Source organism: Natator depressus, chromosome 3 (assembly GCF_965152275.1).
Source record: "Natator depressus isolate rNatDep1 chromosome 3, rNatDep2.hap1, whole genome shotgun sequence".
Classification (NCBI taxonomy): domain Eukaryota; kingdom Metazoa; phylum Chordata; order Testudines; family Cheloniidae; genus Natator; species Natator depressus.
The window spans coordinates 150,353,041-150,424,926 of record NC_134236.1 but is presented as its reverse complement, the minus strand read 5'-3'; the positions used below and the strand labels follow the sequence as shown (position 1 = coordinate 150,424,926).

At 48.2% G+C, this 71,886-nt stretch overlaps 2 protein-coding genes across 5 annotated transcripts in view; one reads left to right on the top strand and one right to left on the bottom strand.

Moving 5' to 3' along the window:
- Positions 1-60,867: 60,867 nt before the first annotated feature.
- LOC141984140 (uncharacterized) lies at positions 60,868-62,023 on the bottom strand. Its single transcript, XM_074947085.1, has 2 exons — positions 61,471-62,023; positions 60,868-61,010 (listed from the first exon to the last, which is right to left on the bottom strand). The coding sequence occupies exons 1-2, from the start codon at positions 62,021-62,023 to the stop codon at positions 60,868-60,870; spliced, it is 696 nt and encodes a 231-aa protein (XP_074803186.1).
- Positions 62,024-71,557: 9,534 nt separating this feature from the next.
- CCDC167 (coiled-coil domain containing 167) overlaps positions 71,558-71,886 on the top strand; it is a 19,106-nt gene continuing 18,777 nt past the window's right edge. For all 4 annotated transcript variants that reach the window (XR_012638886.1, XR_012638887.1, XM_074949096.1 and 1 more), the window contains exon 1: positions 71,558-71,762. Coding sequence is in view for 2 of the 4 variants with exons in the window: in XM_074949096.1 (XP_074805197.1) it covers positions 71,724-71,762 (39 nt within the window). In the remaining 2 variants the exon portion in view is untranslated. The remainder of the gene's footprint in view (positions 71,763-71,886) is intronic.

Here is a 71,886-nt window from a genome sequence, read left to right as displayed (position 1 = left end):
CAAACCTGCCTACTTTCCTTCAGATCATCCATCTTCCCTGGGATGAAAACTGACGCTGTCATCTGAAGCTGTCAGAACCACGGGGACATGAGGAATTCTTCCTTTTGATGTGTCTGGGGCCTCTTCAAAGCAGCAGAGACACCTGACTCCTTCTGGGCTCCACTGGCCCAAGCCAGTGGTCCCCACAAGGAGGGTATCATACCTTTGGATGCCAAGGGTATTTTTGGCAGTGGGATGGTCGCAAGCAAAGCAGGAAACGAGTTGCGTGACAATGATGAAATGTGAAAACAGCTGCTTTTAAGGCCTTTGATCCATCATCCAGGTGAGCGTGTGACAATGGCAGAACAAGGGAGGGAGAAATGGAGGAGAGACCTGAGAAAGAGACAGAGGGGAAATGGGCTTGAAGACTTGATGTGACTTAAAAATGAATGACCACCCTGGTCCACAGGTCTTGTCACCAGCTCCAGAATATACAAATAATTTAGCTTCCACTGCAGATGGACTTTGATCACTCTCCTGGACCAGCCATGTCTGATAAGTTGAAAATATATTATGTACTGTACCTTTAAGAAGAGGAGATTAGGGTGTCTGTGGGAGGGAGGTGTACATGGCAGGAGAGCTGATGGTGGCACTGGAATACATTCTCTGTGCCTCTAAGAGTCACCCCCCTCCCAGCCAATACCAGCTCCATGCAGCTCCTCATGGCTCAGCCCAGGAGGCAGAGGAGACTCCAGTCCCAGATGAGACCCACTCAGCATGGCTCCCACTGGATCAACCAGGGAGAAGATCCCTTTTGGCTCCGGCAGTAGAACTGTTGCCTACTGGCTATGAGGATTCTGGTGTGAGTCTTGGCAGCAGGAATGGACACTGCCAGGGGAGCTCTGTTGGTCTCTCAGAGCATCTAGTCCCTGTGCCAAAGACCAGTCAGAATGGCAGACACTAGCCAGTAAAAGCAAAGGGTTGGATCTTCCCCATGGTTTTCCAGAAAACCACCTTGCTGGCCTTTCACAGGATCCCTGATGACATCTCTGTGGCTCTCTCTCCTTGAGGATGATAAATAATTTCCCCTGCACTGGCCTAGCATCCCTTCCCTCCCGCCATGGTAGGCCTCTTCCCCTTCAAATGCTTCAGTGACCTCTGTGTGCGAGAAGCTGGAAGCCTCTGTCCCGTTCCTAGTGGACAGGTGCCCACATCACAATCCCACCAACCCCATCACAACAAGCACTGGTGACTGGCCCCTTTCTTGTAAGTGGCAGCAGGGGACTGTAAGGCCAGTAGTGACTGAGCTCCCTTCTCACCCTCTCAGAGGTCTCTCCAAGGCAGGGCTGAGGTATGTTGGCAGGGGAAGCGCGTAAGGGGAGTTTGTCCTGCCACTACCCATGTTGTACTGTGTACATGATGCCTGGAGAAGGGACATCAATCTACATAGCTGTTAAACCACCCCTTCACACAGACCAGTTGATTGCAAAGCTTACCCAGTAGGAGAGAAAGGGCCTCACTCTGTTTGCTTAATGCAGACACCTCCAGCAACTCCCAGCTCAATGAAAACAGGAGGCTGCTAACAAAGGAGCCATCTTTTCCTGAGGAGCACAGCTTCTAGGAAAGTACTGTGTGTAAGCCTTGCAATAGGGCCTCCGGCAGCCTGCCCTGTGATAAGGTTACAGGACACCTGACAGTCTGGGAACATTATCCTCCTAGAGATCAACCAGACATCGCCAGGAGCAGGCACCGCTCAGAATACGGATAATGACTGACAGAGACTCACCTAGCAAGGGGTCTAATAATGCCCCATTCCAGAGTGTGACCAGGACACTAAGGCACTAAGGACCACTGCTGCTCATGTATATTGTGTCATGGAAGGGAATTGATGGTTAAGGGGAGATCAAGGTTTGTCCCCCTTAAAAGACTTTTTCTGTCTGGGTGGAGAAACACACATAGCAATTGGCTGGTGCCACTAACTGGTGGAAAAGCAGAATGCAAACCAAGCATAGGGTGCTGTTCTTTCCAGTGTGCTTGGGTGGAAGGAGACAATGTAGTTATCACACAACTGTCTATTTGGATTGTTGCAGGCTCAGATGTTTGCAAATATGGCTTGTTCTAAATTGGTCTCGTTATTTAGACAATTTGGGATAAATGTGTTAACTTTACAGTCAGCACTGAAAAGTGAAAGGGGATTGAGAGTCATGGGAGCTGGGAGGTGCCAGGGCGTGGGTCTTTCTGTTTGTGTAGTGTGGCTTTACAAGTTCCCATCTCTCTCTAACTTGTGTGGGTAGGTGTTTATAAAGGACTAATCTCTGTAGTATCTAGGCATATGGTGTCCTTCCCAGCATCTTCCATGCAAACATCTCACTGCTCTTTACAAACATGAATGAATTCAGCCTTTATTTATTTTTTTATTATTCATTCTGTTGTATTATATTATAAATTACAATACATAATATCACATTTGAAGAAGTCAACATAGAAATGAAATGTTTTAATTTTATCCAAACGGAATCTTTCCATTGACCCGAGATGAAATCCTTTCAAAAATTTTGTTGCATGGCAAATTTCAAAGTTCCTTCATTTTCTTCCATATTGGAACTAAAGCAAATTTTGAAATCGAAGATTCCCCAGGAAACAGAAATCCCAGTTCCCACACTGCTCTACTCACAAGAGGTAGCCTCCCTATACAGTGAATCTGTGGTAGAACTGAGCCTAATGGTCTTGAGGGACACAGAGAACTTCCCCTGGGGTGCAGAGCCTTGTAGTTCTGCAGCTCTGTTTCCCACTGGACTGTTGTCTGTATTTTTTATTTAAACATTGTCTCTATTGCAAGCCACGGCCAAAGGCCCCACTGTCTGCGTTGTAAGAATACATCTCAAGAATCCATTGAAGCAGCAACTTCTGACATGCCAGTTTCTTCAGCTAGGGCTAGACTCTCCTCTCACCGACTCCTCCTTCACAGGGAGGTAACTCCAGTGGAGTTAACAGTGGAATTACCCTTTGTAACCCTTTTGCCAGGCAGAATCGGTAGCAACAAGGGCCAGCTTCAATATATAGAGGTTTCTTTTAACAATACAACACAGAACTGGCTCGAGCCCCGACCCAGTAACCTGAGAAAATTAAACACCAGCCCTGAGCGCCTCTAAAAGGCAATGCTTCCCCTCTCACAAGCCCTGAGTCTGTGTTTAGGAAATAACAGTTTTAATAAAAAAAGGAAAAGGAACCTGGCATTAATTTGGGAAAACACCACAAGCATGGTTCAAAAGCATGACCATGAGCAAAAGACCTACCCCAGTTGGGCAGTGTCCTTTGCCTCAGTTTCTCACTTTGAGGTATGAAAATCCAACAAACAAATGTTCCTTTAACAGACCACTCCCTTCTCCCTCCAGCACACCCCACTCACAGCTGCCATCCTTGAGCAGCAGCGACCCAGAGTGCAGAAGTGTGGGTAGGAGGGAGGTGTCAAGTAATGCCTCAGCTGCTGCTACCGAGCCATTTGCTCCGCGTCGCTGCCCTCTGCCACCGCCGCGCCGTCGTGCACTCTGTCATCGTTCACCCCACGCCGTTGGCCACTGCACTGTCACTTTCTCTGCTGCCACCAGCCTCTCTAATGCAACCTCTGATGTCTAGAGGTCCCCGCACTTAACATAGCTCTCAGCAATTGCAGCAGTTAAGGGGGGAACCTCGCTGCTAGTTCAGGCTGGGCTGTCTCCTCTACTGGAAACACTGTCCCACAGCAGGTCTTAGCACCTCGACCTGATTACCAGGGATCTCAGCTTGAGTGATCACTTAAAACTCAATTGAGTCTAATCAGCCTTGTCTTTAAACAGTGGAGTAGCGAAGGGTCAAATTGTGTCTAGAGCAGTGGTTCTCAAACTTGTGTACTTGTTTCACGCAGCAAGCCTCCGAGTGCGACCCCCCCTTATAAATTAAAAACACTTTTTCATATATTTAACACCATTATAAATGCTGGATGCAAAGCGGGGTTTGGGGTGGAGGCAGACAGCTCGCGACCCCCCATGTAATAACCTGGCGACCCCCCATTTGAGAACCCCTGGTCTAGAGCTATGGGTACACTACAGCAGCTGCAGCACTGCTGCTATAGTGCTTCTGGGGAAGATGCTCTGAGCCGACAGGAGAGCTTAATAACTCCTGCCTCCGCAGGTAGCAATGTCGGTGGGAGAAGTTCTCCTGCCAACATAGTGCTGTCCACACCCGTGCCTAGGTCCGTGTAACTTACATCGCTCAGGGTGTGGATTACTCATACCCCTGAGCAACATAAATTATACCAAAGTAACCTGTAGCATAGACGTAACCTAGGACTCTTAGGCAGAGCACGTACCACCAAGTAGGAACATCTGTCTCTCCCTTCTCTCCCCGGGCTTTGGCATTCCTACCCACTGCTTGGCGAGTGCAGTTCAGCTGAGGGTGACCCCCTCAGTCAGGGCATGTTAAGTCCAGTTCTGCTGCCCTTTACTTGTACAAGGCTAACAACATGGCATTACCCCGCATTCAATACTAAAGTGATTTGTAACAAAGCAGCAACAAAAATTAATCACTTCGGCAACACAGCTTTGTCTGCTGAACACCTAGGCAGAGTAGGTGTGTTCATGTAAATACAATCCGGTCCTGAAATCCTTCCTTCCCTCCGCCTCACCCCCTTTCTCGTCACTAGATGTCGGGGAGAGCTCATTGAGACCCTTCTTACACTAGGCCATGGTCTACACTAGGACTTTAGGTCGAATTTAGCAGCGTTAAATCGATGTAAACCTGCACCTGTCCACACGATGAAGCCCTTTATTTCGACTTAAAGGGCTCTTAAAATCAATTTCCTTACTCCACCCCTGACAAGTGGATTAGCACTTAAATCGGCCTTGCCGGGTCGAATTTGGGGTACTGTAGACACAATTCGACGGTATTGGCCTCCGGGAGCTATCCCAGAGTGCTCCATTGTGACTGCTCTGTACAGCACTCTCAACTCAGATGCACAATTGTTTGACGTTGCTCTGACACAGGGAGGGGCGACTGACGACACGGCTTACAGGGTTGGCTTAGAGGGAGCTAAAATCAACAAAGGGGGTGGCTTTACATCAAGGAGTATTTCAGGCAGGACTTCACGGAGGGTTCCAATAAGAAATGGTGCACCTAAGTTATTGTTCTTATTGGAACAAGGAGGTTAGTCTGGCCTCTGATTGATACATGGCTAGATTTACCTCGCTGCACCTTCTCTGTGAGTGACTGCAGTGTGACCTAGAGGAATGAGTCCCCTAGACGGGGGGCAAGGGGGGGCTGCAAATGAGTACAAAACAAATCTGGTCTATTTCTTATTTTGATACACTCCATCTATCTTTTACATCTTTGGCTGGCAGCAGACGGTGCAGAAGGACTGCATGCCATCCACATCTCATGGCTGCTCAGCAGAAGATGGTACAATAGGACTGCTAGCCATCCTCATCTCTTGCCTGCCCGGCAGAAGATGATGCAATAGGACTGCTAGCAATCCGTATCACCTGCCTGCTCACCATAAGATGGTTCAATAGGACTGACTGCAGGACTAAAGAGAATGACTTGATCAAGTCACTCCAAATTTAGTCCCTGCGCCCATGTCTGCCCAGGCGCTCCTGATCGATCTCACACAGGCGACCAGGAGCACCTCGGACATGACGATGACAGCTACCAGTCCTATTGCACCATCTGCTGCCACAAGGCAATGGGTTGCTGCTGCGTAGCAATGCAGTACCATGTCTGCCAGCACCCAGGAGACATACGGTGACAGTGAGCTGAGCGGGCTCCATGTTTGCCGTGGTATGGTGTCTGCACAGGTAATTCAGGAAAAAAGGCACACAACGATTGTCTGCCCTTGCTTTCACGGAGGGAGGGAGGGAACGGGGGCCTGACGATATGTACCCAGAACCACCTGCGACAATGTTTTAGCCCCATCAGGCATTGGGATCTCAACCCAGAATTCCAATGGGCAGCGGAGACTGCGGGAACTGTGGGATAGCTACCCACAGTGCAACGCTCCGGAAGTCGACTCTAGCCTCGGTACTGTGGAAGCACTCCGCCGAGTTAATGCACTTAGAGCATTTTCTGTGGGGACACACACACTCGAATATATAAAACTGATTTCTAAAAAAACGACTTCTATAAATTCGACCTAATTTCGTAGTGTAGACATACCCTAGTATAATCAAGAGGAGACTCAGGTCCATCAGCTGCTGTAGGAACTAAGACAGAATACTGAATATACCACACAGTATAAAGAACAATCCCCCAAATGCTCCTACCCTCTCAGCACAGAAACGCCACTCTCACATTTTGTCTTTAAATGAAAACCTTAAAGAAAAGAAAATGCCTTTCTGGGCCATCATGCGTGGAGACTCATGAGAACTGTTGGGCTGGATCGTGACAGTATAAACTGGTGTATTGCCAGAACAAGCAACAGATGCCACTTGTGTCACATGGAGAGAGTATCTGGCAGTGTGTTCAAACACTCTGACAGCAGCAGGCATTTTAGACTCTGACAGATAAAAAATTGGCCAAAGTGCATTGATGGAGTGTGTAGGTTGCAGAGTCTTCACTGCTGCTTCCCTGAAATAATGTAGGACTAATTCCAGGCGGAATTAATGGCTTTTACTGGGGTAGAATTACAGTTGGACCCAGTACAGCCAATATCTTAGTTTCTGCAAGGATCCATAGGTTAAATAGACAGCATTTGTTGTTGGATTGATTTTTTCAGATAGGAAATTGGCTCATCACAACATTTCACAGATGCAAACAGACTTCTGAGCCTTTTCTCATGTAGGCAGATGATGCTTAGCTACTGTGGTGATTGCCACTAGAGAGAGAGATGCCACCATCAAACTGTGTAATGGGGCAATCCACCACCATATCCAGCACCACAATTGCAGCATCTGTCCTTTTGCCAGACCCAGGCATGTCATAATAAGGCTGGTAGGTGGAGCAGAAATGGTTCAGCTGGCTCCAAGATCAACAGAAAAAGCTAAAGCCTGGGAAGTGCATGTTTGTGGTATCAAGGATGGCACTCAAGAACTCCTGTTTACTGACCTCCATCTCTGTTCTATGCATCTTTCCTAGTGAGTTTCAGGCTAGGAACAGGGGAACGGCTCAAGTACCAATGATTTACATGCACACAGACTCTGGGCCTGAGACTAAAGGAACCTTTTTTGCTGGCCAAGGCAGTGCAAACAGCAAGCGTAAGGCCTCCCCAGTTAATCCCTTAGGGAAAGGATTACTCTGTGATGTATGTGTTGAAAGCTAGACAAGGCATGGTCATGGTGTCCCTACTTGCTAGCAGTTCCCCAACTGTGCAAGGTCCATGGTACCATGGCAACCAGAGTGCAGGTAAGGCCAGCCCTTAGGGCTACTCTTACTAGCAGCAGGGGCTGAACTGGCCTTACCAGCAGCCCCAGAACAGGGGAAGCGCAGGCCTTCCTTGCACTGCACAGGGATGAATTCCGTCCTCTGATTTTCCAATAGTCAAGTCAAGTTTATTAATAGTGACTGAACCATTGACCAGTGTGCCCAAAACAAACTATAAATACAATAAAACTTAAAATTAAATCCAAAATATTCTAATATTAAAATATGTCAATACAAATTAAGAACATAAAACCAGTTAAACCATTTATAATCACCGTGTCACTTGCCTGTTTCTTATTTTAGCAGCCGACCAGGCCAATAGGGCAACCGCTCGGATCACAGAGACATTGTCAGTTCCTAATAAATATTCTGTTTTCTGAGAGGTTATAGAAGAACGCATCCAGGACACAAACACGGAAAGCCATTCTGACCTCAAGTGGCAATATGAATTACAATGTAATAAAAAATGGCATAGGTCTTCCACCTGCCCAGAGCCACTTGGGCAGAGACGGTTACATTTCTCAATGCCAGTACATCAGCCTTCTAAGTCAGCTGACTGCACAGATTGAAAATGGAGAGCTGTTAAGTCCTTCCTTCACTTGTTATTGGACAAACTGTCTAAACAACTGGCACACCCATGAATCTTTTTCACAAGGGGGAACCAAGGAGACAGATTTGTAATGGAAACAACTGCCACGTCTAATTGCTTATTAATATCTTCTCATCTCAGCTTGATTAGGGTTTTCTAATTTTTAAACTTAAGCCTGATCATTTCCAATTCTGAGAGGTCTAGAGAATGCAAAGAAGTCTGAATATACTCTAACCAAGGAAATGGACGTGAAAAAGCCCAGCTGAGCTGTTCCTCTAAGTATAGCCTCGGCAAACATTGTGGATGCATACTCTGAATGCAAAGCCAGAAACTGATGTTACGGGATTTCCCTTTAGACAGAACAGAATTCCTGCCTGTCTCAGCTCTAAGAAAAGCAGCTGGGTATTCTTTGGGAGACTTTGATGGGGTGCTCAGAGGGGCTGGGTGGCTTAGAGGTTAGCGCACCTAACTGGCCCCTTGCTTCCTTAGCAGAGGTGCTTGGTTCCTGTCCTTAGACTGGGAACCTTCTGGCCTCCACTTGCATCTGGGTCTCAGCCCATAAGGAGGTGTGTAGGGGGAGCCAGGCCATGCCTCTCCACTGGGTCCCAGCCTAGGGCTCTCTATGAAGCAACACAGACAGGGTCCTCCCAGCAGAGAGTCTAACTCCACTCCCCTGGGCTATTTCCTATTTATTTCCCTTCAGTTTGGGCACGTCCCCAATAATCCAAACTGTCTGTAGTGGTTCACATGGAGTAGTGCCCCCTTGTGGACCTTTTGTGGCATCCTGCCCAGCCTCTGGTCCCTCTGGGCAGGGGGGATATAAGGTTTGAGGGGGCCTAGCCCCACAATGTCCTGAGTTGGATAGTACAGTTCCCTCACTGCCTGGTGCTCCCTGTCTCCTCAGCAGTCTGTCTCTAAGGATGTAGTGCTTCTCCCATGGCAGCTGTCCTGCCTGTCAGACTTATAGTGAAGCTCCCCTCATCTAGAGAGGCAGAGCTACCTCCTTCCTCTTCAATTATCAGTCCAGAACTGAGCCAGGTTCTCTCCTTTACTTCCCCCTCCAGGCCTGACATTGGCTGCAGGTATAGCGGGGAAGAGCTAGCTGGGCCTACAGGCTAGCTGGGCCTTTTCGTGCAGGTGTGAAGTTTCTCTGCTTCATCACAGAGACCTAGAATCTTCCTAAGAAATTGGTTTTGGATCACTTCCAATCCCAGGGGATCATTCCATCCCCATATTTCTGTGCCACGCACAATGTGAGTGCCTACCTTGGCCTCGAACACTCGAAGAGCTGGTGCAATTAAGTTGCACCCATGAGTCCAGGTGCAATGTAAAATAGCTTTCATTGAATTTAACGCTTTCTCTTGTGTGACCTGAATGTGTTTATCCCACAACCCATTTTGTGAGAACCCAGTCACCTAAGTAGGGGAAAACACTAATTTGTTCAATATATTGCCCATCAATCCTCCATGAATATTGCATACATGGAGGATTGATGGACAACATATTGATCTGTCTTGCACTTGTAACCCCCAAGGAGATTACATAGATTCCTGGAACCCTGTCTGCTGGCAACTCAGGGAGAGGCACACTGTCCCTGGTACGGAGGGGGAGCCAAGGCAGACTCAGAGTCTACCCAGCAACCAATAGGGAGTGAGAGGCCCTCCCAGGGAGTTGAGAAAAGGGGAGAAGCCTTTTTGGAGTCACTCTGGAGCCAGCCAGGAAAAGGGCAGGACTGGCTATGTGGGGAGCTGGTGTGTCCCAGGCCTGCATGCAGGGTTCCCCCTGAGACCAGGCCTCTAGAGACCTGACAGCAGATCCCTCAGCTGGGTTTTTCCTTCCCCACTGATGATTCCCAATTTGTAGGGTTTGCTGGGAAACTTCCCCAGCCAGGCTGAGTTTGCTCTCCAGCTCCCTAGGTGAGACCAGTCACCACATGGTCAGCTCTGCTCTGTCTGCTAGTCCAGGGAAGCTGCCTGCTGAGTGTGTGTCTGGAGGCTGGGCTAGGAGGCTACAGTTTGGATGTTAGTGTAGTTGTGTAACCAACACCTTGAGCCCTGCACCCCTTTATGGTGAGGGGAAATCCTGGGACTGATGCAGCCTGATTCCTGCCTGAGGGGGGATCCCTGCCAGCAGAGAGCTGCCCCTCTGCAGTGACTGAGGAATCCAGAGTCATCTCTGAACCTGAGGGATCATTCATGGAATTTGTGAGTGCACCATCTTTTAGTTAGTAAGGTAATTTGGTTTGGAGACCAGCTGCTCCCTGAACTGTGTCCTCAAGCCAGGGAGTAAGGGTTTGAGGATTTTATAACCTGCTGCATATTACACCTGTGGGGGGATTTACCACCTTCTCCCACTTGTGATTCCTTTGGGCTGTACTGAACCCAGTCAGCCACACTGCTAAACCACTGCAAAGAAGAATGTTGTGGTTATAGGTCATCAAGGGCCCCAGCAAAGTACGCGTACCAATGGGACACTAATTTTACATTTGCTACATCAAGTCACGGGTATTTTCAGTGTGGGCACTGGTGACCCTAAAAATAGTGTTTTACCCTGTTATGTTGTATTTGTCTCCTGTTTAATTAAATTATTATGTTGAATATATTGTATGTGTTTGTGTTGTGTTATTTCTTGGAAGTCTCCAACTATCTGGCAAGTAGGTGGGGATTACCCTGTAGTTAGAATTTTCCGCCCAAGCTGCCCTAGTGACCCTGCCAGGAAGGAGCGAGGGGGGTGGAGGCACTGCCAAATAATTTCACAGGAAAAAAGAAAGAAGATACATCCTGCTGAGTGGGTGGCGGGATCCAAAGGAACCCAGACCTGTAAGTGGATTGGCATTAAAGGAGGTAACCAGGTGGAGAGGGGGCGCTACACACTAAAAACAATTACTTTGGTTTTGGAGTAATTTATCAAAAGGCCTTCTGTGATGGGGTGATTACCCCACACTCACCCGGCTGGGTTTAATGCAAGCCAGATGGGCCAATTAACCCATTAGGCAGCTGATTGAGGAGGCTCAGCTAGGCAGGAATAGGCGAGGCCTATAAAGTCCAGGAGCTGAAAGGAGGAGGGGCTGCTGGGAAAAGGGCGACACTTGCAGGAGAAAGGGAGGAGTGAGTGGAGACAGCAGGCAGCAGTCACTCCCTGGGAAGAGGGAGGAGGCTTTGGGAACAGGTAGGCCCAGGAAGACAAGGGGAACCAGTGGTAGGAAGCAGTCCAGGGATAGAGCAGTGAGACTAGAGAGAGAGTAGGCCCAGACTGCTGAGCTGAGGGTCCCTGGGCTGGAATCGAGAAGAGGGTGGTCCTGAGTTCCCTTACCAGCTACTGGGAGTGGGACGCTGCAGCAGTGAGCGAGAGGACTGCCTAGGACTATTGAGGAGTTAAACTCCCCTAGGAGGGGGACATGGACAGTGACACAGCCAGAGGGCCGACGCACGAAGAGGATGCTGTGGTTCCTGAAGCTGAGAGAGGGGCTGCAGGTAGACAGCTGAGACAGAATGACAGTGTACAAACTGTGGATGGGGGAGCATAGGCCTCGAGCTAATCCCCAGAGTACCAGGAGGAGGCGCCAGTCTGGCAGTGAGTGGTGCGCCCCGTGAAACCCTCCCATTGAATAAATGCATTTAATAAATACATCAGTCCAACTGATGCGTGTGATGATGGAACCATATTGTTTGCACAGAGTAAGACAGCGAGGGTAATCCATGGTTTTAGGTGGAAAATACTGATCCCCTTTTAATACTAAAACAACATCATTCATAGAAAAGTTAAAAAGAAAAGTGGCTAAAAGACAGCCCTGACAAACTCCCTCTGTAATTATCATGGACTCCGTGAGATTCCCATCAAACCCTGTCCTAATCTTGGCCTCTGTTTGCCTGTGAAGGGCTCACAAAAGAAAAAGTACATAAAGACCAGCCATACTGGGTCAGACTAAAGGTCCAACTAGCCCAGTATCCTGTCTTCCCACAGTGGCTGGTAGCAGATACTTCAGAGGGAATGAACAGAACAGGGCAATTATTGAGTGATCCATTCTCTATCGTCCAGTTCCAGCATCTGGCAGTCAGACGTTTAGGGACACCCAGAACATGGGGTTGCATCCCTGACTATCTTGGCTAATAACTATTGATGGACCTATCCTTCCATGAACTATCTAATTCTTTTTTAAACTCAGTTATACTTTGGCCTTCACAACGTCCCCTGGCAATGAGTTCCACAGCTTGACTGTGCATTGTGTGAAGAAGTACTTCCTTATGATTGTTTTAAACCTGTTGCCTATTCATTTTATTGGGTGACCCCTTGTTCTTGTAACTAGAGATCTATTCCAATCTCCAATTTGCCCCACAATGGAATCAAAAACTAACTTGAGATCAACAAAGGCTGTATACAGTTTTCCCCCGCCCCCAAAGAGGGACAAATTTGTAGGTCAGATAAGAAAGCATAAAACAATTATTTATAGTAGAGCAGCCATTTTTAAACCTATATTGTTCTTCAGCAAATAATTTTCTATTTTCTGCTCAATCCTCTAGTCTCCTCAAAAGATAGCTAATATAAATTTTTAAGACAATGTTGAATAAGCTGATTGGGCAGTAATTCCCTGGATCTTTCTTACCTCCTTTTTTTATACAGTGGAATAATAGTACGGGTAGCCCACCCTGAGGGAAAAATCCTTATATTATTTATATTTAAGAAAAGTTTAGCCAAAACAGGTGTCTGCCAGTCAATATTCTCCTTAAACACCTCTGCAGGGATGAAATTCTCCCCTGACATTTTATTGATTTTTCCAACAGAAAATGCAGTTTCTGCCCAATCAAAATTTTCTGCAGGAAAATTTCAATCTATTGAAAATATTAAATTTTCCATCAGGAAAATTAAAATGACATATTTCATTTCAGGTCCATTCAACTCAAATTGAAATATTTCATTTTGTTTTGAATCAGTTCAATAAAACATTAAATTACATTTCCATATTAGCACATTACCGTATGGCCCCTATTCTTTCCCATGGGCTGAGAGCCCTGGAGAACTAAATCTCCCATAATGCAATGCAGATTTCCCTCTGATCAAGTTCTGTGTGGTGGATCATGGGAGTCGCATGATTCTGAATGCATCCTGGGACACATAGTCTGGTTAGAGAGTCTGGCACTTAGCGGAGAAATGGGGGCATCAGGCTCCTGAACCAGAATAACCTTGAGGCAATGCATCACTATGGGAAAATGCAATTCAATAAACCAAAATGTAACATTTCAGCAATGTCAGAATGTGATGTTTCAACTGAAAATTGAAATTGAAAATTTCTGAACTGAAATTTTTCAGAATTTCTGTTCCGCAAAAAATTCAAAATATCAACTTTTTGTCCCAATTTGGGATGAAAACGTGTTGAAATGTCAGAATTTCCCTTTGGCTGGAAATTCCCAATTTCACTCAGCTCTATCATTGAACCCTGGACTCCATCACCCCTGAACAGCAGGATCAGTAGCACTCTGGCACATCAGGGCATTTCTAAGAGTGATCAAACCTTCCTATGGCTGAGAACAGTTGCAGCAACACCAGCCAGGGGCAAATTGCCCTTGACCCCTCAGCTTTAGGGCAAATCCCAATCACCTTCCCCTCCCCATTGGCACCAAACTATGTATTCAGTGAACTTCTACATTTCCTAGAGAAATCTTCCCGGGTTTTACTGGAGCAAAAAACAGCTTCCAAAAGCCACCCCTCTTGTGCCTGCGGCAGGCATCTCCTATTTGTACGAGGGCTTTGCTTTCTCAAGGCCCCATGGCAAACAGAACACCAACGTCATGAACTCCACCAGCAGTGACAGCCTTCCCGGGCAGTCCTACTCAGCCAGAGCCCAATACCTGTCTGCCATCACTTGGGTCTGAGTGAGAATTCCTTCTGTCCTCTGGATGTCATTTCTCCATCCATTTCTCAGGCTTTGCCAGAAGGCTAGCAGCGTAAACAGATACAACAGTGATGACAGCCAATTACTAGCTTTAAAAATTAGCCCCCAGGTGAGCGGGCTGCCTGGATGCTGTCAGACTGATTTCAGGTTAGGCTGGAAAATTGTCAGCCAGCTGACAGAGCCCATGTTTAGTCAATTCTCCACTGGATGAATGTGCCAGAGTTTCCCCAGCATCGGGGTCTCAGCTCTGCTTACATTCCAGCCCAAGCACTGGGGACATTTAAGAGATCGTTGGGGAAATGATCAGTGCGTTTCCATCTACACTGGAAAAGAGATGTAAGGAGTTAGCCCCAAGGGGTATTGAACAACTCACACAGAGCAACTCACCCATGATCATGCAGGTCTGAACAACTGCCAGAGACGTAGAGTCAAGAAGGGCAGGAAAAGTGAGTGACAGGCTAATGCTGGGGAGAGGAACTTGCCAGCTGAGTTTGAGGAGTGGGCAAGTGTATAAGTTAGGCAGCCCAGGTTGCTTCATCCAGAGGGCAGGAGGAGCAGGGTTATGGAGCCACTGTTGGCGACACTGGGGCATGGCCACTAGGTAACTCGAGGGGATGGAAGACCACGAGTGTCGATGAAGCCCCCTTGCACTAGGCCCGAGTGTTCTTGGGCCCCCCCACCTGGAGGCACTCGCAGCAGTTATGCTGAGGATCTGCAACAATATGTTGCAGAGTCAGACTGCCTGAAACTAAGCAAGGCCGAACAGGGCAGATATGGAAGAACAATGCTGAATAAAGCAGCTTTATGTATGGTTTAACAAATGATACAGAGAACAAGGGAACTAGCTGGGAACTGGATTGGCTGGCTATATGGATACTTAGGGCAGCTTGCTATTGGATAATTATGCTGGGAAAAAGGATGTATAAAAGCCTGTGTAACTTCCTGCTCTGGGTGCAGGATTTGAGATTCTATTCTCCCTGTACCTTTTTGCAGCTGCAAATAAACTTTTCTGCTTCTCCACCCCGTTGTGATTATTGGGTGTAGCACACCGGGTAGCGAACCGACCCCTGCTGTTGTTTAGCCTCTCGGCACTGGGTGCCGGCAACACCACAATAGTGGGAGGCTTAAAATTGAGCCCAGCGAAGCCCAGTAAAGGCACATGAATATAACAGCTCAGCTGCAGCACAGTCAGCCACAACAATGCAACACACCAGCAGCACAGCGACAACACAGGCCTAGGCGACAGCCATACAATGCAGCATCACTGCAAAGCCTCGCACCAATGCAGCCGCACGATGAAGCGGGAATAACAGTGTTGCAACGCAGGGGCAGCAGCAACCTGACACTGCAGCAACAAAGCCGCACCATAGCAGCAGTGCACGGAGACAGCAACAGGGCAGCAATTCTGCAACCGTGTAAAGCAAAAGCACTTCAAAGGAGCAGTAGCCACGCAGCAGCGTACTGCTGTGCATCGATACAAGCCAGGCGGTCGCCACACAGCAGCCCAGCCCAGGGAGTCTGAAACTAGATGACTGTTGTGTCCTTAAACACTGGGTTACAGGGGTCACCAGGAAGAAATAAAAGGCAATAACTAACGGCCCCCTAAGAGAGTGCAGTCAATTGCCCCAAAAGACCCCAAGAGAGCCCTTCTGGAAAAGGCTGACCCCATGAATGCCCTCTGAACACAAACACTTCACTGCATAGTGGTGTCTCCCAACCCAGATATTACTGATTTGAGTTACTGATTACAGTTCAGAGTTTCCTGCTCTTCCTTTACCGCTGCTTGGAGTCTAAGGGAAACAACTGCTACACATTAGCTAAAAGGGAACTTGCTGAATAGGCGAAGCCAGGCTGAAACAGACAAGCTGGGATGGGGGTGTTGGGGACACTGGGGCATGGCCACTAGGTAACTTGAGGGGATGGAAGACCACGAGTGTCGATGAAGCCCCCTCACACTAGGCCCAAGTGTCCTTGCCCCCCCCGCCCCGCCTGAAGGCACTCGCAGCAGTTATGCGTACTAGGCCCAAGTGTCCTTGGGCCCCCCCGCCTGGAGGCACTCACAGCAGTTATGCTGAGGATCTGCAACAATATGTTGCAGAATCAGACTGCCTGAAACTAAACAAGGCCAAACAGGGCAGATATGGAAGAACAATGCTGAATAAAGCAGCTTTATGTATAGTTTAACAAATGATACAAAGAACAAGGGAACTAGCTGGTAACTGGATTGGCTGGCTATATGGATACTTAGGGCAGCTTGCTATTGGGTAAGTATGCTGAAGAAAGGATGTATAAAAGCCTGTGTAACTTCCTGCTCTGTGTGCTGGATTTGAGATTCTATTCTCCCTGTACCTTCTTTGAAGCTTCAAATAAACTTTTCTACTTCTCCACCCCGTTGTGATTATTGAGTGAAGCACACCGGGTAACGAACCCCTGCTGTTGTTTTGCCTCTCGGCACTGGGTGCCGGCAACAGGGGGGAGGTTGCAGCAGCATGAGTGAAACCAACCCAGTCACTGGGGAACATCTGCAGTGTTGTTTTTTAGGTCTGGTTTCACCTGCCAATGGAGAAATAACAGTTATTTCTCTTCAATCCATTAAGATTTGCAGCTCTGACTTGAGTCCAAGCTGGATGGGGCCTTGTGCAGCCTGCCGGGGTCATGAGACCCTCCTCTTGTCACCCCAATCACAGCCTGCACAGAGTGAACAAAGATTACAATGGAGATTTCCAGGCCACACCAAGAGTTCAATTCAATTATGAAAACTAATTAAGGGAACAAGAGAGAGAAAAAGCGGGGCTGGGGCTGGGAATGGGTACAGAGACTGCAAGACACATGCAACCAGCACTGTGCATCTGGAACTGATCATTTTAAAGAACTAAGAGTTTCCATTTGCTTATAGGAAAAAGGCCAATTTTGCTACAGCTAATTGTAGACCAGAGTCAGACCCTGTTTAGCAAATGCCAGTGTTTCTACTAGGGCCTTGGATATGCTGCACAATTAAGTCGACCTATGTTAGGTCAGCATAGAGCCACCAGAGTAATTACTGCGGTTTTTCAGGTACACACTGCCCTCCTTCTACCAGTGATGTACATCCTCACCGGGAGCGCTTGCACTGACTTAAATGGGGCAGGGGCCGGGGCTGACAGCCCGAGATGTCAGCCCTGCACAGGGCTCACAGATAGAGCCCCACTGCTCCTCTGCATCGAACTCTCAACCAGGGGCGCCAACACAGACACTGTGTCACCCTAACTACATCGACCTAAGCACTATGCCTGTCGTGGAGGTGGAGTTATTATTTCGGTGTAGTGGGGGACTTACGTCGGCAGGAGCAACCCTGTAGTGTGGACGCTTACAGAGTTAGGTTGACATAAGCTGCCTTACATCGACCCAACTCTGTAAAGCAGCCCTGGCCTACATTGTGTTAGCAGCTTTCTAATCCCCAATCTCTCACTCTGCCCAGTTCGGCTCAGTGGTTATAGTTCTGAGCTCCTGTGTGGGAAACCGAGGAGACACTCCTACTAGGTCGGAGCAATAGCCTAGTAGTCCATGCTCCACTCTTCTGTCTGAAGAATCTGGTTATAATGCTGAGTCCTTGTGCTTTGCTCCTTTTGCTGGGAACACCACAGAAGCAGCATGCTCAGAGGGTGGGGAGGAGGAAAAGCACATCCCTCTGTGTCATGGAAAGGCAGAGACAGGGACTGAAGAGTAGCCAAGCTGGGTCATGTAGGGGTTATGAGGGAGGCAGGGTGGTCCAACGGATCAGGCACTGGACTAGGAGTCAGGAGACTGGGGTTCTATGCCTACCTGATGTGTGGCCATGAGCAAGCCACTTCCCCTCTCTGTCTGTCTTGTCTATTTACACCACAATCTCTTTGGGGCAGGGACTGTCTCTCATTTTGTGTTTGTGTGTACGGTACTTAGCACAATGGGGGTCTGCTCCCGGTATGAGCTGCTAAGTACTACTGTAATACAAATACAGTACTGTCATACAAAAACACTGGAGTCTCAAGTGTCTCTGTGGGGGCGGATTGTTAAAGCAGCAGAAATACAGGCTTCCTAAGGGCAGGGATCTGGAGGAGCCTTCTGAATCCACTGGAGGATATTAGTTAGTAATTACAGTTAATAAGGCAAAACCTGCTTGCCCATCCTCCCTTAGATGAGTCTGTGGTTGTTGCCTCATGGAATGGAGACGTGCAGAGAGCACTTGAATGCACAGTGCTAAGCACTGGATGGAAAAAATCCATGCTTGGAAGGAATAAAGCCTGGTTGCTTCTCAGTGGCGCTGCACGACCACTAGGGTCACTGCATCACCCTCCCAGCCCCACCAGACACCCAGCTTTTCCCATGGAGTGAGTTGCCTGTCACAGTCCCTGTGTGGAGGTTTCCCTTTCAGACTCTTTGATTCAACTTTTCTGTGTGGATAAAGATATTAAAGCAAATTTGATCAATGTGACACATGGATTGGAGCGTATGTTGCAGACTCTAATTCTGTTTACTGTTCTGGGGGAATGGGCAATTATTACAGAAGCCGGGACAGAGTGTTTTTAATAACATTTCTTGTTAAGATTTAATTACAGGAAATTGTATTTTCTTAATCACTGAAAACCCAACTGCCTAGGAAAAACATTATTTTTGATAATTTTGTTTGCAGTTTATTAAATCCTTTTCTTACATTAGGCTTTAGTATAGTCACCTGCTAAGTGTTTCTTAACACTGAGGGCCTTCTAAAGCATAGGGGCTGAAAAGAACCGCTTTTGGGGGGGTTGGGAAGCAGGGATCTATTTCCAAAGCAATGTGTCAGGGCAGGGAGCTCAGACTTAACCAGGGCTGAACCGAAAAAATGTTGCCAAGTAGAGAAGAATTTCACCCCATATGAAATTTGTGAGGGTGGGAGAAAATTCTGGCTTTTATTCTGAGCAAAACACTGGTCATTTCACAAGAAGTCAGATTGCCTTGCCCTAGGGCTGGCTTTGAAACAGAGCCTGCCCTGCATCTCTGATGTAGCAAAGAGGTTGTGTCTGCATACAGGAGCCCTTCTCAGAGGTCAGCCTTCAATGGAAAAGAAGGATTGCCCTATAAAACCCACGTGAAAGGGCAGGGTTGGCATAGAAAAATTGCATTCATGGGTTCCTTGGTCCAGGGCCAGTGCAGTTCAGAGGATGGGATTGCAATGGTTTAACAAGGTGAGGGAGCAGGAGGGAAGGGACTATTCTTTGAGCAACAGCCACCTACCTCTCCTCCCCATCAGAAGCTGAACTTCATGAGTCTGAAGGTCAAGGCTGCCCAGTCTGTGGATGTTTAAGCTCAGGGGAGTGGTAGGAACCCCAATCACACTTGCCTCAGTGGGAGTAGCCATGAATGCAGACTGGCCTGGTCTACACTATGAGTTTGTCGGATTTAGCAGCGTTACATCGAATTATCCCTGCACCCATCCACACAACGAAGCCATTTTTTTGACATAAAGGGCTCTTAAAACTGATTTCTGTACTCCTCCCCAACGAGGGGATTAGCGTTGAAATCAACATCGCCGTTTCGAATTAGGGTTAGTGTGGACGCAATTCGAAGGTATTGGCCTCCGGGAGCTATCCCACAGTGCACCATTGTGACTGCTCTGGACAGCACTCTGAACTTGGATGCACTGGCCAGATGTACAGGAAAAGCCCCGGGAACTTTTGAATCTCATTTCCTGTTTGGCCAGGCGAGCTCATCAGCACAGGTGACCATGCAGTCCCACAATCGAAAAAGAGCCCCAGCATGGACCGAACAGGAGGTACTGGATCCGATCACTGTATGGGGAGAGGAATCCGTGCTATCAGAACTACATTCCAAAAGATAAAATGCCAAAACATTTCAAAAAATCTCTGAGGCCATGAGGGACAGAGGCTACAGCAGGGATGCAACACAGTGCTGCGTGAAACTTAAGGAGCTCGGACAAGCGTACCAGAAAACCAAAGAATCAAACGGATGCTCCGGGACAGAGCTCCAGACATGCAGCTTCTACGCTGAGCTGCATGCAATTCTAGGGGGGGCCGCCACCACTACCCCACTCCTGTCCGTGGACACCGATGATGGGGTACTCTCCGCCATGGCTGAGGATTTTGGGGATGGGGAAGATGAGGAGGAGGAGGATGAGCTTGAGGAGAGCACACAGCACACCGTTCTCCCCGACAGCCAGGATCTTTTTCTCACCCTGACTGAAATACCCTCCCAACCTAACGAAGCCGGAGAAAGGACCTCTGGTGAGTGTACCTTTTTAAATATAATACATGTTATAAAAACAAGAGTTTTTTAATGATTAAGTAGCCCTGAGGACTTGGGATGCATTCGTGGCCAGTACAGCTACTGGAAAAGTCTGTTAACATGTCTGGGGATGGAGCGGAAATCCTCCAGGGACATCTCCATGAAGCTCTCCTGGAGGTACTCTAAAAGCCTTTGCAGAAGGTTTCTGTGGAGAGCAGCCTTATTCCATCCTCCGTGGTAGGACACTTTACCACACCATGCTAGTAGCAAGTAATCTGGTATCATTGCATGACAAAGCCTGGCAGCGTACGGTCCCGGTGTTTGCTGGCATTCAAGCAACATCCGTTCTTTATCTCTCTGTGTTATCCTCAGGACAGTGATATCGTTCATGGTAACCTGGTTGAAATAGGGGAATTTAATTAAGGGGACATTCAGAGGTGGCCGTTCCTACTTGGCTGTTTGCCTGTGCCTGAAAAGAAATCCTCCCCGCAGTTAGCCACGTGGTGGGGGGGGCAGGGCATTGGTGCTGAGCTGTTCGCATTTGGCTAGCAGGGATCTTCCCTGATACCAGACACGTGGTGGGGGGAGGGGTAAAGCAATCATCCCAGAGAATTGGATGTGGGGAAGGGGGTTAGTTTGGTTTCTGTTGCTGCACATTAACAGGAAAACCGCAGCACTAAATGGCCAACTCAACATGCTTTGCTTGGTATGGGAGAGGAGGGCGCTGCTGTTATGAAGGTTGCAGAGGCTGAAAGACTATGGCTTACCATGGCCGCCTGCAAGCCAAATTCTGTTGCCTGGCACTGCGTGTGGGATCTCTAACACCAAAGCCACAGGCACTCTATATAAGATGCAAAATGCGACCTTGTACCAAAATCACATCTGCTATGTAATGTGAATAGTAGTGTTCACCGTGAAAGAGTATAGCCATTGTTCTGTAAAATGTATCTTTTAAAATACTTCACTCCCTTTTTTTTCCTCCAGCAGCTGCAAATGTTTCAAGCCTACCTCCTCCGTCCCAAAGGCTATCTCAGATAAGGCGGCAAAAAAACGCACCTGCGATGAAATGTTCTCTGAGCTCATGCAGTCGTCCAGCACTGACAGAGCTCAGCAGAATGTGTGGAGGGACACAGTAGCAGAGTACAGGAAAGTGGTGGCGGATGAACGTGAGGAGAGGGGGCAGCAGGAAGATCAGAGGAGGCATGAGGCAACGCTGGGGCTACTGCGGGATCAAATGGACACACTCCGGCGTCTGGTGGAGGTTCATGAACGGCAGCAGGATCACAGACTGCTGCTGCAGCCCCTGTTTAACCGCCCTCCCTCCTCCCCAAGTTCCACAGCCTCTTCACCCAGACGCCCAAGAACGCGGGGGTGGGGGAGGCTCCGGGCACCCAACCACTCCACCCCAGTGGATAGCCCGAGCAACAGAAGGCTGGTATTCAAGAAGTTTTAAAGTGGCCTTTTCCTTCCCTCCTACCCTCCTCCCACACCCCACCTGGGCTACCTTGTGAGTTATCTCCCTATTTTTATAATCAATTAATAAAGAATACAAGTTTTTTAAATGATAGTGACTTTATTTCCTTTGCAAGCAAGCAGTGATCGAAGGGGGGAGGGGGCGGGTGGCTTACAGGGAATTTAGAGGCAACCAAGGGGACAGGTTTTGATCAAGGAGAAACAAACAGAAGTGCCGCACAGTACCCTGGCCAGTCACGAAACTGGTTTTCAAAGCTTCTCTGATGCGCAGCACTTGCTGCTGTGCTCCTCTACCCGCCCTGGTGTCTGGCTGCGCGTATTCAGTGGCCAGGCGATTTGCATCAACCTCCCACCCCGCCCTAAACGTCTCCCCCTTACTCTCACAGAGATTGTGAAGCGACACAGCAAGCAGCAATAACAATGGGAATATTGGTTTCACTGAGGTCTAACCTAGTCAGTAAACTGCACCAGCAAGCTTTTAAACATCCAAAGGTACATTCTACCACCATTCTGCACTTGCTCAGCCTATAGTTGAACTGTTCCTTACTACTGTCCAGGGTGCCTGTGTATGGTTTCATGAGCCAGGGCATTAAGGGGTAGGCTGGGTCCCCAAGGATAACTATAGGCATTTCAACATCCCCAACAGTTATTTTCTGGTCTGGGAAGTAAATCCCTTTCTGCAGCCGTTTAAACAGACTAGAGTTCCTGAAGACGCGAGCGTCATGAACCTTTCCCAGCCATCCCACGTTGATGTTGGTGAAACATCCCTTGTGATCCACCAGTGCTTGCAGCACCATTGAAAAGTACCCCTTGCGGTTTATGTACTGGCTGCCCTGGTGGTCCGGTCCCAAGATAGGGATATGCGTTCCATCTATAGCCCCATCACAGTTAGGGAATCCCATTGCAGCAAAGCTATCTAGTATGACCTGCACATTTCCCAGAGTCACTACCTTTGATAGCAGCAGCTCAATGATTGCATTGGCTACTTGCATCACAGCAACCCCCACAGTAGATTTGCCCACTCCAAATTTATTACCGACTGACAGATAGCTGTCTGGCGTTGCAAGCTTCCACAGGGCTATTGCCACTTGCTCTCATCTTGGTATTCTTGCGCTTCAGGGCAGGGGAAAGCAAGCCACAAAGTTCCATAAAAGTGCCCTTACGCATGCGAAAGTTTCGGAACCACTGGGAATCATCCCAAACCTGCAACACTATGCAGTCCCACCACTCTGTGCTTGTTTCCCGGGCCCAAAATTGGTGTTCCACAGCCTGAGCCTGCCCCAGTAACACCATGATCTCCAAATTGCTGGGGACCGTGGTTTTAGAGAAATCTGTGTTCATATCCTCATCACCGCGCTGCCGTTGCCTCCTCGCCTGGTTTCTCAGGTGCTGGCTCTGCATAAACTGCGCGATAATGTGCGAGGTGTTTACAATGGTCATAACTGCTGCGGTGAGCTGAACAGGCTCCATGCTTGCTGTGCTATGGCATCTGCTCAGGCAATCCAGGGGAAAGGGCACGAAACGATTATCTGTCGTTGCTTTCACGGAGGGAGGGAGGAAAGGGGGGCCTGACAATATGTACCCAGAACCACCTGCGACAATGTTTTTGCCCCATCAAGCATTAGGATTTCTACCCAGAATTCAAATGGGCAGCGGAGACTGCGGGAACTGTGGGATAGTTACCCACAGTGCAATGCTCCGGAAGTCAACGGTTGCCTCCGTACTGTGGATGCACTCCACCGACTAAAAGCACTTAGAGCATTTGTGTGGGGGGACACACAATTGACTGTATAAAAACGCTTTCTACAAAACCCAATTCCAGAAATTCGACCTAATTTTGTAGTGTAGACATGGCCAGAGTCTCATACTCATATGGATGAAGGAGAATGCCCGCTCCCTCCAGACATCAACGCACACCCTTCTCATTGAAAGGACTGAGGGGAGGTTCTTCTGCACGGCTCAGGCACCCAAAGGCAGAACAACTTCACACTAATAGTAATGAGGAGTGAGCTGCCGCTAGCCCTACCGCACGCTGAAACCATTCCTTGGGAACACTCCTCCCCCAGGCCAAGTGTATTGTGTGGTAAACCCAGGACAAACAGCTACAAAAGGGGTGTAGTAATTAGTCCCAGGGGATTAAAAGGCCCCTCCCTATCCACTGAGGAGAGAGAACCAGGGGGCAATAAGGTTCAGCTGGAAAAGGGGTTGCTAGGGAACCAATTAGGTTCCGCTGACTCCAACTACTTGGGACCTTTTTAAACCTTCCCCTGGGTGGTAGGAGGGAGAGAGTGAGGGGAGCAGGGAAGCTGCCAGTAGGCTGTCTGCAGCAAGACACCAGACCCTCCCAGTAGGGAGGCTTCACTCGCTCCCCAGAAAGGAAGGAAAACATGCACAAGGGACTGACTGAGGAGAGGAGCAGCAGGACCTTGTGCTGCCTATAAGGATTCGCCTTGCCCCAAACTTGAGTCTCCAAGGCTCAAAAGGACTGAGCCTACTGAGGCGAACAAGGTATTTTGCCACAATTGGTTCTTGATCCTGCTAGGTTACCTGAGCCTGTGGAATGGGGTGAGCGAGCGGCAAGAGAATGTGAGGGCAGGAAGGAGACAGAGAATAGGATGAGTGAGAAGGAGGAGAGGTAGTGAGAGGAAAAGAGGGGAGGGAACTTGGGGAGGGAGAGTGAGAAGCGGAGAGTCTGAGTGCAGGAGGGGGAAATGGTGAGTGAGGAGAGGACAAGTGGAAATTAATGAGAGGGACTGAGAGAGAGAGGGAGGGAGCAGAGGCGATCACCTGAGGAGAGTGTAGAGAGAGAGAATGTGAATGGGGGGTGAAGGGGCCAGGCTCCTAGGCAGTACACAAGCACTTGGTCAGCTGGTCATACCACACACAGGGGAGGCTGGCCACTGCAGCTCTGTCACAGAGACACAGGGCCAACACTTTCAAAGTGAGGTGCAGAATGTTAGATTCTGTGGGCACCCATATCAGAATGGCTTGTTAGTCACGTCCTGTTGAAGTCCATGGGAGTCACTGCCTGGTGTTCCGGGCAGGACAGGGCAAAGCACTGATGTGCTGCTTGAAAAAGCATCTGATCATTCTCTTTCATCAAGCCAAAGTTTGTTTCTCAGTTGCGAAATTAACACCTTTGTCCAAGTGCATAAACTTTCCCTGCAGGGGAAATTAGCCTCTTGTTTAGAAAAACTGTCTGGAATGAATTAAGCAAAAGGGCCCTGGGGTGCTGTCCGCTTTCAAATAAATCAGATCCTGGATATCTTCAAAAGCGAGACAGCCAGAATCAAGCTCTCTGCGCACCCTCTGCTGCTCAGATCAGGGATGCCACTAAGACATTCCACCCGGAACCTCCCCTACCAGCTCCTGGTGGTATTGTTGGAGAGAAAGACAGCTGAAGTGAGTGAAAGAGCCAATTGTGCTGTTTAAAGGCCAGGCTGGCTCTTGTGTTTGTGCAGAGGCAGCCTCCCTTTTTTCAGAGGGCGAGCACTGAAAGGACAGCTCTAGGGGGAGATGAGCAAAACAGATCCACTATCAGCCAGAGGCATCCAGAGTGTCAAGAAGCCACGGCTTGGTAAATAGGACGCAAGTGCTATTCACCCATCTGCAGCCTTTCAAAAGACAGCTCAGTCCTGTCAAACAGCCATGTTATCTCTCCCTGGGAACACGAGGCACGGAGGTTCCGGGGTGAATGGGCTTATCACAGACTTGTCTTCAACAGACAGACGCCATTCAGTGGCACGCTGGTATTCAGGCCCATCATGCTCATTATCTGCACGAGGTGCCTGATTTTCCTATCTCTCCTTCTGACACAATCGCTGCCAAATGGTGACATCTGCTGACATGTGCACAACTGAGACCCCATGGGTCCAGACTCTGGCAGAGGAAGGGGCCGGGGGGCACATCCTCAGCACACTCCTCCCTAATACAATCTCTGGAGTCTGGAGAGACAGAGACAGCAGCAGCCACAGTCAGATACCACCCCATTAGACAGCACTGGGAGGTTAGACTTCAGATGTTTCCAGCAGAATGAGCAGCTCAGGATAAAACAAGAAAAGCAGCTCCACAAAGAACAAGGAATGTGGTAGCAAAAGGGAAAAAGAAATGTTGCTTTCCCAGAGAGAGATCAGCAGAGAGATTAGTGCATGTGTATGTTTTACACACATATACATACACACACTACAGGCTACACAGCTTCTGTATAGTCTCTTTTTATCTACCATGCTGCTTCCCTCTCTCTCTTATTCTGTTGACGGTATCTATGGATCTGACTCTACCATCTATCTTCCCACAGCATCTCTTTCTTAAACTCTGCCTTTGAGGCGCTGATTTTTTAAATCTTTGAGGGATGGAGAAGACAGCTGTGCACTTATTTGACGCTGTTTGATGTGCCCCTTTGATAGCTTTTGTTTTCTGTTTGTGTTGACTGCTCAAAAAGCAGTCACCTGATCAGAGAGGGACAGGCGTGAGGCGTGGGTGAGAGAGCTGCATCCCAGCATCGGCCCCAATTGGACGTGCACTGATTCAAACGATGAAGGGCTCGTGCCAAGAGATCTGTTGAAACACATGGACAGTAGTGACACCATGATGCAGGCAGAGGAATGAGCCTCAAACCCCGGTGCAATGCCTGACTTCCCATGGTAGAAACCACCCACTAAATACAAATTTCCTTGGCCCTTCACTAAATCATGATGCACAGTAACTTCAGGACATCCAGGAGATGCAGGCCAAGAGGTTTCACAACCCCAGTACAGGTAACGCTCTGAGCAGATGCTCAGATGTAAGGCGATGCCTGATGTAGGCAGAGCTGGCCAAAGTGCAGCCCACAAGCTGAATGCAGCCCACACAGCTCTGCAACGAGGCCTGCAGACTCTGCAGGTCCCAGCCTACAATGGGAAATGAGACCAGGCAACTTGGATCAAGCTGGACCAGTGCCTAGGACCTGTACTCTCCGCTGACCTCATCCTTTCTGTTCAAGACAATGATGACAACACCTGGCCCCATTTTAGTAAAATTAAGCACTGCCCTCAAGATCCTGACTTCCCAGTGTGGCCCTTGGTTGGGAAAAGTTTGAGCACCCCCTAGGCTGAGATGTCAAAATGGTCGGATCATCCTTTCTCACACAGCAGTTTTACACCATTGTGACCCCCACTGATTTCAGGAGAAACACCACTGATTTATACCAGCGTAAGGGAGAGGAGAATCGGGCCCATAGTGTGTAGAAGAGGAAAGGGGTGCTGATCTCAGTGCTCCCTTGGCTGTGCCCAGGGGGAGTGCTGAGCTGGGGGGGGGGGCGGTATTCTGCCATTTTCAACACCGTCAGGCTCTTGACTCTTCTTACCCAGCAATGAGACTTCCCTGATTTGAAATTGAGACATTAGTGGTGTATTTCCCATCTGCTGGGGTCTGAAAGACAGGCAACTCCTGCCGACCATCCTTCAGTCAATAGAAATTGTATTGATCTTTAAACCAACCTCCAGTTCAGCATAACACATGGTCTGCTGCCCTAGAGCAGTCTGCAGAGTAAGAGGTGCATGGACTTTTAAAGTGTGGGTTGGGCAGCTACTCCACATGGAATTTAGCAGTCTATTATTGCCATCAACTACTGGAGTTACTCCTTTATCTCAAGTGGTAGAGGTGTATGTTGTGATGAAGGCCCAGAGGATGACCTAAGCAAATGGATGTTACTTACTCACGTGGACTCATGCTAGAGCAGGATCTGTTACAGTGGCTGCCTGTCCTTGATCTTTACAAGATGACCCAATTTTTGGCAGAGCTAACACATGTCCTGCAAGGCTGAACATTACAAAAACAATGCCTAAAATAGTTTTGGGACTGATGCATCTTCGTCCTACTGGGATGCCTGCACCCAGACGTTTGTGTTGCAACACGGACACATCCACATCACACCTGATGGCACAGGTGCCACTGTGAGTCTTAGCCTACTGATTTCCAAGACCTCAACTGCACTGGGTGTAGTTATTATGAGTTTCAGGCAGCCTTTTCCCAGGTCCCTGCACCAAGTCCTGACCCAGGATGGAGCCACCCTACTTAAATGGTCTTTTGTGGCTGAACAGGTCAGTGTAGGGTTCACTGCCAGAGAGCAGAGATCCCTCTGCCTATTAGGTCTGTGTCCTCACCTTCCAGAGCCAGAGGAGCAGGGGAATTTGGTATGGAGGCAAGTGCTCTGGACTATAGGCTCTAACCCCTGATGATGATCATCATTGTAAGACAGCAGGCATGCAGCAGCACCTGCTGCAAATCAAAGTGTATTGCAACCTCAGCAATGAGCAGAAGAGAGCAGCATCAAGGAGCCCAAGTGGCACTCTTTAAATATACATCAGCATATCAGATCACCACCTTCCTGCAGCACCCAGCAATGTGAGAGACAGATCACGAGCCCAAGACCACAGAGCGGTAATTAGAAAAGGCGAGACTGGGTTTGTGTCTGTGTTTTGTGTATCACAGCTTCAGAGCGAGAGAGACTTTGGTGCAATGAGACTTGAAATACACTCTTCAGTCTCCTGGGTCCTAGAAGAAACTTCTTAACGTGCTTCTATTGGAACACAGACATTGCCAGACTGGATTAACCCAGGGGTCCATCCAGCCCAGTATCCTGTCTCCAACAGCGTCCAGCAGCACACGCTTCAGAGAAAGATGTGAGAAACTCTGCAGTAGGGAATTAGGGGATAACCTACCCCCAGAAAAGATCCTCTTATCTCCACATAGTTAGAGAGTGGCTTATGCCCTGAAGCACCAGGTAACATCAGATTTTCAAAGCTCTCATCAATTAATGCCCAACTCCTCTGTACATGAGATGCTGTGTGAGAGTGAAGGCTTCTGTCCCTGGTAAGTCTCTCCAGCCAGCGTCACCAAAACCCAGGGGATGTGGCTGACATATGGAGATGGAGAACCCACCTAAAACTTTGCCCAAGAGTCAAACCATTCTGTGTCTGCTGGTTTAGTCCAGAAGCAAATGCACTAAAATTCTTGGAGTGGGACAGTCTCATGGTATTTCTGACCCAGCCAGAACCAGGAGGCACTGGAATGCACTCAAAGAAGCCTGTTCTCATCAGACTTGCAGCCCAGTGACCTTCAGATAAATTTGGAGGAGCTCTGGACAAGCATCTGGACTTCTGGGTGCTCCTCTGCACCTCATGTCCTTTTGAGGTCCCACTGCTAGTGCCCATCAGATGGATCTATCAAGCAATTGGGCAATCTTAGCTCCTTAGCTCTGTTACTGGGGGTGAGGGATCAAGTTCACCCAGAGTCACTAAAGTTACTTTATGTAGATTTTTTTTTTAAACAAATTACTGGATGGATCTGAAGAGTGACCACCTGCCTATCACAATCACTCAGTTGCCCACAATCACTCAGTTGCCCAAGTATAGTACCTCAAATAAATCATTCAGCAAACAGCAGTAAATTATGTGACCAGCTTTGCAAACTGGGCAAGTAAGGGGAGGAAATAGGTGGTGAATATTGTTTTTTGATGTAGGAATCATTATCCCCATTTTACTGATTGAGAAATATACAAAAAGAAGTTATCACAGGCAGCTGACCCAAGGGTGCACAGTCAGCATTATTGCTCAGGAGTTCTGGTCTCATAGCGCACTGCTCAATCCACTAGACCATGTTACCTCGCCTGCATTATTACAGATGCTCACAGCCCCGCTGGTTACTTGGCACTTGGCAGACTTCCTCAGTGGATTGCTGTGGCTAGTCAATGGCATTTTTTGTAGTGGGAGCTCCAATTCCAAATCTTTCATGGTCATAGCTCCCCATCTTTGATGTGAGTCCCAGAGTATGGTTGGGGAAAGGCTCAGGGAACAGGCTACAGAGCATTTCACTCCTACATCACTGGCATGAGTCTGGCCCATATCAGTAGTCACAAGAAGTCATTAGCACTCCAGAGCTGTGTGGTGGCCTGTGTAAAACGAACTTTTATAAAATGGATAATCAAAGCATTCCCAGTGATACTAGAAAGTCCAGTCTAAAGCCCACTGCTCCCCCTATATAAGGCTGCTCTTGGGAAGCCAACCATGCTGTACATTATACAGAGGGGAGCTCAATTCTGCCCTCACTTGCATTCGTGCAACCCCCACTGAAGTCACTGGGGCTGTCTAGGTGGAAATTACAGCTGGATTTTGTCCACAAAGTGAATCACAGACTTGAGCAGGGAGGACGAGAACTTTAAAGAAAAGAGCACTATAGAGAGGGAGAAGTGTCTCACCCACACCATTCTCATGCTTAGTACTGTGGACTGAAACCAGCCCTCTCGTATATATATGTCAGACACCATTAGAGTATCCTAGAGTAACAGCCTCCAAACTGCATCACCGTTACTCTACGCCATAGCAGTTTGGACCCGGGCTGTAGTATTTTTGTTTTGGACGTGCAGATGTGCTATGACATTGCTGTTATCTGCGGTGAAGAGAGGATAGTAGCACAAATCCCAGACTCATCACAGGCTATTTTGTCTTAGCACAAACATCTCCCTATTGTTCTTTTGCTGCTCAAGCCATCAGTAAAATACAAGCCTCTGCACCAAAAAAAGGAACCACAGTTCTTGGCTGGCAGATACCTCCTGGTGCTCTGTTGGTCCCTGTAACAGGGCCGGCCAGCACCCACTTGTGGCCAATGGTGCCTCTGTTGTGCCCTGCCCCTGTTTCCCCCTCACCAAGGCTCCTTTAACAAACCTTTCCCCCCCGCCCCTCAGGCTTTAGCTGGGCACTGCCCTTCCCCTTCCTGAGAACTTCCCCTTCCCTGGGGAGCACTGCAGGAAACTCTCCTTCCCTGCAGCTTCCTGCTGCCTTTTACCCTGGGATCACCTGATTCAACCCCAGGGTGGCTCGTCCTGTACTCAAGACTGGCTTAGCCTCAGGCTCTCTGGCCCAGGGCAAGCCATCCTGTTACATTCCCTAGGCCCTTGCTTAAATATAAGCCCTAGCTCCATCATTAACCCTAAAGCAGTTCAGGATAAGTATTATTATCCAGTAGCTGAGCTAAATGATTAGCCCTAGGGCTGTGCTGGGCTTCTATGGCTACACCATAAACCGCACTGATGCTGTGCAGCCATCTTGAATTGGCTCTTTCTCCCTGTCATACTTATTGCTGTGGTAGCTCATGGCCATTATCTTATCAGTGAGACTTGGACTGATAGGCCCAATCCTGCAAGGAATTGTTTTCTCCTCTGGAGAGCTCGAGTATATGATATTATCACCCATGTCATGAGTGGGCTAGAGCTTAGGAGGCTCTGCTGCTGGGGCAAAGCCATCATTCGCACCGCTTTTATAAGCCTCACATGAACCCCCCTCGCTGCCCACTGCATAGGTGTAGAGGAGTTTGTCATTAGTGCTCTCCACCTTTAGGGTACTGGGAAAGAGGAAGGGGTGTCTCCTCTTGTTCATTTTGGGTAAGCAAGCTAGCCTGACTGAAATACAGGAAATGCCACCTAACCGACCGGGCCCATAGACCCTGTACTGAAGGTTTGGTTTGAACTAATCCAGCAACAAGCACTAACGGCCCGATCCCAACCCCATTGCACTGATGGAAAGGTTCCCATTGATTCTACTGGCCTTTGAGCATGCCTCAGAGGAATCAGGGATTTGGCATTTGTGATGGGATTGGTCGACGGCTGGCTTGTAACCCGCCCCCTTCAACCAATGCTTGCTACTGAATCTTCAAGATTCAGGGGCTTGTCTACACTTGAAATGCTAAAGCGGCCCAGCTGCACCACTGTAGTGTGTCAGTATAGACAGTACCTACGTCAACAAGAGGGGTTCTCCCATCAGAGTAAGTAATCCAGCTCCCTGAGTACTGAGCTAGAACTGTGTATATCAGGGATTAGGTTGGGTTCATTACGGTGCTCGAGGAGTGGATTTTTCACATCTCTGAGTGATGTAGCTGGGTCAACCTAACTTCTGAGGGCAGACCAGGCCTCAGTCTCTGCGGCGGGAAGGGGAGTAAGGGTGGTAGATGGTAGCAGTGGTCTGAAATGTAACTATGGGAAATATAGGCTGGACACCAGCAGAAATTTCCTGGCATAACAGGTTTCAGAGTAGCAGCCGTGTTAGTCTGTATCCGCAAAAAGAAAAGGAGGCCTTGGGGCACCTTAGAGACTAACAAATTTATTTGAGCATAAGCTTTTGTGAGCTACAGCTCACTTCATCGGATGCATTCAGTGGAAAATACAGTGGGGAGATTTTATATACACAGAGAACATGAAACAATGGGTGTTACCATACACACTGTAACGAAAGTGATCAGGTAAGGTGAGCTATTACCAGCAGGAGAGGGGAAAAAAAACAACTTTTGTAGTGATAATCAGGGTGGGACATTTCCAGCAGTTGACAAAAACGTGTGAGGAACAGTGTGTGTGTGTGGGGGGGGGGAATAAACATGGGGAAATAGTTTTACTTTGTGTAATGACACATCCACTCCCAGTCTTTATTCAAGCCTAATGTAATGGTGTCCAGTTTGCAAGTTAATTCCAATTCAGCAGTCTCTCGTTGGAGACTGTTTTTGAAGGTTTTTTGGTGAAGAATTGCGACTTTTAGGTCTGTAATCGAGTGACCAGAGAGATTGAAGTGTGCTCCGACTGGTTTATGAATGTTATAATTCTTGACATCTGATTTGTGTCCATTTATTCTTTTACGTAGAGACTGTCCAGTTTGGCCAATGTACATGGCAGAGGGGCACATGATGGCATATATCACATTGGTAGATGTGCAGGTGAACGAGCCTCTGATAGTGTGGCTGATGTGATTAGGCCCTATGATGATGTCCCCTGAATAGATATGTGGACAGAGTTGGCAATGGCCTTTGTTGCAAGGATAGGTTCCTGGGTTAGTGTTTTTGTTGTGTGGTGTGTGGTTGCTGGTGAGTATTTGCTTCAGGTTGGGGGGCTGTCTGTAAGCAAGGACTGGCCTGTCTCCCAAGATCTGTGAGAGTTATGGGTCGTCCTTCAGGATAGGTTGTAGATCCTTGATGATGCGTTGGAGAGGTTTTAGTTGGGGGCTGAAGGTGACGGCTAGTGGCGTTCTGTTATTTTCTTTGTTGGGCCTGTCCTGTAGTCGGTAACTTCTGGGTCCTCTTCTGGCTCTGTCAATCTGTTTCTTCACTTCCGCAGGTGGGCATTGTAGCTGTAAGAATGCTTGATAGAGATCTTGTAGGTGTTTGTCTCTGTCTGAGGGGTTGGAGCAAATGAGGTTGTATCATAGAGCTTGGCTGTAGACAATGGATTGTGTGGTGTAGTCTGGATGGAAGCTGGAGGCATGTAGGTAAGTATAGCAGTCAGTAGGTTTCCCGTATAGGGTGGTGGTTATGTGACCATCGCTTATTAGCACTGTAGTGTCCAGGAAGTGGATCTCTTATGTGGACTGGTCCAGGCTGAGGTTGATGGTGGGATGGAAATAACAGAGTACTGAAGAATCTGGCATAACAGAGTACTGAAGAATCTCCCAGGGGAAAGGGTGGGAGCCCCATCACTTGGGACACTGAGAATGACAATGGGCAGCTACGTTGCCTCTGGGGGGACGCATTGCAAGGGCTGTCCTGCACTGGCTGTGCTTTCTGCCGTTCTATAAACGAGAGGAATGGAAAGTTGCAAAATGCCCCTTTCTGAGGAAATAGGGGCTGTTAAAGCTAAAGGGAGTATAAAGAAAATTGGAGGCGGGTGAAGAGGGAGCTGAACAGGGTGTAAGTCCCCACAGCTCAGCTGGAAAATGCTCTAAGTGAGAAGAAAAGCAGCCCTGGGATAGTATGAAAAAATTGAGGCTTTAAAGACTCAGTCACGCAGATAGAGTGTCAGATTTCTGAGTGTGCCGCCTGGAGACGTGAACCTGCTGAATGGAGACGTTTTCCTGGAAAGTGTGATTAAAGATATTCTGAAAATTATGGAAACAGATCACCCGCCGACAACTGGAGGTACAAAGCAAATCCCCAACTGTGAGCCGGCAGCACCAGGGAGGCAACCCAGACCAATTATAGTGACATTTTTAATTTCCCGGAACCTGGAGTTACAGTAACCTAGAGGAGCAGGGACAATTGTATTATAACTCTGCCAGGGCTGCACTTTCTCCAGATTACACCTTGGAAATCCAAGGGGAAGAGGCGAGCTTTCAAGGAGGGTTTTAAAAAATAATAGTTTAGCGACAAGAAGATAAAATAGTGCCTGGGGTTGGGGAAAATACCCCCAAATGGAGACTCTGCTGCGGTCAGCAAGGCTAGACTTGAAATTGCATGAAAACAGCCAACTGGCAAGATCTCAGGGTACTTCCTGCTCCCAGCTGGGGCATCAATACATCAAGAGCATCCTGATATGTCAGTGTAGGCATAGGCACTGACTTATTTTTCCCAGTGTGTGCTCCACCCCTGCTCCATCCGGAGGCCCCACCCCCACCCTGTCCCTTCCCATCCTTGCTCTGCCTCTTCCTGCCCCTGCTCCAGCCCCTCCCCTGAAACCCCCTGCCTGCCACTCACCGCTCTCTGCCCTCTCTCCAAGAGCCAGCCACCAAACAGCTGATCGGCAGCCCCGCCAAACAGTTGTGGCGGATGGGTGCTAAGCACTCCCTATTTTCTTCCCATTGGTGCTTGAGCCCTGGAGCGCCCATGGAGTCGGTGTCTATGAGTGCAGCCACTTCCAGATGCAGCCCTCACCAGGAACAGCAGAGCTGATGGGTGAAAAAACAAAACAGTAAGGGCTGGTGTAAGCATAAAAGGGGAAGGAGCCTTTCCTACGGCTCACGTCTGCCCAAAAGAGTCCTTAAAGTGAAACTGGGGGTTGCCATTTCAATGGACTTCAGTGGGGATTTGGTTAGTGCTGGGCGGGAGGGAGGGGGGAGCTTAGCACAGGTGGGGAATTTTTATTTTAAGAAAAATAAGTTAATCAACTGGCAGATGGGGACCTGTTGTGGTGAACGGTTATATGAGACATCAAGTAGGTTACGAGAACTGGCTATATTTAAAAGGAACAGGAAAAAATGCTAGGAACTGGGCTAATGAGCAAATGAGGAAAGTATATAAACATGACAGTTAAAATTATACATATACTGTCCTCGTTTGCCCCTCAGCCAAGCCACTAGGATTTGTTTTTCTCTTCTGTCTAATTTTAACGGTTACTCTTAGCCTGTTTTATACAGAACCTAACCTTTTCCCACATATATACACATGTGTGAACTAAGAAGACGTGCTAGATCTCACCCTTTGTATATCGCTTGTGTTTTTTATACTGCAAGCTCTTTGGCACAGATCAAGTGACCTATGTTTGTCCTAGCACAAAGGTGCCTCTGTCTAAATCGGAGCTTCTGGGCACTACCATTATTATTATTATTATGAGTTATGGCTCTGTACAAATGTAAATATTTTAAAGTGTTTTCCACTTGCTAGTCAATCAAATTGGCATCCGGTGGGGTAGAAACTTTTGGATAAAATAAACACTCAACTTTTACCTGGCGTTTATACCAAATATTTCTGTGAAATAATAATTTATAAACATATATTAATTTGTAATACTACTAATATTTTCAAACATCTAAAAAGGTTTGGTTTGAAACCAGAATAAAAGTTCAGGGTGATGTGATCATTTTATCCAAATGGTTTAACCACTCACCGCTCTAGTGTAAATGGGTCAGGAACATCCATCTGAGAATATTATCCATGCCGGGTTCCTCTCTAGTAGCCACAGAGCTGGCTTCAGGGCTGTACACTGGCCCAGCTCCCAGCCCTCAGTGGAGATGGCAGGGAGGGGCCATAGCAAGAATGCCCTGTGTTACAGCTATTCTTTGCATGCCAAGGCCCATGGAGCAGCCAGTAGGCTGCTCTAAATTACACTAGAAGCAGGGCAGACCTCCAGCTTGTGCTAAATAAAGGTAACAACTGTAAGCCACCTTTGACCCCACTGCTATTCCTGTGCTGAGCACAGAAATGGAGCAGCTGACAATCAGGCCCTTTGTGTGGATGGACTGTACTTGGTAATGTGACTAGCCAGTAGTCTTCTTGTTGCTACAGTGGACGTGTCAAACTGGGGCACAGTATATTTGGTAAGTGTCATGTCATGAAGTTCCGTGTGGTTATGTTAAAGTCCCTAATAATGGCACTGCAAAGGAAACCATGGGAAATTATTCTGATTTGAACTGCTGTTTGGAAACTACCGTTGGGTTTCTCACATGGAAGGTGGGGGGAATAAAAAAGGTTGTTCAAAGGCACAGACAAAAAAAAACTTCAGTTAAGAATCAAAAGCCTCCTCTGGCAGATAGCGAACAGGAGAAAATGAAAAGTAAATGGGTTGCTAAAATGTTTTACACTTCATACTCATCACAACCAAGGGGAGTCGCCGTTTAATGAGCAGAGATGTATCATTTCACTTACTGAGCTGTCCAACTGATGATAAAGAGCCTTACATTAGAGCGGCAGGATTAAACAACCTGCAGATAAGGATTATAAATTGTTGTGCACCAAATGTGAACAAATTGCCCTTAAATGTCACTCTGACATGGATAAATCAATACTATCTGTAAGGAATAGTGTGTCAAGGGCAAAGTTGAGGGGCGGGCCTAATGCACCCACCTTTACTAAACAGATCTTAATATAGGCCCCAATTCTACAAAGGGATTCACCTGCTGTACCCTTATATCCACACACTGGTCTTTGCAAGATCCAGGTCACAGACATTACCTCTTTCACAGTATAGGGGCAGCTGGAGTTTGGGGGTGAGATCCCTGTTATGCTGGGTAAAATGGCTAGAGCAGCATACAAATCACCTGTTCCAGCTGAGGGAGCACAGGTACTGTGGAGGACGGCCAGAAGGCTGCTTTCTGAGGACCCCCTCACAAGCCCTGGCATAGGGGTTGTGCCAGAAGCAAGGCTGGGGTGGGAGGGTTGTGTCAGGGGAGGGCTGCAGCATACATTGCTGTCTGCTGGCCTGCGGACAGCACAGCACCAGCACCAGCACAGCAAAGGGAGGCAGCTGTAAGTAAGGCTATGTCTACACTACAGCTTATGTCGGCATAACTTATGTCACTCAGGGATGTGAATAAACCACCCCCTGGAGCGACATAAGTTACACTGACATAGCGCTGTCCACATAGGCGCTTATGTCGGCAGGAGAGCTTCTCCACTCACGGAGGTGGATTTATTATGCCGACTGGAGAGCTCTCTCCTGTTGGCATAGAGTGTCTTCACCAGAAGCACTGCACCAGAGCATCTGCGCCAATGCAGAGCTGTATGTGTAGCCAAGCCCTTAGACTGGTTCCTAGAGCTGTCCAAATTATGCCAGGTACCTCTCCAGCCCCTTGAGTAGCCCAGGATCGAGGGTGGCTTAAGGCCACCTCAGACCCTGTCCCCCTGGTATTAGAGGCACAGCACAGAATCACATTCTGGATCTCCTACAATACACAGACACAATCCCAACCCCACTACTGACCTCCCTTTTATTCTCACATCTTTTAGCGTATCAGGTGTGACATTACCCAGGGTACAATCTGGACAGATGAACAGCTGTGTACCCTCTGTTCTTTGACCTGTAGTGCCTTTTACATGGCTTTGCTGTAACAGCTACCACTCCTGTTCTGCTCCAGCATGTAAGCCTCCAGCATGTAAGATACTCCCAGTTATATTGTATGAGTGCTATGGCCAGACATTCTTGAATTATGTTGCAGAGCAACACTAACAAATTACCAGTCCCAGGGTTTCCCCCAGAAATGTGTGTCTTGTACTGCCCAGCTCGCTCCTAGACAATACAAACTCATATAAAATACATCATTTCATTAACAGAAAATGATACGCACAAATCCTGTTATCCCAAATGGAGTTTCCCAAGCACTTCAATTCAAACACACTGGTTTAGATAAAAACAATAAAACAAATGTATTAACTACAAACAATAGATTTTATGTGACTACTGTAGAACTGATCAATGAAATTGTTTTTAATTGTTCACTTTATTAATATAACTTCATAAGCAAAGTTTTATGAATGAAACATTCATTCATAAAACCGGTTACCCCAATAACTGGCTAATTGAGTTTCACTTTCTATCCAATTGCTGCTTAAATTGCTGAAACTTACACTGTTTCAGCATTGTGGCTTCTGCTCACTGTTTGTTATTCATTATACTTGTCTATTTTGTAACTTCTGTTCACTGTTTGCCATTCCTTACACTTGTCCATATTGTAACTCAAACTCCATTTTAAAATGCTCACTCCATTTTGTAAAAGCTTGCTGCAACCTTCATTTTTGCAAAACCCTGCTGTAATCTTACTAGTTTAGTTTAGATGTGTGAATGAAATATGTATGGATGATGGAATCAACCTCCAGCCCCAGCCCGTCATGATGAAATAAAGTGTAAACACCAAACAGCTGAAGATGCAAACAACAGCCCTGACAAAGCAAGAGGAGTCCATCCTAAAAAGAAAAGAACAAAAGTACAACTGAAGAAACATCAAAGCCAGGTCTCAGGCTGAAAGTCATGTCTGCAATTGACGGGTGATCAATCACACCGAACCCAGAGGCAGCATGACACAGCAAGACTTATAGACTCTGGATTCAAACTAAAGCCTACAAAAAGGATTGGTGAAATGGAAGACTTTGGAGGGTAACATTCTGCTGCCAACATGGAAGGGCATCGGTGCATGTCCAACAGAGACCCAGTTCTTCCTTGTGCCCAGCTTTCCTGGCCAGTTAGCCGCCACAAGCTACGAACCCAAGCCACAAACTCAAGCTATATTCAGGACTGGTAACTCCACAGCAGCTGCAGAACATTTGGGGTATGTGTGTGTGTGTGTGTGTGTGTGTGTGTGTGTGTATGTACATAGGTATTAGATATTAGTTATTGGTCATAAATCAAATTGTGTTATTATAATAAACGTGACATCTTGTCTTGTCCCCTGAAACGATCCTGTGTAGTTTTGTCTGCATAATACTACAAGTAATGAGGCATAAAAGTCAGAATTTGTTACAAGAAAATAAAAGCAAAATGCAAGTAATGCCTAACTTTACAATCTAGAGTGAATTCAAAGCAAAGTTTCTCTCACCACATGTTCCAACAATCTTATTGGCTGAATTTCTTTCAGTTAGGATTCCTCCCCAAGTCCAATGCTGCTTCCTTTGTTCTTCAAGTGTTGTCGACACTCTGGGTAGAGAGAAGGGAGAGATAATTTGGGGTGTCTGGTCTCCCTTCTTATTGTTCTTTCGCTTCTTTGAGAATTATCTCCAGCTGAGGTTCAGTAGACAGAAAGTTTGTGTGGATGGAAACCCCCAGCTGTTTCTTTGTCAAGATGTAGATTTTTCACTCACGCCCTCTTTCCTGCCAAAGAATGGCCACTTAACCAGGTGATGGTCCATTTTATTTTATTGACACCTGCCTGAGGTGTCAGCTAGCCTTTTGTCTCAGGGAAACTAGTTTGTGACTGCTTTCCAGACTTGGAACATTTCTTAGTAATATCATAGAGTAGAATCTTATAACTTTACAAATAATGTTGCCACACATATTTTATCAGGACAACAATGATCAGTGAATTATGAGTTTTCAAATGATACCTCACAAGGCATACTTTGTACAAAGTTTATCATGGTCTTGTAAAAGGGGTGAACATAGGAGTAAAGACAGTCACACCCGGTTCACAGATGATGCCCAATGTCATTCAGTTTTGCTCCTGGGACAGCCTCTCATAATAGATCCTAGCACCAGAGCCGTGGAGACAGGAAGCTTCTGTCTCTGCTACACCGTCATGACTCAGTACAGCCGTCAGTGGGGAGCAGCATGAAATTCTTAAACCTTGTCTACTCTAGGATTAGGACTAACATTTCCCATCATTGCTGCCAGTGGCTCAGCTCCATTGATGTTAGGAAAAGGGAGAACACTAATGTAAGCAAGATGCCAGCAACCATTGGTGTTTTAAGCTCCACATTGTACAGACCTGTTCTGTGCAGAGTCAGACAGCCTAGTGGTTAAAATGCAGGTGGCTGCCAGAAGCCATGTCTTCAGTGGTACTCCTACCATTACTACCACTGATGGAGCTGCATTAGTAGTAACAACAGTGGGAATTTTTTGGCAAAAACTCCTAGTCTGAAGGATAGGAGTACTAGTGGCACCTTAGAGACTAACCAATTTATTTGAGCATAAGCTTTCATGAGCTACAGCTCACTTCATCGGATGCATTCAGTGGAAAATACAGTGAGGAGATTTATATACACACAGAACATGGAAAAAATGGGTGTTATCATATACACTGTAAGGAGAGTGATCACTTAAGATGAGCTATTACCAGCAGGACAGCGGGGAGCTTATGCTCAAATAAATTGGTTTGTCTCTAAGGTGCCAGTAGTACTCCTTTTCTTTTTGCGAATACAGACTAACACAGCTGCTACTCTGAAACTAGTCTAAAGGATGCAGACCATGAAATGGCAGGGTCACATATGCATAGTATAAGTGCAATCAGCCAATGACCGCAAAAGAAACAACAAGTCCTCTAAGTATATCAGAAGCAGGAAGCCTTGCAGAGAATCGATGGGTCTTCAGGACCACCAGGGACTAAAGGGAGCAATCAAGGCAGATAAGGACATTTCAGGGAACCATGATGATTTCTTTGGATCAGCTTTCCTCAGAGAGGATGTTGGGGAGGTAAATACCCCAGACCCACACCTTACAGGTAATAAAGGTGAGGTATTGCCCAGGGCTGGGATCTCATAAGAAGAGGTGCTGAAACAAAGCGATGAATTGAAGAGCAACAGGTCACTGAGACCAGATGGTACATCTAAGAGTACTGAAGCAAAAACAACATCATATCTATCTTTACAAAAGGTGAAGGATGGATTGCCCCAAGGTTCTAGCCCTCGTGGATTGCAGAGGAAAGCTTGAAACTGTGTCCCCAGAGCATCCCCAAGTTTCAAATGAAAAGAATGCCAAAGTTATTTATTTTTTAAATCTCATGGTTTTTAAGCCAACCCCATGATTTTGGGAGGGCTGACTTGTAATTTTTGAATGCTTGGGGTTGGCAATATTGGGAACCTAACCAAGGTAGGTGAATGGGCAGCCCAATGACGATGAAATTTGGTGTTGCCAAAGGCAAAGGAATGTACGTTGGAAGAAATAAACTGAACTACTCACGTGCATTGCTGGGCATCACTGAGGACACACCATGAAGAGCTGCCAGATATGCAGCAGAGGTCTACAAAATGCACAAAATGTTAGGGTGCATAATGAATGGCATAAAAAATGCTGCAAGCATCATCATGGCCTGAAATACTGGGCCTGATTAACTGTTGTGTGACCCAGCAGGGCAACTCCACTTGATTTCAACAAAGTTACACCAGCATAAAACTGGAGCACTGCAGAAGTGAATCAGGCCCACTGTGTTCAGCTCTCGTCACTCTATCTCAAAACAGATATAACAGAAAAAGAGAGGGGCCCGGGATGGGAGACAAAAATGATTAGAGGCCTGGAGAGACTTCCAAATGAAGAGGGATGGGAAGATTGGGACTCTTTACTATAAACAAGAGATGAATTGGAGTGGGTGTGCTTAGCAGACACATTAATGAATGGTCTAGCAAAGGGAAATCAGACATTCCTAGTGGCCCTCCCACACTACAAGAACCAGGGACACATGATTAAACTGAAAGCAACACATCTGAAACTGGATAAAAGGAGAATTTTTTTACACAATAAATTATTAACCTCTAACATTCACTGCCACAAGATTTTACTGGGGCCAAGAGCTTAGTAGTATTCAGAACAAGATGAGACATTTATGTGACTGATGAGAACATCTACTGCTGCTCTAACCAGAACAGAATATTTCTTGAAGGGATATTAATCCCTCCTGCCTCAAAGCATAGCCCACCCCGATGGATGGGGGCAGGAAGAAACATTTTGCATGGATAAGTTGCCCACTACAAGATTGGTTGCATCTTCCTCTGAAGCCTGTGGTACTGTCACTGTCAGAGACAGGATACTGGACTGAATGGATCTCTGGGCTGAACTGGTCATTCTTATATTCCAGTGGAAGTGATTTTAATTATTTTCCTTATCCCTCTCTGTATTGGTCCATCAACTGTCAATTATTGAAGTCTAAGAAATTTAGCGCCTCAGGAGCAAAGGGTATTCTTGCCTGAGATTAGATTACTGCTTGATCTCCTATAAACATTTATTTAGATTACAACCTGACCAATATTAGTGTAACCTTTCTGACCCAAATGGTTAGCCAATTTGTGGTTGGTTGTTCCTGTTAGTAGGAGAAATTGATGATGGAATCAAGTATTTCTTTGATGCAAATCTATTCATTTACAAAGTTCTGTTTCCTTGAATCAAACAGCAGGAGACAGTCTCTTTGCTCACCGTTCCAAGCCCCTTTCTAGCCAATACTTAGCCCAAAAGCGCTCTCTCTCTCTTAGCTTTCTCTGAGTCACACTACCAGTGCTTCTGTGGCTGTGACTGGTGCTTCCTTGCTGCCTTCTAAGTCTCTGGAGGCTGCATCTTCTCTCTCTCTCTCTCTCTCACACACACACCTCCCATGTAGTTCAGTTTCTGAACAGCCCTGTGTTATAGGCAGTGGCTCTATTCCATAAAGGAGCTTGATTGTTTCTTACATTTATCTGAATGAAGGCCAGCTTCAATTAAGTTACCCTCAGCATAACAATATGTTTTGACCTCATTCACCATTATCAACTTCATTAATAATTCATAGCATGTTAAAAATGTCCCAATTATCAGAAACTGGAGAATAAACACTTTTGTGTTAATGGATTGAAATAGGGGTTGCAAAGCAAACTGAATTCGTTTACATGATATTTTGCATTTAATATTGCACCTTCCATCTGAAGGGTTCAACCTCTTTTACAATATTTCATTTACATGAGTTTTACAACCCCTTTCTGAGGCTCATCAGAATCGTTACCCTCCCCCTTCACAGATGGGGAAACTGAGGTACCATACAAGTAAGTGATTTGTCAATTTTCCACAGGGAGCCTGTGACCGAGTCTGGAGTAGAACTCAGATCTCCCAGAATCTTCTATGCCTTCACCACAAAGGCGTCCTTCCTCACCTGAGGGCTCATAGCAAGGCACCACTAATCATAACGCTGGCCTTTGTATAACATCTTCCACGTGAAGAACTTAGAGCACTTTCCAAATATTAACTAAGGTCTTGTCTATACTACACAGGTTTGTCGACAAAAGTCAGGTTTCATCGACAAAACAGTGGAGGTGTACACACTACAATGCTCCTGCCCTCGATTTAACTCTCCTGCTACACCGACATAATAAAACCACCTCGACGAGAGGCATAGAGCTTTTTGCAACAAAGCTAGAGTGACGCAGTGTTAGTATAGACACTGCACTTGCTTATGTTGCCCTAAGTGGCCTCCAGGAAGTGTCCCACAATGCCCATCAAGACCACTCTGGTAAGCAGTTTCTACTCCGCTGCCCTGCATCCCTCTCCCTTTAAAGCCCTGGATATTTTTTAAATTCCACTTCCCGTTTGCTCGGCGTGGACAGTTATATCACATCTTCCTAGCTGACCATGCTGGCTTTCCACAGCAAATGTGCTCCTGCCAGGAGTACACCGGAGTTGTTGGATCTGCTGGGTCTGTGGGGAGAGGAGGCTGTGCACTCGCAGCTCCGATCCAACCATAGGAACTTTGACATCTACGAGCAGATTGCCCATGGCATGGATGAGAAGGGGATCAAGGAGCTGAGGCAGGTATGGCAGAAGGCAAGGGAGGCCAACCGTCAATCTGGTGCAGCACCAAAAACATGCTGCTTCTACAAGGCGCTCCACACCATCCTTGGAGGCAACCCTACCTCCACTGCCAAGAGCCCTGTGGATATTTCAGGGGACTAGGGGTAGCAGCCAGCAGAGTCAACTCTGAGGAAGAAGTGGTGGATGAGAAGGTCAAGTTGGAGGAGGTTTTGGGCCAGGCGATAGGCTTTTCTGGTGGCGTGGCGAGCCCAGACCTCTTTTTGACGGCGGAGGGATCTAGCCAGTCCCAGCAGTCCGGCTCTGGCATGCCTAAAGTGGTAGAGGGAAACTCCGGTAAGTATTCATTTTGCTTTGATACTGCACAGTTACATGAGTTAGAGGTGTCCTTTATTTTTTTACATGGTGCATGTGGGAGAAGGGATCAAAATTAACAACACTAGGTACTGTTTGCATCTGCTTCGCATTCCCCTGTGCAGCTACGCAGTAGGGGCCCTGTGGAAAAGTTTGTTAATACACGTCAGGATCTCCTGGGAATCCTCCATAGAGATCTCTAGAAATGTTTCCTTCAGATACTCTGCAATTCTCTGCCAAATGTTCCTTGGCTGAGCTGTCTTGTTTATTTCCCCGTTGCAGTAAACTCTGCTGTGCTAATCAGCAATTACTTTTGGAGGAACCAAAGCAGCACACAGGCAAGCAGCATATGGACCATCTTTGAAGTCGCACAATTGCAGGAGATGCACCCTTGTTGTTTCTTTTGTTTCTTCAGATGTGTCCTTGAGGGCCAGCTCCTACACATCAGCAAAGCACCTCTGTCAGATGAGGAGACAAACAAGGAGGAGTAAGGAGGAAATGTTTCACAAAGTCCTGCAATTGTCAGATCAGGCTGATAGCAAGCTCGGCATGGAGAGAGACAATAAATGAAAAACTAGAACTGGATAGTAGAGGAGACGGGGCAGGAGCGGATAATAGAGCGTCAGAACCTGATGATAAAACTCATGGAGGATCAATCAGAGATGCTCAGGTCTCTGATGGCGCTGCAGGCAGAATACATGCATGCTCGAGTCCCCCTGGAGCTCATAGAGAACTGCCTTCCTTGCCCTCCCCAAACTCCCTCCACACATTCCTCTCACATTCCTGGCCCGTTGCACTCCATCCCTGGGGACATTTTCCATAACAACAGCTGGACTTACACACAACTGTGAGATTCTCACTTCAGAGAGTGCTGCTCATTGTCATGTCTCTTGTAAGAAATGTTAATCTGTGTATTGCTGTTTAATAAAAATTTAGTCTTCCAAAGACAGTTATTCTTTATTTGTGACCTACACAGGGTGGATGCAGCAGAAATTCATACACAGTAGCAATCGGCATATTTGCAGACTACAATTAACGCTCAGACAGGAATCGTTACAGGGGTCATTCAAGGTGGCAAGTAAACAATGCCTGGCTCAATTCATTATAGAATCACACATTATTAGGGCTTATTGTCAAAATGCTACTTCAAAGCCTCCATGATTCGAATAGCCCCCGATTGACTCCCTCTAATAGCCCTGGTGTCTGGCTGCTCGAAATCAGCCGCCAGGCAATCCACATCAATGTTCTGCCCCAGGAAAACTTTTCCCCCTTGGCTTCACAAATGTTATGCAGAGCACAGCAGGTGTCTATGACCCTGGGAATATTTTCCTCATTGAGGTGTAACCTGTCAAAAAGGCAGCACCAGTGACCCTTTAATCTGCCAAACGCACATTCTGCAGTCATTCTGCACCTACTGAGCCTGTCAAGGTTTCCAGTGTAAGACTTCATGAGCCATGGGAGTAAGGGGTAGGCTGGGTCTCCCAGGATCACTATTGGCATTTCCACATCTCCTTTTGGAATCTTCTGGTCTGGAAAGAAAGTCCCTGCATAGAGCTTTCTATACAAGCCAGTGTTCCTGAAGATGCATGCATCATGCACCTTCCCTGACCACTCAGCGTTGCTGTCAATGAAACGACCCCGGTGATCCACCAGTGCCTGCAATACCACAGAGAAGTAGCCCTCTGTGTTGAGGTACTCTGTTGCAAGATAGTCTGGGGCCATGTAATGGTTCTCACTTGAGGTTGGTTGGGAAACATGGCCTAGTGGTCAGGCCGCAAACTTTGACCAGCAGGGGGGTTGTTGGTAGGGGAGCCCAGGCCCTCCAATTCCATCGGACTCCAACCCACGGCCCTTTGGGCAACCCAGGACCCTTTGGGCAACCAGTGGTCTGGCAACTGAGGCTGCTTAAGGCTTTCCTCCCTGGCCACTTCCTATATCCTCCCCTACACATCAGCTTGGTCCAAGGTTTTCCCTTGCTGGGGGAAGTCCAAATCAAGAAAATAGAGGGGATTACCAATGTCCAAGGTCCACATGCAGGGAAGGGGGGGTACTTCCCTCTCTGGTTGTTTCTGGGTTGAGTTCTCCCTTCCTTCAGGATGGGCCCCTTTGGGGCAGTTGTGTCAGAGACTTCCACCTTCCCTCTGCTCTACGCTGCACTGTGCTGCTGGAGCTCTGGGCTGCAGCGCTTTTCTCCTGCAAGTCTGCCCCCAAATGAGCTGTTTCCCTGCCTGTTAATTCCTCCACCAGATGGAACATTTGCTGCAGGTGTGGCAGGGCAGGGCTGGCTTGGTCCAAAAAAATCACTTAACCCCTTGTTGCTCAGAGTGGGGTTTGTACACCCCATCATAGGTCAAAATTGGGATATGTGTGCCATCTATTGCCCCGCCACAGTTAGGGAATCCCATTGCCATAAAGTCATCCACTATTTCCAGTACATTGCCCAGACTCATAGTCCTTTGTAGCAGGAGGCAATTAATGGCCCTGCACACTTGTATCACTGCAACCCCCACGGTGGACTTCCCAACTCCTAACTGATTTGTGACTGATCGATAGTAGTCTGGAGTTGCCAGCGTCCACAACAGCAGTCACCACTCGCTTCTCCACCCTTACGGCAGCTCTCATTTTGGTCTCCTTGTGCTGCAGGGTGGGGGCGAGCTCTGCACACAGTTCCAGGAAGGTAGCTTTGGACATCCAAAAGTTCTGCAGCCACTGCTCGTCACCCCGTACCTGCATCGCAATCTGGTCCCACCACTCAGTGCTTGCTTCCCGAGTCCAGTAGTGACGTCCACCATGTGCAGCTGCTCCATGAATGCCAACATCAATCTTGAATTGTTTCTTTCCATGGCACACAGCAGGGCAAGCACCACGGATTTCTGTTCAGATTCGCTGCTCATGAAATACTGCAGGATCAGCTGCGTTGTGTTCATAACGTTTATCACAAGACTGGTGAGCAATGCAGGATCCATGCTTTCAGGCAGACATGGTGGGCACAAAGTTTACAGGGGCAGCTGAAAAACAGCATGAAATATACTTGGAAGCCCTTGGAATTATGGAACAGAGAAAACTGCATCATGGGGGGGTGATCCCGCCCCCGTGATGCACTGCGATCCATTCTCAGAACACATAGTGAGAGAAGGTGGTGATTTGCACAGTGGGATAGCTACCCCCGGTTCACTGCTCTCTCTGTCAGCGCTAGAGCACCAACTGTGGATGTGCTTCACCGACACAAGGAGTGTTGCGTGAACATGCACAAGCAATGTAATTACAGCGGTTTATGATTGTCTACTTAACTTAAATCAACTTAACTCTGTAGTGTAGACATGGCCTCAGACTCACAATGTCTCTCTGTGGGGAAGCGGGTCAGTAAACATTGTCTCTATTTTGCAGATGGGAAAACTAAAACACAGAGAGGTTAAGTGACCTGCTCCCATACAGCAGCATAGAACCCAGGAGTCCTGACTCCCACTCCTCCTCTGCTCAGCATGGGAGGCTTTCAAGTACCGTGTCACAACGGGTGACATGCTGAATCAAACCAGTACATTGTTACAGAAGAAGATGGAAAAGAACGTGTCAGTACTAAGACTGGAATGTGAGGCAAATAAAAATAGAGAGTTTTCCACAAAGTGCTATTAAAATATTGGAAGAGATGCTGAACTCAGCCTGTCTGAACAGTACAGTACAGTACATACCATGCATGGGGAATAGTCCAATACCCATGAAGGTGGTGATAAAACCAAGAAATTATTAGCCTGCCTGGTGAAAAGAGAACAAGAAGATAAAAATATTCTCTTAGAGAGGATAAAGAGGGATGTTTATTATCCCAGCAATAAGGTATCAATGATGTTTTTGTGGATTACCATACATGATTATATACACAGCTAAATACGGTGTACTCAGAGCAGGGTTGATAGCCTGCTGGGAAGATATAAATTAAAGCAGTTTTAGAGGATGAATAAAGAACTTCAGATAAGGATATAACAGATCAGGGAATACAAGAAGCCATCCAGTTACCGCATTCAGGTAAGAGCTTACCTGCAGGATGTAATAAAGGCATTTCATCAGCAATTCATCCTTTAGTTAGCCAAGCTACATACTGAAACGTTCAACAAAATAACAGTGGAACTGAACTGCACAAAGGCCCAGAGCCTCACAGGTAGTTAGGCACCTAACCTTTGATTTCAATGTGAGTTACCTTTGAGGATCTGGGCCCAAGCCCTCCAAAACCTGAGACTTTTCCTTCTTTTTCTTTACGTCTTTCTAATGTGGAGCTGGTGAAAGGCCCCAGCCTGACATCCCTGGAAACAGGAGTCCTCAGTTTAGCTGCAGAACTGGTAGAGGCCGGGGAACAGCATTGCAAGCTACGCCACACCACCCTGCTTTAGCAATGTAACTGGCCCTGATCCTGAGGGAAATCTAGAGGGAAGTTCAGTCTCCAAGATCTTGGCCTCTCTGCTGAGGCTGACAACAGAGAAGCAAGTGACAACAAGCTAATCCCAGATGTGCCAGTGGTTTCTGTGACATGATACCTGTTCACTGGGAACTGGACTGAGACCTACCAAACTCATTTCACATGGAGGCTGCCAAACGTCTGTCCGCTGTTGTTAACTTCTGCTGGTGAGGATTTCTCTGAATGGCCGTGTGAGGCAATGTAGTCTCCCAAGAAGAATTAGGAGTCCTAAGTTTCTCCACTTCTCTGTAAAGCAGCCGAGAACAGGCCACTGACAACTAAATAGAAGATTTCCCCACCAAACCTTGACTAGGTTGGAAAGGGGTGAAGCAACCAAACTTCCATTTTTCTTCTTATTACCAAAATCCCACAATCCTTTGCAGCTGGGCTTCAGTATGATTTTTTGAGTCAAGAGCCTCAGGACTAGGTGGAGCCTTCTTCCCCTCTCCACCACGCAAGAGCTGTCAGTGCTCAGAAAAAGGGCATTCTGGGAAATGGAGTCCTAAACTGACAGCAGGCCTATGAGAAAGAGGCACTAGCACAGTGTGAAGGTAAGCTGTGAGGAGCTGCCTCTCTCTAAAGAGCGGGAGACGGCTGGTGTCAAATGCAGGGAATACTTACTACCACAGGGGCAAGCCCTCCCTTCTGTCCTGAGTTAAAGGGCTTACAATAGCCCAGGAAGTTGTGCGGGAGCATTCTGGCTTTGATTTTCAAAAGTGTCCTCTCGTTTTTGGGTGCCTGTGTTTTTTAATGACTCATTTGAGACAACTTAGATGTCTGTAGTTTGGATATTCAAAAGCTGAAGCACACAAAACAAGCAGACACTGGAAAAATATGTGCCTGTGGGTGCAATGCTAATTGAATAACTGCACAGAGCTGGAATGAGCAGGTGAACTACGTGTTTGAGGACATTAGAGGGAGATTAGTTATAGGGCCAGACAATGAGAAGGGAAAGATACAGCCAGAACACAGGAAGAACACCGTTTCATCCTACTGACTGATTGCTTTCATCAAAACACAGCTGACTGTGAGATTTGGCCCACAGCTGCACTTAGCCCTGGGTATATGCCATAGCTAGGGGCAACCTTATGTAATTTATCAGGTTATTCCATTGTTTTGGCTTCCTGCTTCTCAATAGCTGACTTTTTATGTCTTCTACTTTGGGATTAAAATAAATTGTCCAAACAATAAGGCCACATTATGAACAGTGAGAGTGATTAATCACTGGAACAAACTGCCAAGAGAAGTGGTGGATTCTCCATCTCTTGATGTCTTCAGATCAAGACTGGGTGCCTTTCTGGAAGATAGGCTTTAGTCAAACATAAATTATTAAGCTCCATACAGGAGTAACTGAGTGAAAATTAATGGCCTGTGTAATATAGCAGGTCAGACTAGAGGATCAGATGGTCCCTTCTGGCCTTAAACTCTATGAATCATTATATTCTCCCTTTTAGAAACCGAGGCACAGTCTATTCTCCTGACTGGAAGCCAGGAACTCCTGATCCCAGCACTGACACCAAATCACTGAGTGACCTCTGGAAAGACAATTCCAAGTCTCCATGCCTCAGTTTCCCCATCTGTGTAACAGGAATAATACCCACTTCACAGTGGGGCTGTGTGAATTAATTAATTTTAGCAGCATTCTGAGGATTAAATGCAGTAATGTTTGTGCAGCGCTTTGAAGATGAAAAATGCCGAGTCCTAGCAGTTGCCAAGGTACGCCTGAATTTGGTATCTTGGCTGCACAAGGTAGGGTTTTATCAGCTGTTTGCACACTGTTGTGTGTTGTGTTTGACGTGTATAAGCTTAATTAATTTTTTTAAAGAGACAAATCTTGAGTGAGGAGGGGTGGGAAGAGAAAGTCTGAGCTTGAATCAAATGCAGGGGAACATGGTGACTCTACAAAAAGACACGGGCAAGACAGAGTCACTAATGTTTTCCTGTTCTCCACAGTGGTTCCAATCTGGATTCTTCCGATCAGAAGAGCTTTTAAAGCATTAGGTTACACATCCTAAATCCAGCCTGAATTTAAAATTAAAAACTCAAAACACCTCTCCTTAACTCAGTTTCTAACTTTAAGCCAGAAAGGGGGCACGGGGCCCAGTTAGACCAGCGATCCTCTCCCTACCTTGCACATGTCCCATCCTTTGCATTCCTTATGTTGTCCCATTGTACTGTCATGTATTGCTGCCGTGCTTCAATTCAAGCTAGGGGCAGGACAACACCTCACAAGAATGTTGTGGCTCTTGGCAATACACTATTCTCTTTCTCTCACTGGCTGCTTTGAGTGAATGGGGCTGTTCCTTTTCTCTCACCACTCCTTGGGGGTGCAGGGAGAGGAGCCTAGGGCCTCTGATTCAGTGCTCCTTGTGCAGCCTTGTGTATGAGGAACACTCTGCTTACTTTTGCGGATACAGACTAACACGGCTGCTACTCTGAAATCTGCTCACTCTGTTTTCCTCAGTTCCCCCATCTGTGCAGATAGTATTTAGCTCCCTCTCCAGGGAGTTGCAATCCTTCCTTAACTAATTAGCGTGTGTAAAATGCTTTGAGATCCTCAGAAGGAAGGTGCTAGAGAAGGGCTAAATACTATTATCACCTCTATTTTACACATCACACAGAATTATTGAGGAGCTGGCACTGCCTGGAGAACCCTGATGAACAATTCTGCTTACATAGCAGGTACAGCCTGCATTTCTTTTCCTCCATTATTTTAATCCCTGGGGTTGTTATCAGGAAAACAGGATCTTTGCCTGCTCCTGTTGCTTATTCCCCATCTAAGGTCTGAATTCCCCATTCGTGGCATCCCAATTAGCTGCTGTGGAGTTGATTGTGATGTTATAAATGGGGGATTGTGAACCTAGCTGGGGAGCAAGCTTCAGGGGCAGAGGAGGTTTCTAAGGGCCGGGATGCCTGTTTTCATACCAAGGCCCCTAATAATGAACTGTGACGGGAAGAGAAATTAGCTAAACCAAATGGCCTCTAAACTGAGCAGCTCTGAAGGTTTCTCCAGAAGGTTCTTCCAAGCTAATTCTGTTACCAGTCCCACAGTCCACGGGTCTTTCCAACAGCATTTTGGGTCCCTGCAGCTCACAGCACTGGCAGCCACTCAAGGCCCATAAGAGTAGCCATTAAAAAAAAATCCCAAAAAAACTGTTCTCGATAATTTGAAAGTGAGCTCTACAGTTTAATAAATTCAGAGCTGGAAGGGGACCCTTTCCTGAGCACAGGCAATTACAGAAGCGGGTCGGGGCTCAGCTGCTGTATAAACCGTCCCCCCGCATGCCGAGATAGTACATGCTGGGCAGGCTTGCACGTCATGAATAGAGCAGGACCATGGGCTTTCCTCAACAGGAACTAGGGCATGATTGGCAAATCCTAAGTGCTGGCCTGAAATGGAGAGGCTCCTATGGGGCTGTAAACCTTTGCATCAACTCTGTGAGCAATACGGGATGAGTAACTGGGCTGAAAATCCTCCTGCCAACCAAGGGCAGCTACTGGAGTAGCCCCCACAGCTCCTGTGCCCCCACTTCATGGGGAATTAGCCAGTAGGTGCAGATAGTCATGGATCCACCAACCCCACCACCTGCTGAGGTCATCAGCTCAGCTGGTCCCTGGTCCCTGCTCTGACCTCAAGATTCTCTGTATGGCTGGGGCATAGGGAGCTGTCTGGAGCAAGGGGTACAGAGCTCCTGTGTGCGCCCTGCAATCCTTTTCTCCAACCCACAAACACTAGTTCTGTTGCAGCCAGAGATCTCCGAGACATGTATGGTAGGGGAACTGCCTGAATAGTAATGGGAGAACCTCAACTGGTTTGGAGAAGGATCCCAAAGACCTGCTTTTTCTAACTTTCTCCCAATGGCCCAAAGCTCTTGAGGGCAACAAGTCTCATAATAATAGGCCATCTTGAGAGATTTCTATTCCTCCTGGCATGTGCAGCAGCTGGGAATGCTACGGGAGCAGACTGTCTTGTGGTATTCCAACCCTTGCCTGATGCCAGTAGCCATCGAAATGAAAAATAGTTTAAAAGAAAAAGTTACACCAGCATCAGCACCTCAGAGTTCAGCCTGGTGCCCTGGGCTGAGACAGGTTCCAGTTCTAATGTGGTCCAATTCTATTACTTCATCGCCTGTTCAGAAGTGTGAGAACAGTAGGAGAATGGAACAGACCGCCTAGGGAGATTGTGGAAGTACCTTCACTGGAGGTTTTCAAAAGGAGGCTGGATAGCCATCTGTATGGGATGGATTAGACACAGCAAATCCTGCATCTTTGGCAGGGGGTTAGACTAGATCAGTGGCTCTCAACCTTTCCAGACTACCGGACGCCTTTCAGGAGTCTGATTTGTCTTGCGTACCCCCAAGTTTCACCTCACTTTAAAACTACTTGCTTACAAAATCAGACATAAAAATATGAAAATGTCCCAGCATACGATTACTGGAAAATGTCTTACTTTCTCATTTTTACCATATCATTATAAAATAAATCGATTGGAATATAAACATTACACTTACATTTCAGTGTATAGTCTATAGAGCTGTATAAACAAGTCATTCTCTGTATGAAATTGTAGTTTGTACTGACTTTGCTGGTGCTTTTTCTGTAGCCTGTTGTAAAACTAGGCAAATATCTAGATGAGTTGATGTACCCCCAGGAAGACCTCTGTGTGCCCCCAGGGTATGTGTACCCCTGGTTGAGAACCACTGGACTAGATGACACTTGCAGTCCCTTTCTAACCCTATGGTTCTATGAATCTATGATCCTAAGTGCACTGGCCATAGGGACTCACTTTGGAAATACAAGGGCTTGTTGGCTGATCCATCCGCAGATGCAGCACTGTATGCAAACGGATGTGTCTGGGAGCAAGGCATCAGGTTTCCATCTAGGATGAAGAACCACTGAGATGGCAGCAGAACACGCAGCCACAGGATGGAAAAGTATTTCCTCCCCTCTACCCGACAGTGAAACACTGGCAGGCCATGGCAGTCTGAACGGCTAGCTGCACCTGGGACTGACACAAGGTAGTTTTGTCTGTTTTTTCTAGCTGCTTTACGTTTCTCCCCTGTTCTATGTTGTTCTCCATCCCGCTCCAAGCCCCTGACAGCTTCTCCAAAGCAGCACTCTTGATGTCATTTCTAGGGCTGGCCATTGGAGGCTGGAGCTAAGTAGTTTGGCTTGTTTTCTCCTCTCTCTAGGTTGTAATGTTTCAGCACAGTGGGGTCCACTTGTATGTCATTATGACACATTCAAATCCCACTTGCCTGTGCCATTTATAGTTCAAATCCCAAATTAGAAAAGAAAATGTGTGTCTCACGCATGGGAACCTTTTGTTACCATCTCTTGCCTTCCATGCCTTCCACTATGGTGTGCTGACACTGCATTCGCAGCCAAGCAGCTGCCTGCAAGAAACAATCTGGATCAGCACATATGTATCTGGCCATGCACTAGCACTGCAAGTACACATTCTCCCAGTTTCTGAGCCATCAGAGGAGCGCTGGACTCAAAAGTGGGTTGATCCCTTGTTGGGGAAGAAATGAGCTGACCCAGACCTGGAGACTGTATTCCTAGTCTGCTTCATTCACAGACAGGTGTACTCGTGAGCAACGCTAGCAGAAGCCTCAGCACTTTAAGAATTGCGGCAAAAGAGCAGAGTCTGTACCCCACTAGCCAGCAGCAGCTTCTCTACCTTCTCAAATCAGTTCAGGTCAGTGTTTCTGTGTGTCCCGACTGTGTCCCACACAAACTAAAGAGAGGCCTCCAGCTCAAAAATCCTCTCCTGTCCTCAACATCAGGCACTTGGTTCTGAATGTTGAGCAAGTCAGCTGCCCACCCCCTTCCTCTGGGATTGTCCTGCTAATAGAGAAGAAGCCATTTTAGCCTATTGCATTTGAAGATGGGGTTCTAGGTGAGGTTCGTTTGCTGTGGCCCTTATGTTTAACCCTTTGATGCAGAGTTTCACTTCACAGGTTAATTTCAAGGATGTATTTGCCATAACAAATCATAAAAATAACTCTTAGCCCTTTTCAGCACAACAGCCCCTTTCTCCTGAGGATCTCCCTGCGCTTGGCAGATATGAATGATTCACACCCAGGGGAAAGTAGCTTAGTATTATCTCTGTTTTACTCAAGGGGAAATTGCAAGACAGAGAGAGGGTAAGTGACATGACAATGGATAGGGAGTGAGTCACTGGCAGAACCAGCAACAAAGCCCACAAGTCCTAACTTCCAATCTCATGATCTAATTACTAGACAGTGCTTAACCCATATGCACAGACACATCCCTCCTCCTATGGGATCCCATCTCTTGACCTGGGGATGGATGATGTGGTTTGCATGCATCTGCCTTTTTCGTGAATATATCAAAGACCGAAAGCCAAGATTTCTTGCACGACCTTCTGAAGCCAATTGTCCAACTGCGGCATGTGATATAGCGCTACATATATCGCTCCAGGCAATCGTCACGAAGGTACCAGGGTTACATATGTGATCCTCGACAGCCTGTGTCCCTTTCACAGCTTCAACAGGATCCTCAGAAAGTCACTGGACATTGTTGGTGGATGGATAGCTGGAGAAGTTAGAAGATGCAGTGAGAGCTGAGTGACAACTAGTCTATGGTCTAAATTTTCTGGTGCTTCTGCACCATCGAAGACCCAGTGAGATTTCACTATGAGGCGATTTCTGAAGAGGATGTGTTCAAGGTCTATCAAACCTGTGTACTACCTGTACTTCTCTATGGGTCAGGAACCTGGACCCTCTTACAGGAAGACTTGGAGTGGTTAGAGGCATTCCATATGCGCCATTAGCACCAAATTCTGAGCCTAAAGTGGTTTGGCTTTGTGTGAAATGTCACAGTCTCACAAAGATCTGGCCTTCCTTCAATAGCTCACTAGATTCAAAAGTGGCATGGCAAGCTCTTCAGCCTTGTTGCCAGGATGGACAAATACACTCCACCACACCATGCTCTCAAACTCTCCATCGACGCGCAAGGAGGTGCATGCCCTGACCCTACCTGGTGCCACCAGAGATATGTGGATTGGCAGGATTATGCCAGATCTGGAAAATTCGCTATCCAATGGCTGGTATGATGCCATCGACCATGGTCACTCTGGCTGATGCAACAGCCCTCAGCAGGCTATACGTGTTTGATGGTGAGGATGATGATTGATGATATGGTGGATGAAAGCCCAGTCTTCACCCATTGCCCAAAGTGAGTTGTCTCTGGAGCACAGAGAGCTTGGTTAACTTCCCGCACCATGTTGTTTGTCATTTTCCTGCTGTCTCTGCCCTTCCCAATTGTGACTAGGGTTACAACTTCTATAGCACCACTGGTGGACATGGTGCAAGACGAATGGGACAGCCAGGTCCCTGCCTCTGAGGATGAGAGGATGTACTGGAAAGCTCACCTGCTCTCTGGTTTAAAACCTATGGAGCCAGTCCTGTCCCCTGCCTTGTGCAGGTCTGAGGCCCTAAAAATAGCACAAGGGCAACATTTCTGCTGTATGTGGGTGGGCTGGCTACCCTGCTCCATGCCCTCCGGAGGACAGCTGGGTGGCAAGTATCTCCAAGGCAGTGTGCAGAAGGGATTTTGCTTATGTGTCTTTGGAAGGGAAGAGCATGGCCGGGGGACCCACAAACAATGCGGGTTTAGCCAAAATATGCCCATTCCTTCTAGGGGTGCATAGCCTGCCACCGTCGATGCTACAGCCTGAAGGCTGCATGACCAGCTGTGACGTGACTGCTTGGCTGACCCATGCCCTGGCTGAGTTTGGGGGGAAGTTTCCATCTTTTCTACAGCACGTAGCTCCAATGCAATATCCAACTATATACTCTGCAGGGCCAAGGAGAGGAGAATTTGGCCCTAATTTTGCAGATTCTAGAAGCTGAGATAAACTTCCTAGCACTAGCGGTGACCCTCCAAGGGAAAGGAAAGCATGTGGTGCCTGGGAGGGCACATATGACATATAGTCTTGGGCGATGACTAGGGGGCTTGATACATCTGCTGACTATGATTTAATCCAATATTCCTCTTCCATGGATCAATAGAAGCTGAGGGAGGAGGGGTGTCTGAAGAGGAGACATTACTGTACAACCATTAAGTAGAAGGTAGTCAGAATATGAGGCCTGGTGAAACTCAGCCTCTTTTGTTGGCAATTTCTCCAGAAGTGTGCTCGTACTGCATCAGATGAATCTCAGCAGCAATTGACAGGGAAGATTTCAATCAGAAATCTATCTCCTTTAAGGACTGCTTTTGGGGCCGCACTGAGAAAGCAACCTGCAATCTGTTTCCTAATGGTGAGTGGTAATGGGGCCGGCTCAGACCAAGGGCGCATGATGGAGCAAGAGTAAATGAGTCCCCTGAACACATTGCGGAGAGGGAAACAATCAGAGCAGTCACTATTGAAATACAGGCCAATTCCACTCGAAGTCCCTCTGTAATAATAACAAGATCCCCAGCTCTCCCTCCCCACTCCACTTGCCTCCTGACATTGAGCTAGTGAGCAAATATTATCCTGACCATGAACTGGATTCTAAATCACTTTGGATGGGTCCCATCTCAGCAGGCCAGAGACTGGTGGCTTGAGCTTGTGAATGTGTATTATTCTGCTCACCTCTGCCTCACTGTGCAGGGCTGCCTTCCACCTTAGGCGCCAGGAACAGCATCCTTTATAATCAAAGGTGTATGCTACTTGAAGGATAAGACACACTCTAACCATGCACTGACATAAAGTGGGGGTTGGGGGGAGATATGCAAGGAGGGAGGACTTGATCAAGGTCTAAATTCCCCCCAGCACTTGGAGAGAGAACTAGAAACTCTCCTTTCACCTGACCAGCATTCAGGAAGCTCCTCCTTCACAGACATGCCATTGCCTTGGAGGGAGGTCGCACTACTCAACAGTTATCGCTTTGCAATAAAGCAAAACATGGCTGCTGTGTCCCCGGTTACTAGGACTTCATTAAATCAAGGTGCTGAGGCTGCATAACTGCAGCCTCAGGGTAAAAATTGGGCTGGATTGTAGTGAGGATGTTAAATTTCTTTGGTTGTTGCAAAGTCCTGGTCAAAAGTTTGGAGGAGCTTGTCCCCAGGATAGTGACCACATCTCGTTTGAACAAGGGCCCAGGCAAATGCAGACTAGCTTCTGCCTGGGATGTGATGACAACTCCAAATGGCACCTTTTTACATTTCAAGCCCAGCTCCAATTCTCCTCCGTTTGTGCAGCAGCGGTGGCTGTGTACTTAGCCTGGTAAATAATGCATACTGCTCTCGCTGCTCTGCAGCCAGACAAAGGCAGGTAGTGTATCAAAGAGTAATATTGTACAGCGAATTGCAGTGTAATGGCAGTAATTTAGTGCCCTATAGGTGATCAGAGATTCAGAAAGTACCAGAGCCCCATGATCTGTGCTGACTGGCAAGGTGACTGGAGATACAGTAGAGAGTTTGACCTTTGGATTGTCTCCAAGATAAGTGGAACCATAAAAAATTCAGAAGACCACGTTGTCTCCCAGACAATGGGTTGTTGGGTAGATAAATAGATTTTGTGTGTGTCTCTGCATATCTATACACACGTAGTATATTATGTGTGTCATATGTATACATATATGCATACACACACACAGAGTATATTCAGGGGAGTGCATGCAAATTATCAAAGAAAGACTGATCATGAATCAGTCTAGTTATATAATGAATAGGCCTGAAGGTTTCTTTGGTTATTTCTTATTATCTGCATGCAAGAATGAGAAGAGACTTTTCATTAGGGTTCCTGCAGGATCCTAGCTGGGGGAGTCTCAATTCATTTCACATGCAGGCTCACAGATAATGATATGTCAGCATGTACTGGGGGAAGATTCAGCCTCCTTGGCCACCACACCCTTGAGGGCATTAACATTCCTTTCCGGAGTGTTTGTCTCTGCTGATCATCCTGGAAGTCATTCCAGGCTGGAGAAATCATATCAGGAGAAATATGCTATTTTCAGGCTCCCTGCTAGTTCCTGGATCCGAGGGCAGCTGGAGGCGTGCTGTGTGTTCCCTTGGAGCTCAGCGGAGACCTGGACGGATATAATCACTCCCCTGCAGTATGTCTACACTACGAAATTAAGTCGAATTTATAGAAGTAAATTTTTTAGAAATCGATTTTATACAGTCGATTGTGTGTGTCCCCACTTAAGACCATTAAGACCATTAAGTCGGTGAGTTTGACCACAGTACCGAGTCTAACGTCGACTTCCCGAGCGTTGCACTGTGGGTAGCTATCTCACAGTTCCCGCAGTCTCCACCGCCCATTGGAATTCTGGGTTGAGATCCCAATGCCTGATGGGGCAAAAACATTGTCACAGGTGGTTCTGGGTACATGTCATCAGCCCCCCCCCGCCCCCCGCCCCATGAAACCAACGGCAGACAATCATTTCGCGCCTTTTTTCCTGGGTTACCCGTGCAGACGTCATACCATGGCAAGCGTGGAGCCTGCTCAGCTCACAGTCACTGTACATGTCCTGGGTGCTGGCAGACGTGGTACTGCATTGCTACACAGGAGCAGCTCATTGCCTTGTGGCAGCAGATGGTGCAATCCGACCGGTAGCCGTCGTCGTCGTCTCCTGGGTGCTCTTGGCCAACTTCGGTGAGGTCGGTCAGGGGCACCTGGACATAAATGGGAGTGACTCCAGGTCATTCTCTTCTTAAGTTTCGTCTCATGGAGATTCAGTCTGCCTGGAAACGATGACGGCTTCAGTCGGACTGCACCGTCTGCTGGCGAGCACCCAGGAGATGATGACAGCTAGCAGTCGTACTGTACCATCTGCTGCTAGCCTATCCCTTGCTCCCCCCTCCCTCCCTCCGTGAAAGCAACGGCCGACAATAGTTTCGCACCTTTTTCGGTGCAGGCACCATATTGCTGTCAGCATCGTCATCCACCCGCCGCTTCTGCTGCCACTCTGCTCTCCTGCAGACGCCATACCTCAGCAAGCATGGAGCCCGCTCAGATCACCGCAGCAGTTATGAGCATTGTAAACACCACACGCATTATCCAGCAGAATATGCAGAACCAGAACCTGCACAAGCAGGCGAGGAGGCGACGGCAGCGCAGTGATGAGAGTGATGAGGACATAGACACAGACTTCTCTCAAAGCACGGGCCCCGGCACTTTGGACATCATGGTGGTGATGGGGCAGGTTCATGCCGTGGAAAGCCGATTCTGGGCCAGGGAAACAAGCACAGACTGGTGGGACAGCATAGTGTTGCAGGTCTGGGACGATTCTAGGCTGCGAAACTTTCGCATGCGTAAGGGCACTTTCATGGAACTTTGTGACTTGCTTTCCCCTGCCCTGAAGCGCAAGAATACCAAGATGAGAGCAGCCCTCACAGTTCACAAGCAAGTGGTGATAGCCCTATGGAAACTTGCAACGCCAGACAGCTACCGGTCAGTTGGGAATCAATTTGGAGTGGGTAAATCTACTGTGGGGGCTGCTGTGATCCAAGTAGCCAACGCAATCACTGAGCTGCTCTTATCAAGGGTAATGACTCTGGGAAATGTGCAGGTCATAGTGGATGGCTTTGCTGCAATGGGATTCCCTAACTCTGGTGGGGCGATAGACGGAACCCATATCCCTATCTTGGCACTGGACCACCAAGGCAGCAAGAACGTAAACCGCAAGGGGTACTTCTCAATGGTGCTGCAAGCACTGGTGGATCACAAGGGACGTTTCACCAACATCAACGTGGGATGGCCGGGAAAGGTACATGCCACTCACATCTTCAGGAACTCTGGTCTGTTTCAACAGCTGCAGCAAGGGACTTTCTTCCCAGACCAGAAAATAACCATTGGGGATGTTGAAATGCCTATAGTTATCCTTGGGGACCCAGCCTACCCCTTGCTCCCATGGCTCATGAAGCCATACACACGCACCCTGGACAGCAGTAAGGAGCTGTTCAACTATAGGCTGAGCAAGTGCAGAATGGTGGTAGAATGTGCATTTGGACGTTTAAAAGTGCACTGGCGCAGTTTACTGACTCAGTTAGACCTCAGTGAAACCAATATTCCCATTGTTATTGCTGCTTGCTGTGCACTCCACAATATCTGTGAGAGTAAGGGGGAGACGTTTATGGCAGGGTGGGAGGATGAGGCAAATCCCCTGGCCACTGATTACGCGCAACCAGACACCAGGGCGGTTAGAAGAATACATGGGGGCTCGGTGCGCATCAGAGAAGCTTTGAAAACCAGTTTCATGACTGGCCAGGCTACCGTGTGACAGTTCTGTTTGTTTCTCCTTAATGAAAACCCGCCCCCTTGGTTCACTCTACTTCCCTGTAAGCCAGCTGCCCTCCCCTCCCCCCTTCGATCACCACTTGCAGAGGCAATAAAAGTCATTGTTGTTTCAAATTCATGCATTCTTTATTAATTCATCACACAAATAGGGGGATAACTGCCAAGGTAGCCCGGGAGGGGTGGGGGAGGAGGGAAGGACAAGGCCACACTGCACTTTAAAACTTATTGAATGCCAGCTTTCTGTTGCTTGGGCAATCTTCTGGGGTGGAGTGCTTGGTGCCCAGAGGCCCCCCCACCGTGTTCTTGGGCATCTGGGTGAGGAGGCTATGGAACTTGGAGAGGAGGGTGGTTGGTTACACAGGGGCTGTAGCGACAGTCTGTGCTCCTGCCTTTCCTGCAGTTCAACCATACACCGGAGCATATCAGTTTGATCCTCCAGTAGCCTCAGCATTGTCTCCTGCCTTCTGTCAGCAAGCTGACGCCACCTATCATCTTCAACCCGCCACCTGTCCTCACATTCATATTGTGCTTTCCTGGACTCTGACATTGCTTGCCTTCACGCATTCTGCTGGGCTCTTTCTGTGTGGGAGGACTGCATGAGCTCAGAGAACATTTCATTGCAAGTGCATTTTTTTCGCCTTCTAATCTTCGCTAGCCTCTGGGATGGAGATGATAGTGTGAGCATTGAAACATTGGCAGCTGCGGGAGCAAAAATAAGGGAGAGTAGTAGTTAAAAAAACACATTTCAGAGAATCAATGGGTAGACTCTTTCACGGTGAACCTTGCTGTTAACATTACATAGCACATGTGCTTTCGGTACAAGGTCACATTTTGCCTCTTATATTGAGGGTCTGCCAGTTTGGTGTGAGAGATCACACATGCAGGGCCGGGCAACATAATTCAGCTTGCAGGCAACCATGGTAAGCCACAGTCTTTTGGCTTCTTTAACCTTCATAACATGTGGGAATGGTTTCAAACAGCAGCACCCTCCTTTCCCATACCAAGCAGCCGTTGGGTTGGCCATTTAAAATGGGTTGGCCATTTAAAAGGAGGGGCTCCGGTTTTTGGGTTAACGTGCAGCACAAACCCAGCTAAACAAATTAATCATTAAACACGCTTGCTTTTAAACCATGTATTATATTTACAAAGGTACACTCACCAGAGGTCCCTCCTCCGCCTGGCGGGTCCGGGAGCCCGCCTTGGGTGGGTTCGGGGGGTACTGGCTCCAGGTCCAGGGTGAGAAACAGTTCCTGGCTCTCGGGAAAAATGGTTTCTCCACTTGCTTGCTGTGCGCTATCTTCAACCTCCTCCTCCTCATCTTCCTCATCCCCAAAATGTGCATCCCTGTTGTGTGATAATCCATTGACAGAGCCAAAGCACAGAGGTGGGGTAGTGGTGGCTGCACCCCCTAGACTGGCATGCAGGTCATCATAGAAACAGCACGTCTGGGGCTCTGACCCCGAGCAGCCGTTTGCTTCTGTAGCTTTTTGGTAGGCTTGCCTGAGCTCCTTAAGTTTCACACGGCACTGCTGCAGGTCCCTGTTATAGCCTCTGTCCTTCATGCCCTTGGAGATTTTTTCAAATGTTTGGGCATTTCGTCTTTTGGAACGGAGTTCTGATAGCACGGATTCGTCTGCCCATACAGCGATCAGATCCCGTACCTCCAGTTCGGTCCATGCTGGAGCTCTTTTGCGATTCTGGGACTCCATCATGGTCACCTCTGCTGATGAGATCTGCACTCACCTGCAGCTTGCCACGCTGGCCAAACAGGAAATGAGATTCAAAAGTTCGCAGGCCTTTTCCTGTCTACTTGGCCAGTGCATCTGAGTTGAGAGTGCTGTCCACAGCGGCCACAATGGAGCACTCTGGGTTAGTTCCCGGAGGCCAATACTGTTGAATTGCGACCACACTACCCCACACTACCCCAAATTTGACCCAGCAAGGTCAATTTCAGCGCTAATCCCCTCATCAGGGGAGGAGTACAGAAATCGATTTTAAGAGCCCTTTAAGTCGAAAAAAATGGCTTCGTTGTGTGGACGGGTGCAGGGTTAAATAGATCTAACGCTGCTAAATTCGACCTAAGCTCGTAGTGTAGACCAGGGCTCAGAGAATACAAAACTGTGCAGGGATGTGGAGGACTGTCACCTCACATTTGCAGAGACCTCGGTGCGGGACCCAGCTTTTTTCTCCTCACTGGCTCCCACTGTGCTGTGTGGAGGGAGCTCTCAGCAGCCCCACCGTCCTCCAGTCCCTGCAACTCTCTGTCATGCTCAGGGGGGTTCTGGGCTGGGGGAGCCAGAGACATCTTCAGCAAAGCTTTGTGTAAGGCCGGGGGCCTAGCCCTTGCTGGTGGGCCTGAACACAAGGGCCTGAATTGTGTGTTTAAATAAGTGAGAGTGGACTGAAACCGGGAAGTGCTTGGGAAGGACAGTGATTAGCACAATGATAATGCACTTTCTTTTTAAATAGCATCCCGTGTCCCGGAGAACCACCACACACTTTACAGGGTGAGTCAATCACAAGCCCCGCAGAGGAGGAAAGACTTGGCCTGACTTTCCAGAGAGGCATTTGAGCATAGGACAGATCTGTTGGCATCAGCTGGTGCACTCGGCAGCCCATCCACCGCTCGACATGCCTTCTAAGGAACTGTGCAGCACCACTGACAGTGCAGGACTAGAGCCTTTCATTACCCTTTAGCAACACCTTGCAGCTTCTCATTCCCCTGCAGACAAATCTCCCACAGGGCTGCATTCTTCATGGGCAGGCAGCATGGCCTAGTGTTATAGCCTGGTCTGGAACTCAGGAGACCTGTGCTCTATTGCTGGCTCTGCCACTGGCCTGCTAGGACACCTGTGTAAGTCACTTCACCCTGTGTAAGTCACTTCAAACCCCACACTGAGCAACAAGGGCTTAACACAGGGGTGGGCAAACTACGGCCCGCGGGCTGGATACGTCCCTGCAACGCCTGGAGCCTTCAGGCACCGCCCCCCACAGCTGCCATTGGCAGGGAACGGGGAACCATGGCCAATGGGAGCTTTCGGGGGTGGTACCCACAGGTCAGGGCATCACGCAGAGCCCTCTGCCCCCTGCAAAAGCCGCAGAGACATGGTAAGGGCTGCTTCCAGGAGCGGCACGGGGCCAGGGCAGGCACGGAGCCTGCCTTTGCCCCGTTGCATGCCACTGCCACCCTGGAGCCACTCACGGTAAGCGGCGCTGGGCCAGAGCCCACACCACAAACCCCTCCTGCACCCTGCACCCCAACTCCCTGCCCTGAGCCCCCACCGCACCCTGCCTGCACCCCAACCCCCTGCCTCACCCCACACCCCTCCTGCACCCTAACCCCCTGCCGTACCCCTCCTGCACCGCCACCCCCTGCCCTGAGCCCCTTCCTGCACACCGCACCCCCTCCCGCACTCCAGCCCCCTGGCCCAGCCCTACATTCATGGCCCTGCATGCAATTCCCCACGCAGATGTGGCCCTTGGGCCAAAAGGTTTGCCCACCCCTGGCTTAAGGGCTCATTTTGGGCTCAGCCAGCCCCGCCCCACCACAAGAGCAGCAAATGCTTCATCTGCTGGAGGAATGAAAAGGCAGCAAATTAGCTCAGCTGGTGAGCAGTGCTGAAGGTGAGCAGACTTGCAGCCCACAGCTCCAGCAGAGCAAAACCTAAAGGCTCTGATGCAGCTGCCTAAAGGGGCCCTCCGTGAGGAAAGAGGACCCTCCGCAAAGACAAGCAGAAAGGGAAGTATTTTGTGGTGACTCCCTCTTGCTTCCTTGGGATTTTGATTTTCCCATCAGGTGAAGGCCTTGGACTGAGGTGACCCCAGGAGGGGAGACGAGAGGAAGAGGCCCAGGGAGGACAGCCTTAAGTAGTCTTGGTTGCCAGGTTACTGGTAGCTAAAAGGGCCCTGGGTTGGAGCCTGGTAGAGTGGGAGGGCCCAGGCTCCCCTCCCCACAAACCCCTTGGCAGTCTGGGGTTGTGGCTGTGACCACGAGGCCATGCTTCCCAACCAGACCCTGAGTGGTGACCATTACACAGGGTTATGGAAACACAGGTGTGTTACAGAAATACAAGCGTGAACCTCAACTCTCCTGCCTTGCAGATGGACCTCGGTCTTGAATTTTCCCTTTCATCCCCTCCCTGGTTCTGAAATCACCAAATCTTCAATGCTGGAGCATTTAGCTGCAGTTAGAATTGCCATCTTTAAAAGTATCGAGGGTAGCCGTGTTTGTCTGTATCCACAAAAACAACAAGGAGTCTGGTGGCACCTTAAAGACTAACAGATATATTTGGGCATAAGCTTTCATGGGTAAAAAACCACTTCTTCAGGCGTTTTTTTACCCACGAAAGCTAATGCCCAAATAAATCTGTTAGTCTTTAAGGTGCCACCAGACTTCTTGTCATCTTTAAAAGGTCATCATCTGGACTCTGTGGCTTCAGGCTGGTGCACTGTTCAGAAGTGAAATGCTATCTTAGCCCTGAAGACATCCATTGTTCATTGGTGAACAGGTTCAGATCACATAGGAACCAACCCAAACTCAACTTCTTAACTAAGTTTGAAAAAGTTTGGTTAACATTTCTGCTTGTCATTAATGTTCATTTTTTCATGTCTCTCTCAGATTGTGGCTAGAAACTACAGATCTATAGCACAAAAGGTCATTCTTGTGGTCTTACTGCCCTGACTGGAAGCAGGAGACATCTCCTAAGAGAGCTTGATGCAAGGCAGAATGACCTAGAGCAGGTGAGGGCCACATCAGGTTTCCAAAATTGTATGGAGGGCTGGTTAGGGGAGTCCATGTCCCCCCAGACAGCCAGGTGTGGCCCGGCTCCCGCTTCCCATCCGACCCCCACCGACGGCTCCCCCAGACTCCTCCCCATCCAACCCCCGGTCCCCTGACGGCCCTCTTGGGACTCCAGCCCCATCCACCACCCCTTGTCCCCTGCCCAGCCCTGGACCCCCTACCCCTGACTGCTCCCTGCCGCCCCATCCAACCTCCCCACATTCCTCACTGCCTCCCCAGGACCCCTGCCCCATCCAACCCCCCTGTTCCCTACCCTCTGACCCCCCCAACCCCATCCACACCCCTGACCACACCCCCGAACTCCCCTGCCCTCTATCCAATCCCCTCCCCGCCCCCTTACTGCGCTGCCTGGAGCACCAGTGGCTGGCGGCGCTACAGCCACACCGCCCAGAGCACCACGTCAAACCGCGGCTCTGCAACTGCGCTGCCCGGCCGCCCAGAGCATGGCGCGCTGAGGGGGAGAGAGAGAGGGAGGGGGAACAGCAGGGGAGGGGCCGGGGGCGAGCCTCCCGGGCCAGGAGCTCAGGGGCCAGGCAGGAGGGTCCCATGGGCCGAATGTGGCTCGTGAGCTGTAGTTTGCCCACCTCTGACCTAGAGGAATGGGCATAAGCTAAGGACTTAGCACTTACAGGTGTCATTCCTGAAACTTCTAGTAACTCCCTTGAGCAACGCTCTGTATCATCACTAATGAGGATAATGATCCTTCCCCACGTCTCAGGGACTAGACAACATTTTTAAAGGCAAGTGATACTGTTCTTATGACTTCTCCAGACCAATCTGGTAGACTTCCGATAAGTGTAAAGACTACATATTTGACTTAGCCCTGTGCCAGTGCCTGAGCTCCCGCTGAAGTCCATGGGGCTTGAGAGCAATTGGCAATTTGCAAGAGGCATTCCACACCTTTGAGAGTCACGCCTCCGCACATGTCCTAGGCTTGCAAGTCAAATGGGAGCCATGCATGGAAGTGAAGACAGGCACCAGCCCTGGCTGTGGAATCCCTTTTCAGCTGAGTTGCTTACTTCCCAGACACAGGTAGTCTCGTGGTGGGTAATTTGATTAACTTCATTCTAATTAATTCTGTAATCTCAAACTGTTCCTGAAACCTGTGCAGAGCCCGTCAAGGTAGAAGCACAGAAGGCGACACAGGCAAACTAAAGATTCAGTCCACTGGCTTCTCTATATTTATCTTACCAAGAAAAACAGCCAACAGCAGCGTCTTCCAGCCTGCAGGGTCCTGATACCAATTTCTGTCATGCCCATGTTTCCCAGTGGTCCAGCTCAAGAAAAGGGTGGACGTGACTGCATCAGAATTAGTGTCCTCTGGGCTATAGTCATCACAAGCCAAATTCATCCCTGGAGTTACAGTACATGGGCTGGAGGGGGGTTAGCCCCATGGTATTGTGGGGGATAGGGAGGGAAGGAGAAACAAAATGTAAGGGAAAGTCCTCTTGAATACAGGAAACTATTCCAGTCCAACATGCCCCATCCAGTTCCTAACTGCCCCCCCTCACCCATCCTTTTCCTGCAGCACCCCGCATCCAGCCATTTGCTTCAATTCACACTCTGCAACTTGTTTTGTCAGCAGCCCTGAGAAGTAAATTAAGGGGGCATCTCTGTCCCAATCCCCTACCCTGGTAACTTCTGTTTGTTCCCCTTTGCAGAAAGCAGTTCTGTCCAGGTCCCCCATTTTACTCCCACTTGCCGCACCATCACATTATTTCCCCCTCCTTGTTGATGCCTTCACTGGGGCAAACTGTTTCCCTCAATCCTCTTTGGAATTTTAAAAATCCAGCAGGGAGTGCTTCCTAGTGATCAGAGCTGGGGCCAAGGAGTCAGGCCTACTGGGTTCTGTGCCCAGCTCTGCTACTTACTTGCTGCGTGACCCTGGGCACGTCACTGCCTCAGTCTCCCTATCTATAAAACAGGAGTGTTGATCCAGATCTTCCTCACAGAGTTGTGAGAGGATTCACTCATTAATGCTTGCGGAGCACATTGAGCTCCTCACATGGGAGAGGGCAGAAAAGGGTGAGGGTTAGAGATTAGTATCTGCTATATCAGATTACCCCAAAGTCTTACTCCTTTCCAGTGAAAATTAACCCAATTTCCTCAAACCTTCCTGAAAACTTAAATTCTTTGGACTTGGTGCCTCCTCAACACCCGCCTTTGTGGCAGGGCCATAATCCCCTTGCAGTGGGATCAGGGCCGGATTAACATTTTGTGGGCCTAGCGCCAAAGATACGTGTGGGCTCCCATAGGGGCAATGGAGCATGGCGCAGGGAGGTCAGTCCACAGAGCGAGGGGGGCAATGGGGCATGGCATGGCAGGAGTGGCCCCACTCTGCCCAGCCCAATGCGAGGGCACTATTTACAAACCGGCAGTTGCCAGACACACAGTGGCCTGCCCGGACCTGTGCTGCCAGTGTGCCCCTTCCCCTCGGGGGTGGGCCCACGGTACGCCACACAGCCCCCTCGCCTAACACCCCATAGGTGCTGACTCCGTGGGTGCTCCGGGGCTGGAGCAGCCACAGAAAAAAAATATATAGTGTGGGCTCAGCACCCACCGGCAGCCCCGCCAATCAGATCCTCCCCCTCGTCCCCTCCACCTCCCGCCCGCTGCTGATTAGCTGTTCAGCAGGAGGCGCTGGGCGGGGAGGAGCAGGGGCAGAAAGAGGCGGGAGCACTCTGGGGAGAGTGCAGAATGGGGCAGGAAGAGGCGGGGTGGGGGTGGAACGAAGGCAGGAAGAGGTGGGTGGCAGGGCCTTCGGGGAAAGGGTGGAGTGGGGGTGGGGCTTGGCACAGAGCTGGGATCAAACACCCATGGGGAAATCAGAGATTCAGCACCTCTGCAACAGGCCCCGACTCCCTATGGCCAGAGGGCCCCCCCCCCCAACACACACACACAAATGCAGAGCGCCCTGCACAACCCTGCAGGCTGAGAGGAACAAGTGGTGGGCGGGGGCCAGCAAGCGGAGCAGGCCAGGGCCCCTTCTGAGCATGGGCCCGGCTCCATGGTGCCACTGGCGCCATTGTAAACCTAGCACTGAGTGGGATGGGCCCTAGGCCGGCATACAGTATCCCCAGTGGGGTCTCACTAGGGCCTTATCCAGTCCCAGCATTGCCTCCTTTGCTTTGTGTTGCACCCTTTTGCTAATACAACCTAGTGGGTCCCCTCTGCGGTCACCTACTGCTTTTGTTTGATCATCAGAATGATTTTCCCACAGGAACCCCCTAATTCTAGGAGTCTGAGCTCAGTGGTTGAACAGTTAGTTTCTAAAACAGTTTGTGGGCTATAGAAAATCTTCCCTCTCCACCCAGCTCTGTGTATACGGGTTGCATTACCTGAGTTAAGGCTCCAGCCACAGGGAACCCATTGCTGACAACAAAATAGTCGTTTTTCATGATATGTATAAATGCATTTTTAAATACAAAGTCTGAGGCCCTTGTGTGCCACAACTTCAGAGCTAATCCTGAAGCATACTTCCTTATTTATTTACTGCTGTGTCACTGGCTAAATGGAACCCTGAACAACATTAACAAGGAAATAAACATGTAACATGGGAGCCATGTTATCAACACACTGCAAGAGCCGAGGATGACGTTCTAGCTCGGAGCTGATGCGGGAGGCGTAGGGCCATGTGAACGGCATGATGAGGTCGTCAGCTTGACAGATCTGAAACCGACGGGGATAAAAACATTAAAATTGATCATTGTTGGTGCTGCTTCTTGCATTGTGGTGGTAGCAGAGGCTGGGGGGAGGAGGGATTGATTGACCACCCTCTCCCCTCAAAATGATATGGCAGCAAAGGGGCCCCTTGGCTGCCTGTAAAGGGAGGGTGCGGGAATTGACAGCTGTGAGGCCCTATGCTTTTTGGAGTAGGAGGCTGAGTTCTAGCCCCACCGTGACCTTGAATCAATACTTACTTTTGTAAGAGAGAAAATTCTTTCTGCAGGATTGATGGATATTTCGTCCAACTAAAAACCATGACAGATGGGTTTTGTTCAAACCTCTATGCATTTTAAAATTGCATTTACACTTGCTAAACAAGAACTGTGTCTGGAACAAACCTGTCTCCTGCTCTCTTTTCATTTTCTCCTCCTTTGGGTCCTGGGCAGCCACAGGGCTGCTGGGAACCTGTGCCCAATTTAGAATTGGGTCCTGCTCAGATTCTTTGGGTTTATTCTTTTGAACCTAGTTTTTTGCTGTTCAGAAAACAGTGCTGCTCTCTACAGAGGAAATGGGAGTTTAGGTTCCTTTTGGTTGAGATATTAAACTCGTGGTCCCTACAGATCCCATAACACAGTGCCCAGTGGATTGTACACTGGACTGGGAGTCTGAAATGCTGTGTGGCCTTAGGTAAGCCACTTTCACTCTCTGTGCCTCAGTTTTCCCAGCTGCAAATGGGGGATAATACTACTTTTCCTGCTTTGTAAAACCTGTTAGATTTATGAATGACAAGTGCCCTATAAGAGTTCAGTGTTGTTATCAGTGCTTTTTTTAAGAGCAGTGATGCTAGCCCCTGGCAACAGTGCAGCTCAGATAATTACATTCTGCCCAAGTAAAAGTCCTCCTGTTTTACCAGTGAACACTAGTGTTGCCTTCCCTTCCATTCTGAAACTGCTGTTTTCTCTTAAATAGTTGTCATGTCTCTTTCCCCCCTGAAGTGATTGCATTCAGTGGTAAGTGTTGGCACTTTTATGCACTATTGCGTGTTTTATAGTAAAGGGCTTTTGGGATCTATCAGGATGAAAAGTGCTGTAGATATATGACAGCATTCCTAAGATTCTGCCATGAACTGGCTAGTGCACTGTCCTCTACAGATCAAAGCAGGACAGCTCAGCTGTGTGTCATAGGCCCTGTACCTCCTAACTCTTCATGGAGATTCTCTTTTCGTTTAAGTGGTAAGGCCCTATGCTTTGGAGTAGAAGACTCCAAGTTCTATCCCCACTGGCACCCTAAAAATCCAAGTGTCCACAATCTGCAGCAGAACAACAATTATTTTTGCCTTTTCTTTTTCAAAGAGATCATCTTCCTAGCTGGAGCTCTGAGCATGTCCTTCTGCTTTACAGTCCCACTCTCTGGATCCCACATTGCAGCCACCACCTACCAGCACAGCAGGATTGGGTTTCGGTTCCTGAACAGCACTGAAGCCGAGGTGCGGAGCTGGCTCAAGGGCAGCTGGTGTTCGCCTCCTGCAAAAAGACTAGTCATTCCTGTCTAGTCTTTTTATCTTGTTGATTTACAGAACTTCCTAGTGCTGGCAGCAGGGCAGGGAAGTAGCCAGGACACTTCCTGTTAACCTTTATCCCTTTGCAGTTCTGGCCTTTCATAAGAACGGCCATACTGGGTCAGACCAATGGTCCATCTAGCTCAGTATCCTGTCTTCTGGCAGTGGCTGGTGCCAGATGTTTCGGAGGGAGTGAGCAGAACAGGGCAATTATCAAGTGATCCATTCCCTGTCATCCAGTCCCAGCTTCTGGCAGTCAGAGGTTTAGAGACACTTAGAGCATGGGGTTATGTCCCTGACCATCTTGGCTAATAGCCATTGATGGACCTATCCTGCATGAGCTTATCTAATTCTTGTTTAACATAGTTACACTTTTGGCTTTCACAAGATCCCCTGGCTAAGAGTTCCACAGATTGACTGTGCACTGTGTGAAGAAGTACTTCCCTATGTTTGTTTTAAACCTGCTGCCTATTTATTTCATTGGGTGACCTTTAGTTCTTGTGTTATGAGAAAGGGTAAATAATACTTCCTTATTCACTTTCTCCACACCAGTCATAATTTTATCGACCTTTATCATATCTCCCCCCCTCCCCCAAAAGCTTCACACATTTGTTTCATGCCATCTTTGTTTGTCATTATCCCCTTTCCTTGCCAGTGTCATCATGTCTTGTGGTTGTCTAATGGAAGATACACTCCTATTCCCAGTGCGATCAAACATTATAGATTCTTTGGGTCAAGGTTCTTCTTTCTATTGCTGTAAAGTGCCAGGCAAAGATATGGGGCAAGATACCTATATCTGTGTTACACTAATGGTTCTGGATTACACTATGATGGTTCTGTGATGTGATGCAATGAAGAGAGGGGTAGACACCATCAGCACAATGTGAGGAGGGATGAAAGTGACGCAGGTTACCCAGGAGAAGTGAGAAGAGAGAGAGCTACTCAGAAGCCAAGGGAAAGGGAGTGTTGCGTGTACCCTGGGGCAGAGCAGTGGGATGGGCACAGACTGGGAGACCAAGAGAGAAGAGAGGCCTGATGCCAGAAGCAGAGGGGCGCCCTCCTAAACATAGCGTCTGGAAGGCTGCCCCTCCCTTCCGATGGTGGCTGCTTTAGATAGGAACCCTTCACAAAGATGGCGGCGGGTAGCCCTCAAAAAGATGGCGGCTGTAGCCAGGCGTGCCCCTCACAAAGATGGCAGTTGCGTTCAGGCATACCCCTCACAAAGATGGCGGCGACTGCCCCTCACAACGGTGGCAGTTGCGTTACGGCATGCCCCTCACAAAGATGGCAGTTCAGGTGTCGTCCCCGATAGCGGGTTCGTACGTGGCCCGTACCAGTAAAGGGACCGTGCGCGTGCGCGTGCGCAGTTGTGGCAAAGCGGAGGAAGATGGTTAAGAAGCGAGAGGGGCTGAGCGTCGCTCAAGAGGTGACAGCCCCTCCCCTCCCCCGGGACAGCTGGGAGCGGGGTCACTGGGGGATAGGCCAGGAGGTGTGCGTTGGGGGGCGAGAAGGGGACATGGGGGCACGGGGCGGGAGTGATGTGAGGGATA

Bases quoted from the DNA above. Each gene is read 5' to 3' on its own strand.
- LOC141984140 (XM_074947085.1), bottom strand. From the start codon at position 62,023: ATGATGGAGTCCCAGAATCGCAAAAGAGCTCCAGCATGGACCGAACTG. The intron at 61,011-61,470 runs GTGAGTGTACCT...TTGCTCCCGCAG, and splicing joins AGGCGGAGGAGGGACCTCTG to CTGCCAATGTTTCAATGCTC.